Source organism: Denticeps clupeoides, chromosome 9 (genome assembly GCF_900700375.1).
Source record: "Denticeps clupeoides chromosome 9, fDenClu1.1, whole genome shotgun sequence".
NCBI lineage: Eukaryota > Metazoa > Chordata > Actinopteri > Clupeiformes > Denticipitidae > Denticeps > Denticeps clupeoides.
The window spans coordinates 18,137,105-18,198,052 of record NC_041715.1 but is presented as its reverse complement, the minus strand read 5'-3'; the positions used below and the strand labels follow the sequence as shown (position 1 = coordinate 18,198,052).

General features: G+C 43.9%; 3 protein-coding genes and 1 long non-coding RNA gene across 5 annotated transcripts; 1 reads left to right on the top strand and 3 right to left on the bottom strand.

Moving 5' to 3' along the window:
* Positions 1-11,492: 11,492 nt before the first annotated feature.
* Positions 11,493-13,387, bottom strand: vgll3 (vestigial-like family member 3). The gene is made up of 4 exons (XM_028990786.1): positions 13,023-13,387; positions 12,517-12,802; positions 11,976-12,431; positions 11,493-11,881 (listed from the first exon to the last, which is right to left on the bottom strand). Exons 1-4 carry the CDS (start codon positions 13,170-13,172, stop codon positions 11,847-11,849), a joined length of 927 nt encoding a protein of 308 aa, XP_028846619.1. The 5' UTR covers positions 13,173-13,387; the 3' UTR covers positions 11,493-11,846.
* Positions 13,388-19,353: 5,966 nt separating this feature from the next.
* On the bottom strand, positions 19,354-21,673 carry LOC114796551 (uncharacterized). The gene is made up of 3 exons (XR_003750744.1): positions 21,546-21,673; positions 20,301-20,576; positions 19,354-19,880 (listed from the first exon to the last, which is right to left on the bottom strand). It is a non-coding gene; the product is annotated as an uncharacterized LOC114796551 (long non-coding RNA).
* On the top strand, positions 20,424-30,080 carry chmp2ba (charged multivesicular body protein 2Ba). The gene is made up of 6 exons (XM_028990793.1): positions 20,424-20,601; positions 22,892-22,983; positions 26,406-26,600; positions 27,833-27,935; positions 28,430-28,536; positions 28,893-30,080. Exons 1-6 carry the CDS (start codon positions 20,568-20,570, stop codon positions 29,004-29,006), a joined length of 645 nt encoding a protein of 214 aa, XP_028846626.1. The 5' UTR covers positions 20,424-20,567; the 3' UTR covers positions 29,007-30,080.
* A 1,586-nt stretch (positions 30,081-31,666) lies between these two features.
* On the bottom strand, positions 31,667-39,458 carry pou1f1 (POU class 1 homeobox 1). 2 transcript variants are annotated; one of them, XM_028990788.1, is made up of 6 exons: positions 39,310-39,458; positions 35,366-35,430; positions 32,698-32,943; positions 32,381-32,545; positions 31,957-32,017; positions 31,667-31,880 (listed from the first exon to the last, which is right to left on the bottom strand). In XM_028990788.1, exons 1-6 carry the CDS (start codon positions 39,456-39,458, stop codon positions 31,673-31,675), a joined length of 894 nt encoding a protein of 297 aa, XP_028846621.1. In that variant the 3' UTR covers positions 31,667-31,672. The 2 variants fall into 2 exon arrangements, with proteins under 2 accessions (XP_028846621.1, XP_028846620.1); XM_028990787.1 differs by having other exon boundaries at positions 35,366-35,515; positions 39,317-39,458.
* Positions 39,459-60,948: the final 21,490 nt, after the last annotated feature.

The window sequence follows — 60,948 nt, the reverse complement described above, 5'->3', positions numbered from 1 at the left end:
TCACTGCCGTACCCACTTTCTATCACCTTCGAAAGAGGCTATTTCAGCTTGTGTACTGAGTCCATTAGGAAAAGACGGTGAGGAATGCAGAAAAGAAGGCTGTCTTCATGTCCATTACCTCTCCATACTCACAGGCTGTGGTAGAGTAACAAGGTCGATGAGAAATCACTGAAATCAAGCAAGAAATACTGAAACGAATGAATGAATTGATTTTAGGAGACAATCTGGAATAGTGACTGTTCAAGACACCATTCACCTGCTTCAAGGTAATATTCTATGAAGAGTTTGAGGATGGACAGGACTGAGCTCTAGCCCCAAACCTCACTCTCTACAAGGTGACACAATCACTCAGTGTCCTTCTAACATGCGTCGCTTGAGTTATTGGGCATTCAATAGGTGACATAACGCCTGGTATAAAACAGCTAAACGTTGCCTGATGATCAATTACAGATGTCTCGGAGAGGCTTCCTGCATCTTGCCGCTCTTACGCAGACCTTTCTCAGACTCGGTCTCATGTCCTAAATGATTATTCCTCCAGCTGGAATAATTGGTCCGTTCTACAGAAGTAAGTGGTACGGTGGTGGTATGTTCAGCTTCTTCCTGGTTTGTTTTAGTTTGTTCTAGTGGAATAGAGGGGGCCGGAGCCGAGAGAGACCCTACGGCCTCAGAACACAGTGATCTCATTGTGAGCCCAGCAAGTAAGCAACAGTGCTCTGGCCAGCATGATTGAAAAGCCCAACACCGCAACAGATGTAGGGAACCGCGGCACTGAGCAGGACCCCATAGTGCCCTCTGCCAAACACTAAAACCCAGAAACAGGTGGAGGGTGGCTACTAATCTTTTATTAAAGTGGAGAAGTATTCCAGCAATGTGCTGGGCCGCTCTGTTGTTCTAGCCTTTGGCTGGGTGCAGCCTGATTCCTATTACCTAAGCAGGTTGTTCACCAGACACACGCTATGTTAAAAATCCGTGAAAAGATGCCGTCCTCAAACTTGCTGTTTGGTAACGTCAAACCACGTTTAGCATTTGCTCCTATCCATTAACTAGACCACCATGTATGATGAAAACAAGTCGGCAGCAGGGTAAATGGACGCTAGCCAAGTGTCATGTATTTGCAGAACACCAACCATCAGTTGTAAATGGCACGATCTGTTCAAGTTGTGACAGGCGCAGACGAGCTCTCTGCGACATTCTTCATCAGGCTGATGGTACACTCGGGTGGTAGTAGCCTAGTGGGCAACACACTCATGAACCAGAAGACCCAGGTTCAAATCCCACTTACTACCATGGTGTCCCTGAGCAAGGGGACTGTCCCCTGTAACTACTGATTGTAAGTCGCGCTGGTTAAGGGCGTCACAGCTCAATAAATTAATAAATGTAATTAAAAACAAAACAGTTCAACTCACACAAAACCACCCAAGACATGATATATAATGGCCACATCGGCTTAACCCACCGTACCGTAATGCAGTTAGAGTGATTCCTTGCTGGGGGAATAATTTTCCTATGTTAATACCAGTGGAGATGGTTTTGGGTTTAACCTTGCCTGAATGGGGCTTGTTTCAAATTGGCTGAAATAATTTTGGTCTGGCCAGCTTTTTAAAACCAAACCATTCAAATTATTGTTCGCCAGCCCAAACAATTTTTTTTTTTACCCACAAAGCAGAATTCAAAACCGCCCAATCTGGCAACAGCGTCCTTCGTTGGATTAATATGTTGCAGCCGTTACGGTGAAGCCGTAGCCGGTTCAGCAGGCTATAGGATACTTAAGATCGGAAGTCTTCCCACACGCACCTGCTTCTGTTGCAGTCTATCCATCAGCAGGCCAAGTGTGTTTTGACATGGCGGTCGGAAAGAGAGGTGCTGGAGACAAAGCCCCTAATGAATCTCTTCCTCTCATCAAATGACCAGGGTAGCGGCGTGTTTTTAGCGAGACGAGGAAGGCGTGCTCGTGAATTCCTCGGGTGAAGCGCGGAGGATCAGACCATATCCAGACGCCCGTCTTGGCAGGGGCCAGAGAGCGAGCTCAGAAAACAGCCTGGGTTGCTGCTCTCCAGCCTCACAGAAAGAATCCCTTCTAACAATGGCTTCTCCACTTGGACAACGTATAAACACATAATTTGCCAAAAGAGACTTTGTCTTGGACCGACGTCTCTCCTGTGTCTCTTGACCCTGCCACTGAATCTAGTGACGGGATGAAGATGGATGAGAAAGTAAATAACATCCACGATGCGTAGGAGCCATTTGCCAACAATCTCGTCAACTGCTGGACAGTACACGTGCTCTCCTAACCCTAACCCTCTTAAGTAAAAGTTTGTGATCGTTCCTAGGTCTAGCAATGTATATGTTTCCCGTTTTAGGATAATTGGTAAGAGATATGGCCCAGGCCTTGCCCTGAGCTCCTGGAACAATGGCATCATTTCCAATGGCCATCAGTGAGGAAGTGGCCCCTGGGGACGGAATGAGAATGGTGTTTTCAGTGTCCCGGGGTGACTGCAGGATGCGGAGGTGGGAGTGGGTGGGGGACTTGTCTTGGCATTTCCACCCTGACACTGACACGTCCCGTCACTCTCACTTGTCAGAAGCCAGCCAAGGGTTTCCAGGACTACAGTAGCATATAGAAGGATTTTGTCCATCTGATTATTAAATGTTATTAAATAATGTAAATGCTGGCCAGAAAGCTATTTCATTTAATATGGCCAGATATGAATTAAAGCAATGCTTGTTTTACGAACCACTTTGTGAACCATGTCAACACGTTTGTTTTAGCAACTCGAATACAGTTTTACTGACATAAATTGCACCAATCCAATCCAATTGCACCAATTGCTTCCATAAATTTGCACCAATCCACATTTGGTGAAATGAGAAATATTTTCAAACTGTCAATGTTCACCAGTACCTTGAGTGCTGAGGTGACCTTCAGGGATGCAGCACAAAACACATTAGCAGACTTTCTGTGTTCAATAAAGTAAAAAGGAAGTCTGTGCATGTCCAAAGTGGGATGATTTCATCATTTTTTTGCCCAGGCTTGTAATAGGGAAAGGTTCCTGAAGAGCACCGGTGGAGCATTTATGAAACGTCCAGTGTAATTAAGTACGTTTTCCTGAGTGAAGGGCTTGAACATTTTCTAATGACGCAAAGGGTTCATGGGAACAACATTGTGTATGCGGTAATTTTGATGAGTGAAATAATGACTGGAAGGATTTAAGGGAAGAAACAGGATTTAAAATCAAATTTTAATCTAAAATTACATGCTCTTCAACCTGGTCCAGAAAAGACATATAATTAGTGTTCTAGTAAACAGATTGACCAAATTTTTTAGAAATTATGTGTATAAACTTCATCAATGACCACGAATGCCAGCTGAAACATTCTTGTTCAGCATAATAGTTTAGACCACAAAAACATCTTCATTGATGGAAGTGAACGTTTGAGTATTATTCAAACCAATAAATTATACTGCAAGTATCTGCAGTCCTTTAGAAACATTAGGTATGATGTATTGATTATACACTACTCACAATAAGTTAAAGATATTGTTATTTACATGAGTGCTTTTCCTATTTGCTGTGAATTTGAATCAAATAAGTAAAAGTTCCCTTTGATATTACAAATAATGTATGAAAAGAAACAGCATTTTTATTAGTTTAATATTTATAACCCCAAAAATTTAGACAATAACAGGGATAGCCCCAAATAACAAAAATTGACAAGGTCAGTAGCGGGTGTTTCCACCATTTGCCGCAATGACAGCTTGACAGCGACGTCTCATGCTCCTCACCAGCCTCATGATGCTGTTCTGAAGCAATGCGTTCCAGTCTTCCACAAATACTACACGCGGTTCTGCATGGTCACGTGGGGGTGGGGTACGATCCCTCAGTCTCTGCTTCAACTTGTCCCAGACCTGCTCTATGGGGTTCAGTTCGGGGGACATTGATGGCAGTACCATATGAGGCAGTCCAACTTCCTGAATTCGAACTGTGACAATTCTGCCACGTTGTTGGGGAGAATTATCATCCATGAACAGAAAGTTGGGGGTGTACTGGCGGAATTGGGGTATGATGATGGGTTCTATGATGGTAAAAAACGTGACGTGACTGAGCCATGTACAATAACCAAAGTGTAGAGCTCAACTTGCCTTCTCCAGCAGTGCTGATGCGACACTCATCAGTGAACAGGACGGTAGACCACTGCTGCATTGTCCAGGTCACATGGTATACGTTCACGATGGTGTCTTGGTGTCAGTGGAGTCACCTGCAACGATCGTCTGCCATTCAAGCCAAAGCAGTAGAGTCACCTGGCATTCCTTGTCATTGATGAAGTTTTAAACACATAATTTCTAAATAATTTGGTCCGTCTGTTTACTAGAACACTAATTATATGTCTTTTCTGGACCCCTGTGTCTGCAGGTTGAAGAGCATGTCATTTTAGAGTCAGTTGCGAATGGTTTGTCTGGAGACCCTAGTACCCTCGCATCTCGTAAACGGTCCTGCGGCTGTATGGCAGTTGCATAACAATGTCTGGGTGCATAGGTTCTTATGTTCTGGCCATCATTGCGGTCTGTCACTCGTGGGGCTCCCCTCCTGGGTCGGTCATGAACTCTGCCAGTAGTGCTGTGTCTTGATGCATGTCTGCTGATGACACTTTGAGACACACCAAGTTCACCAGCAACACCCGACTGCTTGCCACCGACCCGAAGGCGCGCCATGGTCAGGTGACACTGCTCATCCGTTAAGTGACGTTGTGTGTTCATGGCTGTTTGAATGATGAACTTGTAATGACTTACAGACAATACCAGCTTTTTATACCCACAGAATGTTGAAATTGATGCCACAGTGAGAAAGGTTGTCTCTTGGTATTGTCCGCAATATATGGCACACCTGGGCAAAGTGAGACCATTACATGGAAAACACAAAATGAGGTGTGTCTATCACCACAATACAATTGCCTCCCTATCCCAAAAATGTCTGAACTGAAATATATGACATATAAGTCCCTCACAATATCCCTAAATTATTGTGAGTAGTGTATATTTATACATTTTATAAAGCAGAATTAGTTATGGTTTAAGTTGTATTGAACTTGAACTACATTTTAAAAATATGTTTAAAAAACTCATTGAATCACCATACTGCATTAACAAACCCCCCCCCCCTTCACACTTCATCTCTACAGATTTGTGTTATCAACTGGTGTAACATCTAAAGGTATGCTTATTACAAGACCAAAGGACAAATGTGCTATGACAGTGACAGTGACTAAGATGGCCTCTTGTCTCCATGTAGGCATTTTTCATCAACCTTGCAATTCGATCAGAATATTTAACAATTCTGCCTGTTTTTAGAAAAGAAAAGACTTTGCAAATCTCCCCCAGGGACAATCACAGTTACAGTTCCTCTTATACAATTACCTTGCTCTCCGCTATCTAGCAAAAATTTGAGAATGTGCACAATGCAGACGGTTGAAGGGCAGAAAATGTCGACACATCACAAATATTGCAAAGCAGGAAGATAAAGGCAGATATCGGAGGCATACCGCACAGGGAAATATTTCCACAGATATTTCCATCATAAGCAACATAAACGTCTCGCAGCACTGTTTTCATAATCAAATGCTGCCCTTACAGCCCATATTAAGCTCCACTACGGCTGACTGTGCTACGATAAATATTTGATAGCACCATTAGGGCTTTATTGCATTTGGAGGTCTGTCCACGAGAGGTAGTCACGCTGTGGGTGGGCCGTCCTCAGCAGGTGAAGTGGGACTTGTTTAAGGGATATTCTTACTACAGATAATAAACACTCATCAGTGTTGACTTAAGTCTGTGCTTTAAGACCATGTTCTGCTTTGATTTGCGGCCCCGACAGCCGAGTTTCGCGAAGACCACAGTCTTAAGAGCTAATTTTGGGGGTAGCAGGACAAACATGCAGTTCGGCTGATGCGTGCCAAGGTGCAGTGGACAGCAATGGATTTAGTGTCTTGTCCTCTTTATTTTATTAACGCATTTATGCTGGTAGTGAGATAAGGTCAGTACACCATCCACAGATTTAAGTGGGATCATATGCTAGGCGGTTATTATATAAATACCGCCGGGTAATAAAGAGGAACGCAAGAAGAATTATGACTAAGCTTATGCAGCCGACTATTTAATTAATCTATTATTGATCCAATATTCATTAATAATGCAATGTTATTACATATTTCAAATGTCTTTAATGGGACAAAAAAAGGGGCAAATGTGATTTGACATGGCTGGAAGACAAGACACACTGTGACTATTTGACTGTCGTTTGTTCTGCTCTGCCTGCATTCATTTGGCCCCAGAGGGAGCCACCAAGAAAACCGCCAATCAGAGGGCAATGTGTGCTGTAATAAAAGCATCATGCCCCATTTAACTCAACTTACACCGGCATTGACATGTGCTGGCTGAAGAACATGGACCCTGCCACACCAACAAGCTGCATTTTTATCTCCAGCAGGTTGCATGAGGAACGATTCTTGCAGACTGAACGGGAAATTGGCACGTAGATGAGACGCACCAGAATCGGCTGGGACGAAGCGAGCTTTATGACTGCCATGTGCTCCCATGCCTCCCAGGGAAAAATCAAGTCCAAATGAGGGTAATGAAATAGGGATCACTGTATTTACACAGTTTCACATTTGGACAGCTGGCACCGTGTTGATGATTGTTAGGCTAATCATCTGCTCAATTACGCTGGAATGTGCTGGGGGGGGGGGGGGGGGGGGGGGGGTTCAATGCCCTGACATGCTATCAGGGCATGAATGTCCAGCCCTACCAGAGTCTCAGTGGTGTGAGGTCTTCGACTCTGGACTTTGAAGTTGTAATCCAAATGTATCCATTATGTTGCTTGTCAGTTTCAATGGAATGTTCAGAGACAAGGAATGATGGCTGAATACTCAACACATTGCCATAAACGTATTCAGAATTCTGTTGCAGTATGTGTGTGTGTGTGTGTGTGTGTGTGTGTGTGTGTGTGTGTGTGTGTGTGAGTGTGTGTGTGTATATATATATGTATATTTAGAATACACATACAAAACTGATTTTTTTAAATATCTGTGTTGAACGTCTTTCAATAACTTTTTGGATGTCAAAAAAGTTATTATTCATATTATTCATTGTTATTATTCATGTCCATATTAGTTGAGCATTAGTTGAAGGATAGCAAATTATAAAAGTAAAAGTATTCTAAATACTGACTTGAAAATTGTAACTTAATACAGATTCTTCAATTTTGTCTTTGAAAACACCTACTATGTATTCGTTCGTCTGAATATGTCTTATGATGGGAGAGTAAGCAAAGATGCAGACCTTGGTTTCTTTCTCATCTCTCTAAGGTCACCCATAATGAATATAAGGTATTTATTCTTCTGTTAAATACAAAAATAAGAAGCATTTTTGACTCCCACGTTCCTAACGCTTGTTTTTGTTCACGTGCCCGGACAGGTTCACGCAGTGATGAAAGACTGTTGAACAGAAACACGTCTTGCGTCTATCCTGTAAATCCTGCTAGTTTACCCAGATTTACTTGCTGGCTTGAGAAAGCCCTACACACTGTATATTTATCAAAGGGATTGCAAAATCTGTCTAATTGCAACAGCGCGGCTGAGCTTTTTGGCCTGTTGTGGTCTTTGTTTGAAGTGTGACATTAGGCATGGTTGCAGTGAAAGGTTTGCATTTGGCTCGGTGGCATGTCATGTTCTGCTCTGTTTATGAGAATTAATTGCAAAAGCAAAGGCAATGCAGTTTGTGTTTAACAGTTCTGAACATTTTCTGGCAACTGCGCTCATGTCTGCGTAAGACAGTATCGGGCGGATGACCTTGGCCGAGAACGGTGGTAAGGAGAGTGAAAAAAACCCAAGGCATGAGTTCTCTTTCTTTAGGATGATATTTGAAACCTTTAGTATTATGTTGTCTCCAATCTGACTCTTACTTACTTTTGAGCATGAATTTAGTTTTTTTTTTTTTATGTTAATAACTACGGTTATTAGTCACTGTTGTAAATGTAGAGAAGAGCCAGTAAAGTAAAGTAATTGTCACATGTGATACAGAGCAGCACAGTACACGGTGCACGCAGTGAAATTTGTCCTCTGCATTTAACCCATCACCCTGAGTGAGCAGTGGGCAGCCATGACAGGCACCCAGGGAGCAGTGTGTGGGGACGGTGCTTTACTCACTGGCACCTCAGTGGCACCTTGGCGAATCGGGATTCGAACCGGCAACCTTCTGATTGCGGGGGCCGCTTCCTTAACCGCCAGGCCACCACTGCCACATGGTCAGATGTGACTGGTTTATGCCACTCATGAAAACTTATTGGACTCATATTCAAATATGACATACCCTATCACTCTATATTGTACCAAATAAAATAATTACAACGAAAATGTAGTATGAAGAAGTGCCGTAGGTCTTAAATTGTCACGCTATGAGTGTGTCTGAACTCGGGGTCCTTTGAATTCCCTGGATCCTCTACCCCCAGTGTTGGGAGGATTGGAAGTGTAATTCCAAGTTTAAAATGTAAAATGGCTGTCAATTGCTGTATATGTGACTAATTACATTCGATTACTTTTGTGAACAAATATTCTTAGCTATTAAACATTGTGATATGTTGTAACCTGTCAGCGTTTACCTTACAGCAGTACTAAACATTGAATATTGCTTTCAAACTCACAAATGAACAGAATTCAATTTAATAAAGATAATATAATAACAGACACCACAAGATCAGACGTCAGGCCTCATTTTTACTGTAAAACCGTTTTAAAGCACTGTTGAATCAAATATTAACAAGCATTAAAACAACGTGTGGACCTTTATGGTTGCTCGGGGTTCCTCCACCCTTCTCAACTCCGTCCGAGTAAACCAGCACCCGTTCACTGTCAAAACACACCGGGCAGGTCTGTAGCATCTGTACTTTTCTCCAGCAGACTACCTTCAGTGCGGTGTTGCGGTAAGATCATACGATTAAATGAAATCACCACAATCAACTTATAATCACTGCTTCAATCAACCTCTCCTTCATCTTGGCTTCAGTGCTGCTTCAGTGATTTGTTTCTATTGGTTGCACGACATTGCATCACAGGTCAAAGTTCATCCAATTTTTTTCTCTTTGACTGTGGTCTGCACAGGAGTTCTATATATGAATAATTTTATATTTAGGAGTAGTGTGTTTCATAATTTTTCTGACCTTTCTTTACTTTTTACTTTAACCCTTTAGAGATGTATACAATGCATGGACAGTCCAGCTCCAGCATCCAGGGTCAGCTAACAACGTCCTCTTCACAGGGATTTTTAAGTTCTGATTGGCTGAAACAAAAATCACTCCCATAATTCCCACTGCACCACTGTTATTAAACATATTGATTTTGTATGAATCATATACAAGTCTTTGTTTACAATACTAAGATGTGATCCAAATTGTTGTTTTCCTGCTATAGCTGTAATGAATTTCAATTACAAGTTTTGGTCCTTAAATTATGCCTCATTATTTCCTGACACTGCATATCCCATGAGGGTCTTTTTTTAGCAATGTGCAGAGGGGCCAGCCTTCTGTATTCTTTTACCTTCACATGACAATTCCTCTATTTTGGCTGCTGTACCTTTACCAGCTCTCAGCATGTTCTGGAAATCAGTACAGTGTGAAAAGTTCCTGTTCGGAAAGTGCCTGCGGTGTGTCCACGGGGAAACCGCAGGAGCTCCGGGGAAATTTGCATATAAGTGCATTATATGCTAACGAAGAGGTTACAAGTTTGATTCCGGTGCTGAAGGCAGCAGCTTCGCGTTTCCGGTGGGTGGCTCTCCTGAGGGAGGGGCCTGAGCCTGGGGTGACGGCCTGGAGGAGGATGGAGGCTCTTGTCCCCAGCAGCCTCCCGTGTGCTGGGTGCTGCTGAGACAGCACGGCCAACAGACAGAAGGAACAGCATCGTCCTCTCTCGACTAGCCACACGTCTTACTCTCAAGTGTCTCTGTAGTTTTAAATGTTAAAAATAATGTTTCAATGAAACATTTACCGAAAAAGCTTATTGCACGTGATAAGCGACTGTCATTCATTTTTTTGAATGGGGTACTTTACGCATTTGTGGACATCACCACCTCTGATCTGCAACATTTATCATGGAACCCGCTTTTTACCCAAAGCTACATAGGATTCATGGTGAATGTGGGGCAGTGGTGGCCTAGCGGGTAAGGAAACTGACTCGTGATCGGATTGTTGCCGGTTCAAATCCTGATCCGCCAAGGCAAAACTGAGGTGCCACTGAGCAAAGTACCGTCCCCACACACTGTCGTGGCTTTTGACTTCCGAGATGACCTTAATCTCAATCAGTCTTCCTCCAGTCTTGACATCACGACGAGCTATTTTTGATGCTGTCGTAAGGATCTTAGTCTCGGCTCATGCAAATATACAGCCAGTAGCCACACGGTGCACACAGTGAAATGTGTCCTCTGCTTTTAACCATCACGCCTGGTGAGCAGTGGGCACTCATGACAGGCGCCCGGAGAGCAGCGTGTGGGGACGGTGCTTTGCTCAGTGGCACCTTGGCGGATTGGGATTCGAACCTTCTGATTACGGGGCCGCTTCCTTAACCGCTAGGCCCCCACTGACCCCCTTGAACTGAGAACTCTATCATCTGACTTGGATCCATGAAATGTGTAAACGTGCGTGCGTTTTTTAATAATGGCACCGCATCGCTGGAATCCAGGCCAGGTAGCTGCACCCTTGCACTGTGACTGGAGGCTTCCAGCTTCAGGAAATGTCTTTTCTGACGTGACGCGCATGACGATGACATGACCGCCTAAACAAGAACCACGGAGCAGTAAGGCAGGGCGCGTTCTGTTGGTTCTGCTACTCGTTGCCCTTGAATCCCGAGGCTGGCCGGCGCATGAAATCCCGAGGGCAGCCGCAGGAATGCGGAACGGCGCGGCCCTGCCACCTGCTCCCGGACCTCTGTCCGCTCCTGCAGCTGTCTGTTATGGCTGCGGATAATGCGCCTCTCGCCATCGAGAGGAAAAGTGCAGCTTCACCTTCCCAAATATCATTCGATTTCGCAGCCCGGAGCACGTAGCCACATATTTCGGATTCTTCGGTGCGGAGCGCGTTTCAGTAGTCATTCGTCTTACGGACAAACCTCCGCATTCCTCTGGTTTATAGCAGAGCGCACTAGGACGTGCCGGGGGTTAATATACGTGTCGTCTGTTCATCTGTTCGGGGTTAACTTCCTGCGCCGACAGGAAACGTGGCCGGAAGGGCACGCGTCCTTTTCTTAATTATGGCGCGATAGGAAAGAAAGTGAGCAGAACAACACCGAAATAAACACGTTTGCCAATAAAACTCAGCAGTTTATTTTTCAAATGGCACAAAAAAAAGCTTTTTTTAAAAAAAAATCACAGATCACATCAAAGGGACTATAAAACTAGATATATTAGAGAAATAGGCATTTTTATTTACACACACCATTGAACCATAAAAAAAAAAAAAGAAGAAAATCCCGAAATCCCTACAAACCTAGAAGCCTTTTTGGAGCAGTAAGAAAAGATGGTTCTTTCAACAGAACCAGCGGTCACTTCATCGGCCCATTAAAGAACACCAAGCGGTACATGCTGTCCATCTGTAGGAAGAGGTGTACCTCTCAGGGTGCACTCTGGGTAAGTGGCATCCTTCGCGCGTGGTTTTTGGTCCGGGAGCGTTATCCCCGGACGCCAGCTTCTCTCCCGGAGCTGTTATCCCTCGCGGGCCGAATGGGAGGTCGAGGGGGTCGTCCATCTTGAACCAGTTCCCGGGGGGGGAATGTTTTTTTTTTTTTCCAGGAACAGATCCCGGAGTAGCTTAGAACCAGACGGCGGCTTTGGTTTTATCTTGGTCTGCGGACAGGAGAAACAACGTTTTATAGAAACCCCCCGAATAACCGCACAGGGAGGTGGCGGCTCCTGCGTTGCTCTGTCCCGCCCCGCTCACCTGTGTCAAAAACGTCCACGGACCCATGGAAGGAAGCCTGCCAGCTGGACGCGGCCGCGCCGCCGGGCTCCAGCTCCATCTTGGCCATGTCGGCGTGAGCCGTGGGGCTGCAGGCGGGCCGCGCGCCCGGCAGCAGCAGCGGGCTGAAGCGGGGGTCCAGGGCCGGTCCGTGGTGCAGCATGTGGTGGTGCGGGTGGGCGTGGCGCGAGTGCACGTGGGGGTACACCCCGTGCACGTGCGGGTAGCCGCCGCTGCCCTGAGGGCCCAGGCCGTAGTGCCACGAGTCGGACAGGCCGGACTCGGGGAGGCCGTGGCTGCTCCAGAGGCCAGTTGTGTCAGCCGGGTGGAATGCTGCGCCCGCGGGGAAGTCCGGGTGGATGGAGGACAGGCAGGAGCTGGCCTGAGGTGGGTAGCCGGTGTTCCACAGGGAGGGTGGACCTTCTAGAGAACCCCCATCTGTAGCAAAAAAAGCAGGGTGATGTTGAAACCGCTTTTGCAACGTGTAAAATGTGGAGCTGGGATCACTCTGGCACCAACTCACCTTTCCACGGCCTGGCGGGCTTCGTCTCCCCGGTGAAAGCACTGGGCTGACTGAGCGCCCTGGAGAAGTGCTCGTCCACCACGTCCCCGATGCTCCCCTGGAAGTAGGTGAAAAGGACACACCGGGAGCTGATGTACTCGGCCTCGGCGGGCTGCGCCTCCCTCCCCCGCGACGCCGCCCCCTCTCCCGCCTCCTCCGCGCTCTCTGGCACGGGGCTGCGTCGCTGGGGCGGCTTCCCCTGGGGGTGCGCGGGGTCCTGCATTTTACCGTAGGCGCCGAGCTTCTTCTGCGGACAGAGACGGGGCATCTGGTCAGAAAAGCATCCTATCAGTTGCTCCAACATTAAATGATGAACGAATTTGGCACGCATGACCTTATGCGGTATGGCATAAGGTCATGCGTGCCAAATTCATTCATCAATGTCAAATCAATAATCAAAGTCCTTATATATGTATATAACATCATATTAACTCTTATTGCACGAAGTTGAGGACGTCAATGCTGACCTGCTGCTGCTGCTGATGATGATGGTGGTGGTGATGATGATGGTGGTAGTACGCTGCTTTGTACGCTGCTGCCGCCGCCGCCGCTGACGTCGCCGGCAGGTAGCGATGAGCTCCATAACTCTGGTGATACATAACATCCAGGCAACTCATGGCAAGGACCTGGCGATCTCACGAGACGAGCCGAGATGGACGTGGTGCCCGACGCGCGCCTCAGGAGCGGATCAGCCCCTGCGCCATCCCGCCCGCTATATAAACCGGCGGCCGGAGAAAGCCATGGCGGGCATATGAAAAGGCGCGATTAGCATGAAAATAAACTCGCCGCCATCAGAGACCCACCGCCTGCAGGACAGACGTCAAAATAATAAAAAAAAAGGGCGTCAAGCTGCACAACACCCAAAAAGTTCCCGACGCGCCGCTGATTGGTTGGAAGTTTGAGAATGCGCCTCGCTGATTGGTTCACACACGCCCACTGGCGCGGACTGGACTGACAGGTTCTGGTGAAATGAAATGCGTGTTGCCAGGTTCGGCTGATCGCAACCAAGGGCCAGGAGACGGAAGCGATACGGCTGCGATGAGTAAATTACTGTAATTGAAATGTAATTGATACAACAAAGCGGGGACCAAACTCAACAGTCACTGTCAAACATCCCACGTCACAGTATATTCGAAAGACTTCAGTGTGTTAGATATTAACAAATGAACTGATTTTTTTTTTGGAAGAAGCAGTCAGGAGGTTTTTATTACGCCTCAAACTACACAAACAGAAATTACATGAATGGAAGCATATATTTTGAGGGGTTCTAGATATTAACATTTCAAATGTTGTTTCCTAAACTGACTTTCTTTTCAACCAACCGAGACTTTTCTTTTGTAATCTGGCAACACCGGCTCTGTTGGGCCCATTTAAACAGACGCTGCTTCATTTAACTGGGGTGGGGGGTTCCATTTATTCTGGACTTCATTCAGTTGTTTCATAACTCATCATGATTCAAATTCAAAACAACCAGGGTACTCAAAACTCACAAATGTACCAATTAAGAGCTTAGTTAATAAAGCCATTGGTCATAAAATGTCACATTGAGTCATGATAACCAGATTTCTGGTTTGTTGTACTGGTTCTAATTTTTTAACTTTCTAAAATGAATGATAACCCTTCATTAAGCATTCTCTCCTTTTTTAAAGTGTAGTGCATCGAAAAGGCATTTTTTTGCATGCATTTGACATTATGGAAATCAATGCTTCACAACTTCAGGGTCTCAGAAACAACACATTCTTCTTTAAGCCCCTCCACCTGCAACCCTTCTTTTTCTGTAGCCTGAAGGAGCCACTGAGGGTTTCTTTGAGGTATTTGCTGCCACCTACTGTTGACATCAATCAGATCAAAGGATGAGTCCTTGTAAAAGTGCAAGTGTCATGATTGTTCAAATGTCACCAATGGTCCTTTCATTGAGAATCTACAGTTATTGCACTGGGTTCTAAGTGACTGCTGTTAATATAATTCAGATTTTATTTGTGCAAATTTAATTTGTCAGCTTTCATTTGTTCATTATGAATGAATTGATTTAATTTATTGAGAAAACAGCATGCTGCGGCACACTTCAAATTCTCAGACAGGTTGTTGAGTGTAAGTATTTACCGACCTGTAGGCATGCATAATGTGTTTTTATGGACTGGGAGACTGAGCAGTGGATGAATCATAGCAGTAATAATAATTAATGGTAATAACAGTGAAGCAAAATAATAACAGTGCGACCGAAGCAGGCCCAACATCAGTAGGCAGCAATAAAAAAACAAATTATATCATCCATTATTATGAATTCCCTCATATTAAAATAGGCTAGCGTGTATATAAGAAGATGCTTTTATGATTGTCAATGAAATGCTAGTGTTACTTGTACAATTTTCATAAATTTGTGATGCCTACTGGCCTACTTAGAGAACAGTTTTCTACGCTACTCACAGTTTTGACATGTCTGATCTGAGAACTGTGCGGAAGAGACAATAGAGCTGATTTGTATTATTAATTTTCTCCTACCCAACCCTTTACTTGCTCAACATCAGCCCTGGTTTGGAGGGGACGTGGATCTCCATGACTGTCTTTGGTGACAGTGGCCCCTACAGAGTTCCTACTACATAAATCATTTTATAGATTTTTCGGCATGATATAGATTTCTTACACAGGATTGGAACTTTCTGTAGGATTAGGGGAGTGCATGTTCAAGAAGAATATGTTCACCCAGCAAAAGATGGTAATGTGAGATCGAGACCAATGGAAGAAAATAGTCTAGATTGATTAATCATGTCTTCTATTACAAAGAATCCTCAATTTGCAGCATTTACAGCTTGGTAGACTCTTGTTAAGACCATTTTAAATATCAGTAAAGCTGATCAAGCATTCCATTGGAAGTCGACTAATAATTGCAATTGATAAAGTTCCTTTCTGCATTTATGCAGACATTCTATTTATTAACAGCCATTTTACAACATTAATAATGTCTAGACAGGATTTTTGATGTTGTTAATGTTGTTTTAATAAAAAAAAAAAGATATTTCTGAATTTGGAACATATCTTGCTGTAGGGCAAGTCAAATGAAAATGTCTGGGGAAAAGTTTTGCGAACGTCTGGAACTTCTTCATGCACAACAAAGTCGATTTCTTAGATTAAGGGGTGTTTTTATGCCGAAACTGGCAGCTCAAAGTGCTACAGCCGGATCAGAGGGCCTTAAAGCGGATGCGGCCCAAAGACTCCGTGATCCGTCCGCGGACGCAGGCTGCGATCGACACCAAGCCTTCTAATGAAACAGGCGATTATTCAGACTTCCTGTTTCAAAACTGGTGCCTGCAATTGGAAAAAGACGGTGAAGGACTCTGAAGTCTTGCCCCACTGGCACACATACGTCAAACTTTAGCATTTTTTTTTTGCATTGGGGAACAAAAAGGCTTAGATGAGAGAACAGTAACGGTAGATACGCTTTTCACATTGCCCCCCACCCCCATTCCCCTTTCATGAAAGCAAAGAGCAAAGCATTTTGCTTCTTATCTTCTACCACGTCTTGGGATAATTATTTTAACCGGTATTTCCTCCAATAAAATACATCAATATAAGCGTATATAACATTCGGAAATGAATGTAGTTATAGAGATGAAACAAAATATATGCAAGACGGTAAGATACCGCCATGACGTGACCATTTTAAACCAGCACCCTTAAACAGCGTTCGTTTTTTTCCGAATCCGGCACGCACCTGGCTAATTTGGCTAATGGGTTTCTAATTGTTGCCTTACGTGTTTTTTTAACACGATCAGCAGTGCCATCACACGTGGAAGTGCAATCCCTCCTGCGCGTAGGCAGGTGTACGAGCTCCTCGCGGGCGACCGCGCCCTCGCCTCGCAGTAGCCGAATCGCGCCGCCATTAAGTGGCAGCCATTAGGGCCTAATCCTGCATGGCAGGGCCGGCGCTCTCCCGCTAATCCACCTGCCGCGGCCTGGAACCGTCACGGACGAGACAGCTTGATGTATTACACCGGGACAGTGGCGTGATATCGGGGGAGGCCTTCGCAGAGAGGAAATTGCAGATTCGCGAAAGATTCTGATTCCAGCGCCAGTGGCATTAACCCTCAATTAAATACTAATTAGAGCTTCGGTGATACTGATTTCTTTAAGATAATAAAGCTTAATACCATTCTATCATTTGTGATGTTCTACTGACAATGTGTTTATGTACCATGCAAATCATGCATGTTTTAACAGCATCAAGTTTCACTAATATATTTTGACATTTATAACTGACCAGAAAACATTGTATATAGTTTATGTCAGAAAATTTCATGAACCATTACTACACAACATACATGCTGAAGCCAAATGTTGTTTAAAATGTTGACTCTGAAATATGTATTTACAACATAAAGAAACATGTAGAATATCCCAAAGGCTGCAAACATGTGGTCTCCATGTGGACTGACTGCGGGTGTCCGTGGAGCCGTCCTGCTTTGCAGCGTCTCCTGCTTCTCTCCCAGATGTCGTGTGAACGTTCAGGCCCGAGGACGCCTCTCAAACCCCCAGAGACCTGGACGTGGAGAAGGGATCGCTAAACTGTTTACTCTCGCTCAGTGGCCCACAGGGGGAAAACAAACCCCATCTGCAGTGTTTGCAAAATCACGTCCCACAAAATCACTTCAGGCATTCTTAATAACGGCCGGCAGACATTAGCTGAGTGTGATGTCTGGGAGAGACGACGTCGGGGATAATCGTTTCATGTTGTAATAAAGTTATAAAAATGCTCTGGAATACCATGCAGGCCTAATCAAGCATTATACCTACCGGTCGTAGAGTGTGATGAGCACCCATCCTCCTGCATATAAAACCCACACATTGTCTGGTGAGCCCTGGGCTTAATTGGTTTTCATGGTTGCATTACGCATACATGGTCCCATATCAGAAAACAAAAAAACACACAATTTCCTGACTCGATTTGAAACCCAGTTTCCATGGCGAATTGCAGACGTATTCCACAATATTTAATAGACCCCTCGCTAAGTGTATCGTCTCATATAAAGGTCGAGTTCAATCATTGTCTTAATTGCTCCCACTGTTTATAAGATGCTTTGTGAGATGGCGAGTACCATCGCCTGAATTTTAAGCGGAGAAGCTTTAATTGCATGTGGACCCATGAAACGAAGCTCTCCATGACTTGGTGGGAGACCCGTGATTCAGGTTCAGACCGAATCTACTCATGTTAATTGGTCATTTTAATGAACCCACTGCATTATCTACGTCATCTCTGGATGACTGTTCGTTTGGAGCTTGTGAAGGATAGATAATTAGATGCCACTTCTAAAAAAAAGAAATTATCATTCTGCAAATTGGATTATGAGACAGAAAGAGCAGAAATGATGTCTATCGCCAATTAACAAAACGACAGAAATGCAAACAGATGTGGTTGGAGACACATCTGCAAAAAAAGAAAACTCAGCTGGAATTAAAAAAGAAATAAGACGCTAATGGAGAATTCTTTATTGTGCGTAACACTTTATTCTCGATTATATTAATATGCATGACTGGAATTTTATCTCTGTAGAAAGTCTGTATTGTTTCCCGCATGGAGAGCAATGTCATTATCAGATACAACTCTTACCTTCACAAATGTCATTCCACTAAATTTTTTTTTTTTTAAGGATATTTCTTGAACAGGAAGAATAAAGTTTTTGTTGAGATGAATTAGCTACTTTGCAAGCCGTGGCTAGATAGCAGCGGAGATCTGAGCTGCTTTTTCTGCTGCGCTTGCAGCCAAAGTAATTAAAAATTGAGGCAAGGCTGTATATTTGCCTCGCGCAGCCTACAGTCCGGTTGTGTCGAGGAGACAAAAGCAGCGTACAGGAGTCTGTGTGGGTCTCTCCCGGCGTCCCAAACTGAAGGACTCGTCCTCCTTCTGACTTTCTCCCTTTAATGACTCCAATTCCCCATGCAAATGGTCCTCGTTTGCCACACTTGAGTAATACCGGCTCCTGCTTAACCCCGAGGCTGTGGTTGCCTTACCTGGCCATCAACAGGGAGATGCTACTCATTACCTGTATCACCAGTGGGAAAGAAAGAACCGGTGGATACCATGCTGTCGAGCATTTCGGAGATCTTTATTTCCTCTGGAATCAGTGTTGAAAAAAAAAAATCTGATTGATTGTGCCGTCTTCACTGAGCTGTTGCGCAAGGTTGCCGGGCTGATGCCAGACACTCAACAGGGGCGATAATCTCTCATTACCCACAGGGTCCCCTGATACCCCGGTGCTGGGTGGAAGGGGATCCCTCCAGAGCCGTATTCCTCCCAGGGAGAGATGGAGCGGAGCTGCTCGCGTGGAACCCATTCATCACCGCCAAGATGTGTCCCCTAAACCAGAGTGATGTGCCCCTGATTCCTCTGTCCCCGTTCGCATGGAGCCATAACTCTGCCTTGTTACCCGACAGTGTCCCAGCATTACACGTCCTGCGAGTATTGCAGCATAATAAACCAGATTTGCCGACAACTTACAAGTGGGATTGGGTTTTTGTTGTTTCTCCTGATCATTATTATTGATAGATATGACATATGAGTTTGAAAAGGCAGGATATTCTTCATTATTGCAAGGTAAGCAACTGAGGTGAGCGACACATGAATACTACCTGAGCAATACAATGCTCTACAAAAAATACTACCTGTGATGAAAATGGAGTGCTCACTATAAAGATTAGCATGCAATGTACAATATACAAGACCCCCCCCCCCCCCCCCCCCCCCCCCCCCCCCATTTAAAAACATTTCATAGAAGTGATTCTACTTGCACCAACACAGAAATCTAATTTCACAGTTGAAACATCTTGAACCGCCTGTCTGGCTGCAGAGTTGGCTCTTTAATATTAAATGTCTGCTTGCTCCAGGCACTAAGGCAAACAGAGAAAAGGAGATAAATGAGAAAAAGAAAAAGGCGGCGCCACTGTGGGATTTTACATCTGTGCTGAATAGATTTGTTTCAGATGAGATGTAGATTTTAATATACTTTGAAGACGCAGCCCATTGCATGTAGTCTAACGGTTTTGCCTCATTATTGTGCCGTAAAAAGTGGCCGGTGTGCTTGGGGCGAGATTTATCACCGGTGGGGTTATTATCATTATTAGAACATTTAGTGCTGGTCCCCGTTGCACGACTTGCTGATTACATGAAAACATCTCCCTAATAACCTTAACAAGAAAAATGCCCCAGGACACCCACTGTCCTCCTTAGAGAGGGGTAACAGAGTGCTGTGGGTGACACATCTTCAACCCTCCCAAAGTCACCCTGGCCGGCTCCTGTTCGTGTTCAGTTTCAGCATCATTTCCCGCTAGTGCTATAGGCAAAAGAAAAGGAGTGAAAAGAATTTCACTGACAATGGGATGCGGTGCCAGGATGCTCTGATACAGAAAAAATTTTTTTTTAACAAGGTTCACAAAGAACAAAAAACTTAAATAGTTTCTTTAAATACAGTATGGACTTTTGTAGCATTACATCTGTGTCTCTAGTTTTTGTTGTACATGTGATGGTGGAGAAGAAATTCTCGTTATTTTACAAAATAGCACTTTATTCCTCAGTCATACATTCACTTGCATTCAGTCAATTTTACTATACAGTCAAATAAGTTACTAATCATTCATCCATTCACAATGAAATTCAATTTTATTAAAAGACACGTAGAAGACATATAAAAGGAAATAGAACAGTCCTTTCTTAAAAAAAAAAAAGACCTCCATGCATCGTTCTTCTGACTTACCACATTTATCTGTACAGATCCATGCAGAAATGGAATGAATGGGTGTGGGCGTCTCTGTTTCAGGATGTTCGCTGCGCCCCCTGCAGGACGGCGGCTGAGCGGCAGCCTGGCCATGACGTCACGAATGAAAATGACTCAGCGCTGTCATGTGCGGCGGAAAGTCAGTCGAGCTTCTGCTGGAAAAGCCGGAATCCGCCGTGTGTAAACGCACACACACTCAGCGCCAATTAGGAGCGTTTTATTCGCCATTTCCCCCGCACTTTAACCATGGCGTCCCTGTTTAAGAAGAAAACAGTTGACGGTAAGTTAATAACTTTCTGTTTTTATACTTTTTTTTTTACTCCGAACCCATTAAAAGTTTGTAGGTGCTGAACCGGCGAGCCTGTTCTACTTGTTCTCCATCGTTAACTTAACCTGTATAAGTTTGTATAACGATAAAGTTTAGTTGTATCACATCGAGAAAAACAATGTATCGACGAATACGGCAGAGAATTTAGCCGCTTATATTTTAAATGTTGTTTTCGCGCCCTGTCGGTCATGCCCCCAGCCTCTCTCTCTTTCTCTCTGTCAATCTCTCTCTCTCTCTCTCTCTCTCTCTCTCTCTCTCTCTCTATCTATCTATCTATCTATCTCTGTCTGTTTCTCTCTCTGTCTGTCTGTCTGTCTGTCTGTCTGTTTCTCTCTCTGTCTGTGTCTGTCTGTCTGTCTGTCTGTTTCTCTCTCTGTCTGTGTCTGTCTGTCTCTCTGTGTCTGTGTCTCTTTCTATCTGTCTGTCTGTTTCTCTCTCTCTCTGTCTGTCTGTCTGTCTGTCTCTCTGTGTCTGTGTCTCTCTTTCTATCTGTCTGTCTGTCTCTCTGTGTCTGTCTCTGTCTGTCTGTTTCTCTCCCTCTCCCTCCCTCTCTCTCGACCCCATGACCTGTCGCCAGTGCTTTTCAGTTTACCAGATTGATGTTTGTTTTGTCAAAATAAAAAAAATCATATTTGTTAACAAAATATATACATTTCTATTTTTACTGATGAAATGAGATTCACCGCACCATATAATACCTACAGGAATGTAATGTAACCTGGGAATGCACACATACACATGCCTGGGTTCGCATAACCATATATTTCATTTTATACTGTAATAACGTATATTTTAACAAGAAAACTGTAACAAAAACATAATTTTTTTTATGTTGACCTTTTTTTGTATTACTAATTTTTATATGGTTTTAATTGAAAGGCGATAAATGTTCTCACCTGTTACTATATTGAATCCTGCGTATTTAGGACTTTTCCTGATGCTGGATGTGGATGTCTGGTGCCGGTCCGGTGCGTTTCGTTGCGCCCGCGTATCCTCTCGTTTGCGGTGTGATAACTCGTTTGGGTTTGTCGAGTTTTGTCAACACTATCCCTCCCCTCTTTAAGACGTTGTCGAAGACGTCATGCTACGTAACTAGTTTTGCTCACCAATGGACAAACCGACTTTTTGGGTGGGCGTATGAACTATGGGCTCATTCCTTCTTCACATTTTAAGGACCTTTTAAGTACATTTAATACATTTAAGGTGCAGAGTTTTTCAATTGTTTAAAAAATTTTTTCTTTTTTACTTTTTTGGCTCACTTCATTTTCTTGTCGCTACATTTACCTTTGTTCTTCTGCATATTTAAATGCATATTTAAAATTTATTTGATTCAAATAATGTTTTTATTAATTCACATTTTATTTCATAAAAGCACACAACCAGTTTATTCATTCTTTATTTATACTAATATACTAAGGTTTTGAACAAAGTTTTTTTTTTTTTAATTAAATTGCTCACTGAAGCACAGTTTTTTTTGTTTATTTTTTTATGGGGGGGGAATACACCAGTGTGCTGTATTGGTTTAGATGTCCCACTGATGCGGTGGGCCGTTATTCCTGTCCTCGGGGGTAGGGACAGGCTCAGGCTGATTGAGGTGTAGGGGACCGTGTCCGTGTTTCCAGCAGCAGTCCTGGGCTGGGCGGCTCTGCCGGAAGGGCGTGTGGAGGATCATCTGCATAGAAATGTGGTGTCGCCTCCAGACAAACCCACCCTCCTCTCGAGCAGTTCCTCCCTTCCCAATTTCATATAAACTGCTTGAGTGTGCCTCTTTGGGCAATATTCAGATTGACCATCGCCCATTTTTACCAAATGCCTAATTTCCCCTTGGAGTGGGTTTATATGGACTTCATCGCCGACTTTAAGCCAAATCATTTGTCTTTTGTCCAATTCTACAGGCTTTCTGCTGCAGGATTGGAAACATCCTTCTGTGAAATGTCCTCTTTTGTCGTCTGGGTTTTTATGGTTCATCTACAAACATAATTTATCTGTAGGAGAGGCATTGCCAAAAAGATAATCGGTACAAACGGATGCTAAAACATTGCATCTAAACTAAGTACCTAACAGTGTCATGAATATCCAAATGTGGATATTTGAGCATTTGCCCCCAGTATCTGGATAAATAAGTTGGAATTGGAGTTATGTTTCTGGGCATCACCCTGATGATGGAAATGTGAAGATGTCAGGCGTAGCATCGAGCGTGTTTTTGAGTCTCTCTTTATCTCTCTCTGTCACCCCGACACAGATATCATTAAGGAGCAGAGCAAGGAGTTGCGCGGGACGCAGCGGCAGATCACCCGCGACAGAGCTGCTCTGGAGAGACAGGAAAAGCAAATGGTAAGCGGGGAAATGGGATTTTAGGTGGTCCCCGCTCTTTCAACAAACCTACCATACCAGTGTATATGGCCTCTATGATGGCTTCAGACTTTAGATTTTGAGGTAATATGTATTTGATATAGTCTGTTAAGCAGCCATGGATATATTGCTATATTGTATTGTACTGTGTTGCTTGTGAGACACCAACGGCCGTAACCAAATTCATGGTGTGTGTGCTAATGTTCTTGGCCAATAAACACAATTCTGATTTTGATGGCTAGAGAGTTAATGAATGTATTTGATACACATGAAATACAATATTTTGAGTAAGACTTGCTCAGGTACTTTTTTTTTTTTATTATTATTGCACTTTATTGCATCAAAAATGAACCTAGGCAGCCAATTATAATTTCCATGTCTTGATATCTCCATCTCAGGAATTAGTGAGATAATTAGGCTAAAGAGGAAGGTAGACCTTAGAGGGGAATAAGTGGGAATAATGTACGCCTCATCCTCCTCCTCGCCCCTATCATGCACACTTTCTACGGGGTAACTTTACATACTATCATGCATATAATGATGTCTCCAGGGATTCTGTTCCCCCTTGATGGGCTAATTAATTTACTTTTACTCTTTGTTGTAGGCCTTTTAAATGTCCTGTTTTGCAGATGACCTACATTGAAATGTATACTGTACATACTGTAGCGATACATTTAGGCCCTTTATATCACCTTCCAAAATGGCCTGCTTTAGCAGTGTTACCAGGCTGGGCTTTGTGGCCCAGTGATCAGTGATTGCTTACCTCACAAATTCTCCCTTAAAGGTATGTGGTAATAATTAATACACCATGAAACATTGGCACAAAGTTAACTTTGGTTGTAAACAAGTCTGACAAATAATCACAATAAAATAGGCATAAAAATAAGCATGCTCTTCCCTTCTGAATGGCTTTGCCCTAATGTCTTTTTTCTGTGCCCAGTCGAATGGACAGATATATGGATAGAAATATTGATGCTTTATCGATTCCAAGAGGAAATGTAGGGGTTTTGGGTTTTCTGCTTAAACTACATTTAATGCAATTACTACGTAATCCTTACATAACCTTTACAACCCTACATAAGCCCAAAAGGCACAATAAAACCGTGATACAAGAAGTCATGAGTTTATTATGGCAAAGTATGTAGTTTGCTGAGCATTCGACAGTATTGTGTTCTGACAGTGGAACGTTGTTCCATGGCTGCTCTTTTAGACCATTTCTCACTTGTGTTCCATCTCCTGAAGTCTGGCAGCCTGTTGACAAAGCAATAAAACATCCCTAGTGTGCTGGATTCAGATTTAATCATGCTATTTATTAACCCTCCATAACACCGGAAACCAGAACCATCATCCCTGAGATTTCCTGCCATGACCGGTGACAGCCGTAGACAAAACCTGCTTTCAGCAAAACCCTCGTCTGTCATCGTTGAGCCCTGAGTGCGGAAGGTAAAGTAGGGCAGCAGTGCTAATGCAACGCTTCATGTTGCGCTTAGCAGACACCTGCCTGACGTCACCCCGCCCCCTATTCTGTCTCTGCTTACTGCCAGGGGACCGAATGTGCCCCAGATTTTATGACTGAAGAGATGCTGATGTCAAATGTAATGCCCCTGCATTATATGCCAACATTTTTTGGTAAAGATGTAGCATGACGGTAGGACAGTATTGGGCATAATAGTGTGCTAAGATTGTTGGTGGCCAGTGACCTTAGGTCACAAAACAGACTGTTTGCATTGAAAATATTAATACAAATAGTAATCAATAAAGTTAGAAATAATGATAGTTTCTTTCAAATTTTACTTGTTCCCCAATTTACAATTAGAATCCCCAATTTGCAGCAATTACTGCAAGAACTCAAACTAATTTTTGACTGAATGACACAAAAGAATGACACAAATATTGCTTTTCACCAAGATCTGTGCTTCCATTTTATGGCGATTTTCATATACAACGGAATGTTATTAAGAGTGATCAGATGAATTGCAAAGTCCCTCTTTGACTTAAAAAAAAGGCTGGAGATCATTCAATCCACTGGATGCTTTAAAAGGAGGGTGATGATTGAAATCATTGTTCTTCCTCTGTTAACCATGGTTACTTGCAAGGAAGCACGCACAGTCATCATTGTGTTGCATAAAAAGGGCTTCACAGGCAAGAATATTGCTGCTAAGATTGTACATAAATCTACCAAAAACTTCAAGGAGAGAAGTTCAAGTGTTGTGAAGAAGGCTTCGGGGTGCCCAAGAAAGACCAGCAAGCGCCAGGACCGTCTCCTTAAGATGGTTCAGCTGCAGGATCGGGGTGCCACCAGTGCAGAGCTTGCTCAGGAATGGCAGCAGGCAGGTGTGACTGCATCTGATCACACGGTGAGGCCAAGACATTTGGAAAAAGCCACTGCTCACCGAGAAAAGCATCAAGGACAGACTGATATTCTACAAAAACAGGGATTGGACTGCTGAGGACTGGGGTAAAAGTCATTTTCTCTGATTTCCTTTCCGATTGTTTGGGGCATCTGAAAAAATGGTTGTCCGGAGAAGAAAAGGTGACGCTACCACCAGTCCTGTCTCGTGCCAACCTTAAAGCATCCTGAGACCATTCATGTGTGAGGCTGCTTCTCATTCAAGGGAGTGGACTCACTCATTTTGCCTCAGAAAACAGCCATGAATAAAGAACGGTACCAAAACATCCTCTGACAGCAACTTCTCCCAACATCCAAGAACAGTTTGGTGAAGAATGATGCCTTTACCTGCATGGAGCACCGTGCCATAAGGCCAAAGTGAAAACTAAGTGGCTCGGAGAACAAGACATTTTTTGGGTCCACGGCCAGTAAACTCCCAAGAACCTAATGAAATTCAATCCTCAAGAGGCGGATGGACAAACAAAAACCCACAAATTCTGACAAAATCCAAGCATTGATTATGAAGGAATGGGTTCCATCCATTCATTTTTTTTGTGTGGAGCTTTTCCTTGTGTGGGTCAAGTGTGGGGGGTGTCAACTGTAGGGCTTGTCAAAGCCCATTGAGACATACTGTATGTGATTTTGGGCTATATAAGAAATAAATGTTTTTGTTGTTGTTATTAATAGCCATTTCCAGCTACCATATTCATTTATAATATGAACAATGTCAGGACTGGAGTTATGATTAATTTGATGTTCCTGTAATGGACAAAACAATAAAAACAGGATATTTCTAAATGACCCTAAACTTTTAAGCAGTAGTGAACTTGGAGGAAGCTAGGCAACATTAGAGAGATTGGATTTACACAAAGGCTCAACATCCAAGTGGAGGGGGGTTCATGTCTATATAATTACTGAAAAAAAATCAAGGCAGATGCTCAAGTGTGACATTTCATTTGTTTGTGTACTGCTATGAATGACATGGACGTCTCTAAAATGTGTCTCTCATTGACAGGAAATGGAAATAAAGAAAATGGCCAAGACTGGCAACAGAGAGGCCTGCAAAATCCTGGCGAAGCAGCTGGTCCAGTTGAGGAAACAAAAGAACCGCACTTATGCCGTGAGTTCAAAGGTTACGTCCATGTCCACCCAAACCAAGGTGATGAACTCCCAGATGAAGATGGCTGGAGCCATGTCCACCACAGCCAAGGTAAGGTGCTGCATAGAATTCAGTTTGTTTGTGCAGTGGAAATTTCGCCAAATTTCTGCCAACACTCAGTATTCAAAAACAAAAATTCACATGTTATCCATTACATAAAAAATGTTCCACTCATGTATAATTTTACTTTTTGTTGATCATCTATAGTATTTAATTGAGACCCTAGCTCCGTTTCTTCTCCTCTTTCCTTTGTGTAATGGGGCTGTGAAAAACAGAAAACTCAGCCCAGCAGAGAGACTTCAAAAGAATCCTTAAGCGGCTGGTAATTAGAGTGGTGTGGGGTATCTCTCCAAATGAAAACGCCTTTGTTTCAGCACATTTGGTATTCCGCTTCCCGGTGGGAGACGGGCAGCTGGGGAAAGGGCAGCGTGCATATACTGGCCTTTGTTTAACTGTTGTCCACAGCCAGGTGACCCTTGTTGCCACCTTATCTTGACCTTCATATTTAGAGTAAAAATAAAACCCCAAAACCCAATGATTTTGCTGTTCCATTTTAATTGTGTAATATTGTAAAAAAATAATCTTTAATAAGAACTGCGTCCTTAGATTAAGTTTTTGGCACTTCTCACAGAGAACTTGTGTGAGTGATTATCAGGGCGCTCTGCGCACTGCCATATTGTCAGCTGTATATTAAGTATCCCATTAAATCAGGGGCCTGAAGTCAAACTGTGGTGCTGAGAGCCAAGAGCCTCTCCATATGCTGCCCCTCCTCCTTCTCCTCATCCTCCTTCTCCTCCCAGAATGGGCTTTTTTGGTACAATATGAAAGCGCCGCTGCAAGTTCTGGTTGGTATTGTATGTATTTGTATCCACAGAGGAAGCGGAATTAATCCCTGTTTTTTCCTTTTTTGTCTGAAATTGTTCAGTGTTAAAGTAGGCCATGCCTCACATTGTCTCATGCGCCATGTGTCAGTAAACAGGAAGGAAGATGACATTAATATTTCCTCCGCCGTGTGTGGAGCTGCCCTGGGAGTTGTAGTCAGCCGCTGTTGTTGGGAGGGGATGCAGTAAATAAGAAATGGGCTTTAATGAGGCTGCCACACTGTGGGTAAATAATTCTGTGTGTTCGCTCGTGTCTCCTGTTGTCTGAATTTAATGCAGTTGTAAAAAAAGAGGCATTGTTATGTGTTGTAGTGCCTGATGTATTAATGCCACACGATTTCTTCCCCTCTCTTGTTTCACTGTTTTTTACTGGTCCATGTGTCGCTTTTCTCTTGGAAACAGACCATGCAGACAGTCAATAAGAAGATGGACACAAAGAAAACTCTGAAGACCATGCAGGACTTCCAGAAGGAGAATTTGAAGATGGGGATGACAGAGGACATGAGTACGGTCCTTCAAGTTTCTCTCACAGACTCCTTTGTCCAGTGCATACTGGGCAGTGTATGGAATTTTTACCACTTATTTGTGGTTACCATTGGACCAAATATAAGACACGTTACGTTCCTGATATGGTGTCATCTTACACCTTACATAAATTGTGTCAAATAGGACATTTTGCTTGTGTTTTAAGAAAGCTGGCCACCACCAATGTGTATTTATTTACCCATTACTTAAATTACTCTAAAGGGTGACTAAAATGTATTTAATATTTTCAAAAAGGGGGCATTAGTCTTATATATGGGGTAATTTTATATTCATGTCAATGCAGCGCTACAATTAGACAACGTTGTTATGGGTTTTCTCTTGATAGCATAAAATAAAATGTAATCAAGAGCATTCAAGAAATAATTGTAGACTGTTTGTTATTTAAAAATGTGTCTGAAATCCTTTTACTCAAGTCATTATCATCAAGCTTTTAACATTTTTTTTTTTTTTTAGTCAATGATACATTGGATGAGATCTTTGAAGAGTCTGGGGATGAGGAGGAATGCCAGGACATCGTCAACCAGGTCCTAGATGAGATCGGCATCGAGATCACAGGAAAAGTACGCTTCTCGCTCACTTCATATTCCTTCGCTCGTTTCATCCCTCCTCCCATCTGCTTCCCTGCGGCATGTCCCAGCTGGAATAATCAGGCTGAGGGAGGTGATTGGAAGCCTGTGGATGCTACCTGTCCGAATGCTGATGCATGGACTTCAAGAACCAGATCAGACAGATGCGCAGCCCTTTGGCCCTGTGCATCTCCTCCTGCTCTGTACTGCTTCAATATGCACTTACCTTAATGGAAATGAAACAGGCCCCAGTCCCAATCCTGGGCAGATTGGGAGGCTGGGAGTACTGGTGATGAGTGTTTGTGTTGTGTAAATGCAGCATAATGAACACTGCTGGTCCTCTCCTGCAGATGGTGAGAGCCCCTGCAGCCGGAAAGAGCCTCCCCAGCGGATCCAAGACCAAAGCTAGCACCATCTCGGATGAGGACATCGAGAGACAGCTGAAGGCCCTGGCAGTGGACTAACCTTCTCCACTCACTGTCCACATGGTCTTCCCAGCAGTACCGGAGAGGGTCATTATTTGAATGGGGGGGTAGCAAATTAATAAGTGGCATGAAATAAGTGTAATTATTCTCCAAAGCCCTGGCAAAAAGAAGCCTGATGGACAGTGGTGGGGAGGGTGCAGGAACTTTGGAATCCTGGAGATGTCTTGGTGGAAAGATGAACAATGTGCTCTCCCCACAAACAAGAGCGTCCTACAGACGTGCGAATGTCTCTGAGGCTTCGGCAGGAGAAGTAAAATGTTAAATACAAAGCTCTGGATGTACACTGGGTAATTCTCCAGGCATGGTACTCCACACGATGTAATGTACCCGTACAGCCTTTGATTTTCTTGAAATATTTGTAAGTTACAAATTATGGAAACCCTCAATGTTACAGGGCTGGTTCTTGAAGGTTCTAATCTGCTGGCTTGTGTATAAATTTTATAGTTAAAATGGTTCTGTTGTGTAAAGTGTGTTCATACCTGCATGGGTCTTCCATGGGATATAGGGCTATCATGTTTTTACTAATGCAACTGGGAGTTCTTATATATTCATGACTCTACCTTTGTATCTTTTTTAGGTGCGACACTGTGAATTTTGATTGTGACTTGCAATGGTGCTTCCTTTAAAACTGAAGTGAGTTTGGTGAGGGTTCTCGGGTGGGTATCATGTGTAAAGTGGAACTGGTAATTAAATGCCAAAAAAAAAAATGGATAACGAGAGCTGGTCAGCTCTGAAAAACTACTTTTTCAGTCAATGGTAACACTGAACATGATGCAGTGCTATTAAGATATTGTGCTGAATTCTTTTATAAGAGTCTGCTCAACTGGACTATTATTATAATTCATGGATTTATGTTGTAATGTAAGAAAAAGTTCAATTATTAGTTAACAGGTGCTACACCATGGTCTATGGTGGCCGTGTAGGTGATGGAGAATGTGGTATGAAGAAGATGGGTAGTGCTGAAGGATAATCCTGGGGATTTTCTGATTGCACCTCAACCGTTTGAGCTTTTAACATTTATTTTAAAGCTTCTATATTATATTGACAATAATTGCCAACAATTGTTTGTGGAAAGCAATACCGTTTTTAGTTTTTTTTTTGTTTTGCTAAACTTGATTTATGAGAAGTAATTTTATTTGATTAAGAGTTATTTACATGCCATTTTATGTGTGTTTATCAGTATGCCATTTTCTGTTTCATTGATCATCTAATGAATAAATTTCTGAGATACCATCTATTCTAATTAGCTCTGCGTTTGTAGTGCACCACATTCTCAATGAAGTCAATAACACTCATTTTCAATTAAAGCCTCCAAACTAATTAGATAAGGCGGTGCTACGTGCTCAATGGCCCTTGTGGATTTAAAGATGGTTTATGTGCATTTAAGATGTCATTAAATCTATGACGCTCGTTCTCTCAAGAGCCGTGGATCGAAACGCTCTCACTGGCTACCAGTCTACCATACCATGTTTCAATTATAGTTGGATACAAAGTGCATTATTGACGTAATTAGAGGGATCCATCCTTCACGGAAATGCAGGGGATGATTGAAACCATGTTCATTGGTAGAGTGGTAGAGTGCAATTCCCAGAATGTCTGTAATTATAGACGGCAGTCCTCAAAGATCGCAGCAAAAAATCCATCTTCAGGGAAGTCTGATTAAAAATAAATTAAGTATTTAAATGTTGCCAATAAAACTTGCCCATTCAATACAATTAAACAAGACTGTCACACTGTAAACCAGTTTATTTTACATTTTGATTGTCAGGGGATGCCATATAAATTTGCTGTTTGTTTCATTGACCATACATTCCCGGTTTCAGTGCTTGACAGATAATGCTTTTGCTGACTGGGAACATGTCACAATGCATGGTCATATAAATAAAGACCCCACTCCGGATAGCTGGTGAGGCGCCTTGCTCAGTAGATACCGCTTCAATAAACAGAACTGATGTTCACACGAAGCAGTGCATTTTCCACGAATTCTTACAAAACAATACAAAACAATCCTGTTCCCTGACCAATAGGGAACAGGTAAGGCAAACTCTTGTACCATACAGAATATTCACGGTCCAACCGTATCAAGCAAATTATGCACATTTACAAGCACCTGTACACAGCAGCTCACCCCCTACCCAGTAAAAAGCCTGAAAACACGTAGGCTTACTTCTGATCAGCAACACTTGACAGCTTATTTTCATATATTAATTTCAAAAGCATTAACTGCATATTAAATTAGAGTGAATATATATTACATTAACATTCTTATGTCCCTGTTTTATAAATAATCACAAATGGCTGCAGGCCATCAGTTAAATCATCACTCATAACAAGTAATGGTTGCAGATGGAAATTAAGAACCGTTTCACTTAAACTTTTTCACTTTTTACTCATATGACACTAATATGCATTCGATCTGGGGAGTATGGCCTATAAATATCACCATCATTTGTAATTTTACAAAAGGATTTCTTGTGATCTGGAATTAAAATGCTGAAACAAAAGGACACAATATATATAAGGTGAAATGTTTCGTGTTAAATCAGCCCAAAACGTACCATTTTAAACAATGTTGTCTCCTGAGGTTTCACCTAACCAGTCTCATACGTACTTTCCATTCGAGATCTACTGTTCCCCGAGCCCCTCTACCTACAGGCAGGAGTCTCTTTGGCCAGATAGGAGCTGTGATGGAGGCTCGTCTTGACCCGCTTCTCCCTCTGCCTGCGGTTGCAGAACCAGACGCGCACCACCTCCTTCTCCAGGTGGAGCCCCTCCGCCATGCGCACAATCTCCTGCGACGACGGCTTGCTCTTCTCCACAAAGTTCCTCTCCAGGGCCTCCTTCGCCCCTAGACTGAGGAAGACGCGAGCTATTCACGTGCCGACAGGCAGAATTGTCCTCTATAAAAAACACCCACTCCTGTGTTTACCTGATGGTCGTCCTGCGCTTACGCTTGCGTTCGTGCATGCCCATTTTCTCATTAAAGAGGGCTGCGTGGAGGTAAATGGATCATATTAACATTCATTACATTCACCCCAAGGTTGAAAAGCACTTGCTAGAAAACTGATTTCATGTTTTTCGTTTGTTTACTGCTGAAAGGAAGCCTGAACCCCTCTTCACTAAAGTGTATTTCATCACAATAAAACAACACACACTCTGTAGTTACACTGACGAAATGATGTCACTATGCCCATTACTTTATTAGAAGCATCTGACAAAGCAACAGTGGCTCTGAAATTTGAGCAGAATCAAATCTGGGCCTTAAAATATTGAACTGTGCACACACAAAGACAGACCTACTGGCTTAGTGTCTCTAATAAAGTGGCCACGGAGCGTCCGGGTTGTCAACTCACCGCCGGCCTGCTCGGCCTCCTCCAGCCACTTAGCCAGGATGGACTTGAGCTTGCAGGCGTTTTTGAAGCTGAGCTGCAGGTTCTCGAAGCGGCAGATGGTGGTCTGGCTGAACTCGGAGCCGTGGACGGCTGCCAGCGCCTCGCCCACATTGGTCTGGGTGTACCCTGTCGGCCAAAGTACCAAATATCCCGAGTCACATTCCCAAAACCCACAGACAGGGCCTAGTTAATTCACTCTGATGAATAAAATACGACAAATTTGCTCTTGTGCAAGTGGTTCATGGTTGCCTGTGCGAGTGTAAAACTGTCAAACAAACCCAATTTGATCCTCCTCAACTTGAAGTCGTTAGCGAACTTTTCCAGTTCACGGATCTGGGGCGAGTCCATGTCGGGTGGCTCCTCCGGGGGACGACTCTTCCTGCGCAGCTCCTGCTTGATGTCCCCCAGGCTGGGCTCGTCCGTCAGCAGGGCCTGGGGCAGTGGGGGGAAGCCGTGGCTCAGGGTGCAGGACCCTCCGCCCAGGCTGTGCTCAGGGAACTTGTAAAGACAGGGGGCCAGGCCACCTTGGGTGCAAACAGAGGCACGATAAGAGGCCGTGCCAAAGCGCATGGGCATCGCCCATTGATGTGGGCACCAGCGGCGCATATCTGGAGCCAAGTCCCAAATCACTGCATTATTCACAAACTGGGGGCTAAATGGGTCAGCATCTATGCCCTAAATACGCATGCGGCAGTGAAATGGGGACATGGAGGCAACATCAGACTTTGCACAGGGATTTTATCCACTAGGAACAGTTTCAGACACAAACAATGCTTCTCCCAACTGTTCTGATTGGAAACACTTCCCTCTTGTGGTTGAATTTCATTTTGCAAGCCAGCACTGATCATTGTCCTGGACACCAATGACAGTAGTCTATGATCAGGCCTACGTACTGTAATAAGGTATGTGTGTAACGTGATTAGCATAATGTCATTAATCATTTGTCCTCTTTCTTTTCTCCATTTCAGGCCCCTGCTGCCTTCGAGGGGGCATAAAATCCCCCGCTGTCGTGCTCCAGCTGAGAATCCGTACCGGCACACAAAGACTCTGTGGTCAAACCTGACGCCTGTCGTGACAATCCTGTACGCTGGACACGCGATACTGAGCAAAGCAGCCTCCTGGGAACGGCATACCCACTGCCAGACACATGCCACCCATTCATTATCCACCCTGCGACGATGGCGACCCAGATGAGTGACGCTGAGGTTATTCCCACTGCCACCACTGGGGGGCAGCAGAGCCATGACCATAGGAAGGTGTTTCAGTTGCCACCAGGTTAATATCTGTTCTCTGCATGTAAAATCATGTTGGGTAGTTCAGGTCAATCATGTTGATTTCTTATAAAATGGCAATTTATTTGTCCAGTGGATCGCAAACCAATTCAGGCAATTTCTCAGCCAGTTCTGCACAAACACTGGTGACCCAGCCACTAAGGACATTTCTTGGTGCCAGACCCAAGCCAGGGTAACTGGGGAGGCCTGCATCAGGAAACTTTTTCCAGGTCAATTTGTGCGGACAGCCAGACCGGCTGATCCACTGTGGCGGACGACGGAGGAAGAGGAAGATGCACGTAAACCAGAGTTGTCTGGCAGTGGGTATGCAGGTCTGTTTCTTTTTGACTGTCTATTTCCAGCTGGTCTGGGCAAGACCGGAGTGCTGGTGGTTCCAAATGTTCTTCAGACATGACCTGGCCCACTTTTTTCAATATTGTTCTCTTCAGGTTGCTTTGCTCTTATACTGCAGTCTTTGCGTGCCTTGTTGAAAGTTATAATCATGATCTTATAACAGAGGGGGAGGTCATCATGTGCCTGTGACTGTTGCAGTTTGCAGTATATTCTAAAAAGAACAATTCAGGCCTTGAGCTCAATTTCAATTTCAAAGAACTTTATTTGTCCCTGAGGGACAAATATTTAGAATATATATACATTTATATATATGCTTGGGACTGTTGTCACCATCATGTTAGGGAGCTAATTTCATCAAGTCCATCTCATCAAAATAAATAGGACAGAATAGCTGAAGCCCACCTGCTTGCACCGTGTTATAACACGGCCAAAAAGAAAAACATTATTCCTGGCAACATTTATGGTGCTAAGAAAGTTATAAGAAAAAAGTTTCAAGCAAATATTTCAAGAACAAAAACTTGAATGTCAGTCCTCCAAATTCGAGTCCTGATCTCGGATTTAGTAAAAATTCCTGCAAAACGTGGAAACTGCCAGTCACAAGCTTCATCACAAGCTTCATATCTACTGACTAGTACGGATTAATTACTGTCTTGTGCTTGGTGTGGACAGGATGAGACACATATGCTACACTAACAACAATCCAAAATATGACCTACATTGCTGCTTATTGACAAATATTTTTTTTATTGAATTCTGAGCAGAATATTTAATTTTTAACCTAGAAACAATATCAAATTAGAATAATGCAGTTTCCTCTCCCTGTTTATTGACTGTATGTTATATAAAGTAGAGATTTGGAAATTACCATATTTTCCTGGCCAATGCAGAGGTAGTATATTTTCTATATATTTTATTTTTTCCCTCACAGAACCTGCTTGTTGGTTCCATGTTAATTCTACTCAGTAATAATTCAGAATGAATATGAATCATTGAACAGGAAGATGCCTGGATATCTCCCCATACCGACCCTCAGCAGGGTCAGGACACACACAGATTAGAGCGCCGGGTCAGAGATGAGAGCGCCCAGGGTTCAGATGGGCTGACTATACCTTGTAATGAGTTGGCACCGTTGACCATGTTGGGGTGTGGGACGCTGCAGGTCTGCAGGATGCGGGTCTGCGATATGCTGGCCGAGAGCATCTCCTGCGCTGCATGAGGGGGACAGGGCTACAGGGTCACCATACACTCTCCACTCTACAAAGTCCTGTGTCAGGCAGGCCCGTAATGACAGATTAAGGAGACCTGCAGCACAAAAACTCACCCGCCATCATCCCGTATGTGGTCTGCTGGTTGCTATAGTGACAGGGGGCCACTGGGTAGTGCAGGCTGGCGGATGCGTTGCCCAGGGCAGAGGCGGACAGGTGCATGTGGGATCGCTTGGAGGACTGGACCAGAGACAAGCCGGAGGGCACTTCAAAGAGAGCCATGGTAGACCGGGGTAGACCAGAATGACAGCGATGACCAGAAGAACAACAGCAATGATTAATCATACAGATCATTAATCATACAGAACAGATTAGAACAGAACCCCAGTGCCACTGTCCCTGCCTTTTGAGGCAAACCGGCTTTTAATGCAGAGATGCAACAAAACTAGAAGAGCTCTGTAGGCAGCTATACAGACTTCCACATGCTAGAATCATAAATGCAACAGAACATAAACCCTGTTATACTGTTAATAATAAAAGTGAACATGTTTCAAACAATTTGCGCATGTCAGGTGACTGCTGCAGGGTCCCTATTTCAAGACCACTGGACTATTCAAGTGCTGCAGAGGGGGCACACAAACAAATTATTTTGTTTCAACAAAAATGCATTTAAAACATAAAGTATTGAAAAATTACTATTACACCTTGAAATATTCCTCAAAACTAAAGTTTGCTATAATACAGACAGAGTGCTATAATTGTGACAGAGGCAAGTGTGGGAAAGAGGCTAAGACGGGAAGTGGTTGTAGGGTGGTTGTAACCTAGTGGGTAACACACTTGCCTATGAACCAGAAGTCCCAGGTTCAAAACCCACTTACTACCATTGTGTCCCCTAGCAAGACACTTAACCCTTAGTTGCTCCAGGGGGACTGTCCCTGTAACTATCTGGATAAGAGCGTCTGATAAATGCAGTAAATGAAGTGGCTGGTCATTGTTTTAATAAATAAGAATAAAAAAATTCTACCTACAGTCTGGAACTAAAACTGAATACAAATTAATTTGGTTTTCTCTATTGTTCAATATTTCTGTACAAGGGCTGATTCAGATGATGCGGCTAAAAAAATTGTGAGCTGCGTGTCACCTGGAACTTCATGCATTTAAATATTCTCATCTAAGTCCCTCAGATTTTAGCAAAAACTCCATCACTTTCCGTCTCAACTTTATGTAGGGGCGGCCTCTGGCTCGGGTGAATTTCCATGCAAAAGGTCAAAGGCCACACAGGAAATAAACAAATTGATTGAATATATTTTTTCAGCCCAGTTTGCAGTACAACAAATCTGAGCTGAATGTAAAATAAGAGGAAAAGCCAAGAAAAATGGTCCCTACTGAGGCCGCAGTGCTCTCTGGTTTTTTTTTAAAAGCCTTTCAGTCAAGTGGGGGAATAGAAGTGATGTGTGCATGCAGACCTCACAGCGCAAGACACCTTGATTTCGGTGAAGCTTTATAAAAGACGTTTGCCTGCCACCTGAGTTCTCGCAGATAAAATCTATTCCTCTTAGCTCTGAGATGAAAAGTTGCCGCTGCGGGACGTTTCGGAGTCAAAACACGGAGTGCTGAACATCTTCCCTGCTCTTACCTGGGCTGGGATCTTATTGTAAAACGGCACAGTACTTAGTGACGGGATTAAATGACACTTGGTATCTCGAACCTTCAAATTTCTACTGTCTAATTCAGGTAAGAGGAAATTATTTTAATCACCACGTCTCCACGTTTTTCTCAAGCTCTTATAGAAAAAAGACGAGAGAAAATACAATCACAAAGAGGGAAAAAATGCAAATTAACCATCAACATGTCAAACTAATTACACGACCACTCCTGTAATTATCACTGTGAAAGTAATAGCTGTGCAGAATGAGTTTATCAGATACATTTACATAATTCTGTATAGATTACGGTTTGTCATTTGAATTCGTTGCTTGCTGCGTGAGGAGCATTACCTGGCATCATTTCATCTAAATGCCGCTCACTGATGTTAAGTTAACCTTCTGTTTATAGTGTTAATGACCATAACACATATATTTAAAGGTGCCGCACAGTGCTAAAAACAAGACTAGAGAAAACAAAAATTGAAATTCACACTTAATATCGGAAAGTATTTTTTTATCAATGGATATAAAAAATGAACTCACCCTGTCACACCCAATCAGACAAAATGATGACACTGTTGTCATCAAATTACAAATCCCATCCCATCTTCAATAAATCAGGTAAATACAGAGTTGCCCGTTTTCAGGCATCTGTATCATGATGCTCTCTAAGGCTCGTGGAGAAAAAACTTACACTAGGGTGGTAGTAGCCTAGTGGGTAACACAGAAGGCTACTACCAGAAGACCCAGAAGACCCAGGTTCAAATCCCACTTACTACCATTGTGTCCCTGAGCAAGACACTGAACCCTGAGTGTCTCCAAGGGGGGACTGTCCCTGTAACTACTGATTGTAATGTAAATGTTACACCAGCCTTTTCCATATCAAATTCATAATCTGTTAATTCACATATGTTGCTGATCACTGGACCAGACAAGAGAACATTATTTATAAAGGGCAGGAAACAGTGCCAGGGTTTTCAGCGCAGTTTTCTCTGATTGTTGATTTGCTGAAAACCTTTGTTAGAAGTTTAGTGTTTGGATGGGGGAACCAAAATCAGCCTGGCGTTTTGTACTTGTATTTCTGTGATCAAATACACCTAAATCATTTCGGTAAATCATTTTCGGTGAATGAGTAAGCATTTTCAAAATGAAAAAAAAATGTGAATGAAGTGCACAATATGGTAAGAAAAGTAAGTGTGCTCGCACGTGACACTAACAAAAGTTGGCAACCCTGCTATTTCTGTTGCGGCAGCATTGCTGTGTGACACAGTGTGACATATTTCCCTCGAACTTTCTCAAATATGATCCTGTCGGTCAGGCAGAGGAGGAGAGGAGCTGCTGAGAGCTGTCTGAGTAGTATAACAGGGTGACTAAAGGGCCGAGTTTTTGAGCTGATTAAACATTTCAACAAGTCATGGACGTCCTGTTCATGAAAGTAAGTGGGATTTGAACCTGGGTCTTCTGGTTCATAGGCGAGTGTGTTACCCACCCACCCACCCACCCACGCTCGTGGATCGACGACTCCGCCAGTGGAAAAATGGCATTAGCCAGCAGCAGCAGTTGTGCCTAGTCTCACGGCTACTGTAAAATCTTTGTAAAATCCACGTTCACATTGCATGGTTTGCAAAGCATGCTGGCCAGTCAGCGAATAGGGTGGTGAATACACTTGTACGGTTTGAACAGGTAGCTGGTTTTATCTAGTTTAAGATGGTTTAGTTGGTATGATTAGCATGACCAGCAAAAAAAGAAACAGCTTCATCCATCTTTACTACAGAGTTGGGCAGGTGGATGCTCTGAACACTGTATGTACAGCGTTGGCCATCTCGGCTCCGATAAATTGCAGCCTCCGAGCACAGGGGTGACACGTGTCTGAGTAAACACGGAACCGCGCTGAAGGTCAGATCGGACCCGTGGTTGAGCGGGACAGCAGTGGCGATAATGGTGGCAGAAGAGAACCCTGGCGTGGGTGCCGAGAGTTAATGCCGAACGCTCTAGGGACCGCAGGTCGCCCTGGCAGGGTCAGTGATGGAAACCCAGAAAAAAGGCCAATCGCACCAATCTCGCTCTCGCACTCGTCTGACACCCTCACACATCCGGCCCGCTTCCCCTGCCCTCCTCGCCGCACGTATGCTTTCTTTGCCTCAATTCCAGCTGTCAGAAGCCCTCGGGGTGAAGTCACACTACAGCTATCGGACAGTCTTTCTAGCTCCCAAAAAACACCACTATGTATATATATTATATATTATAATTTCCTCCTCGTTAGACTTTCACACGAACATGGCGAGGAGCATTATGTATTCATATGTCAACTTTTCAACGGGAAGAAGCTGCAAGGGTAAAAACCAAGAGCGTTCTCGACGGCAGAAGGCTGCGCCGTAGGCAGTGGGCAGCTGGGCAACTGCGTCTTAAGCGACGTCTTACCTGTGGACACTATGTTGGTGCCGTGGCTGGTGACCGGCAGGCAGTCGGCGGTGCCGGCGTGGTGCATGAGCAACGGGAGGGCCGGGGAGTCTCCGGCCAGCGCGCCGAAGGAGTCCGCGGCGCCAAAGGGCTGGCACGTCATTCTGGACACCTGTGTGAGACGCACGCCGTCCTGGCGGGGACACCTGTGTGAGACGCACGCCGCTGGTGTGCAGGTATTTATACAACGCCTCCCTCGGGCCCTTCTCATCCATGTTAAAGCCCCCTTTTCCTTGGGCCGTCACCGCCCCGGAGCTGGCCTGGCGTAATTAGGGCAGAGAAAGGAAACCTGACACTCCTGTCTGAGTGTGTGTGTGTGTGTGTGTTTGTGTGTCTTTCACCAAAAAAACTGTGTAATCCGCTGTGATTGTTTGCAGCCTGAGGTTATTACTAATGCAAAACTTGTTGCCTGGTGTGAAGCAAGCGGCTCCGCGGGCCCGGTATGCGCCGTTATGAGAATAATAACTCCATTAACGCCGGCGTGCACCCTCAACACTGTTTACTTGTGTCAGGTGACCTCTCGATTTAATTTACGGCGTACCAGGAATGATACTGGCGGGGAACAAAGGCATCAATATTTATGATGGTTTTGCCATCGTGTTAGAAAGGCAGCGTCATTTTCCCCCTTTTACTTCACTTTCCACCTGCAGATGCTGCCGCGGGAGGCTTTATCTGGCTGTTTTGTCCAACCCAAACCATCTGGACAGGAAGGATTACGCGGTGTATGGCCCGGGCCGCGATGGGGACATTTGTGCAACAGTTAAGAACGCAGGACTTTATCCACCCTGATTAGCGCTAATCTGTGCTAATTGTTCTACAATCGATAGCCTGCAGAATACGAATGTGGGTGGCGAGCAGGAAACCCTCCGCAACTCGCGGCCAAGAGGTAGAGCCTTCTGGTATCATGATCCATGTCCTGTTCACTAAAGGCTCCTTCATCAAGATCAACAAATCAAGTCGATCCAAGCTCGACTATTTGCCGTGCCTTTAGGACAACTAACGGGATTTAAAGCAGGCCCGATAACTGAAGGGCACAGCCCGACAACAGTTAGGGACCATAGAGCATGTAAATTAGAGCAAAACCACAAGACAGTATGTTTGGTGGTTGGAGCCTCACATACAATTCATGAGCTCAGCATAGTCATAGCGCGAATCATTCAGTCAAATGCGAGGTGCATTAATGTCATGGTTTGACATTATTTGTTTGATAGATTTTGAGAGTGAAAGTGAAGTGATTGTCATTGTTAAACACTGCAGCACAGCACAAACACAAACCTGCCAATTACGACCCATTTCCTTACCTGCTAGGTCACCACTGCCCCATTGTCAAACATTCCTCAAACATTTACATTTACAGCATTTATCAGACGCCCTTATCCAGAGCGACTTACAATCAGTAGTTACAGGGACAGTCACTCTGGAGCAATTTAGGGTTAAGTGTCTTGCTCAGGGACACAATGGTAGTAAGTGGGATTTGAACCTGGGTCTTCTGGTTCATAGGCGAGTGTGTTACCCACTAGGCTACTACCACCCTCTACATGAAGCAAACATGAAGCAGAACGATTGGTTCTAACCTGCTATTTTGATTGGCTGAGGGAACTTCTGGGATTAATCCACCTTGTGACATTGTACAATACAATACAATTCCAATACACAATAAAAAATAATAAAAGGCCAAACTGTATACACGCAAGGTGGTGGATGATGCAAATTTGACTTCCACAAATGCCAATGACTTATTTAGGTTACTTCAAAAGAATCAGAAAACTCCTGCAAAACAATTAAATAAAACCTAATACAAGAATTATCTGAAACACAACATTTGAATAAAACCAGTGCATGTTGCACATCTGTTTTCTAGCGAACTAAATTCTGTGAGCATCACCCATTGCGGTCATTGAAAGCCCTTCTAAAGAGTCTTTTCCCCACCCAATTCAAGAACTCATTTTGTGCATTCACCCTCCTAAGCAGCTAGCTGTGACATCGTCCGTAAAGTGGCCGTCGCAGCCAGGGCAGCCGTGCCTCAGGCTGGGTGTTTAGCTCCCCTTAATCCTCACCGCTCCTGGAAGATGTCGGACGCGGAGACGCAAATACTTTAAGTCTCCCGGTGGATAAGCCGTATCCCCCCAAATTGCCCCCTTTTTTTTCCTGCAGGTTTCGCCACCACGATGGAAACGGCTCTCCTCGCGGCACACACACATAAACACACAGCGCGCAAATGACGGGGACTGGAAAAGACAAAGGACGCGCAAGCGCGCCGGATTAAGGGGGCAGTAAAGAGGACAAAAGGAGGACTGATTTGGGAAAGTAAGGGGACGATGTTTATTACGTCTCGCCGGCAAATCCCCCGGCTTCGGGCCTCCGTAGCCGACCAGTGTAACCAGGCACGGCCGAGCAAAGCCCCTGAACTTAATTAGCGCGCCGGGCATGAGCTGAGACGGAGCCCCGGCGCCTGCACCTGCCCTGCCGCGGCCCCGGCTCGGCCCGGGGGCCTTTATCCCTTCTCACAGGTATCACGTCCAGCTCGCAGCAGGCCGCGCCGCATGTGTGCGGCTGTGAAACAAAGACGGAACGCTGCGAATGACGCGCCGGCAGAGTTCCCATGATGCCAGAGCGAATGAGGAGTCTGCGTTTGATGTGCGCCACCAGTGAGCCATCAGGCACTGGATGAACGAGATCAAATTAGTTTTCACTGCAAAGCTCGGCTGAAAGCGGCCAAAAATCTTTAAACTGTCGTCTGTAAGTACATTAAATTAGCGCCTGTGATAAATGTCAGTCGCTCGAGAAAAGGCAAATGGCATATCCAGATTTAATTTCTTAATTCATTATGCAAACGTGAACTATTGCCGAGCTCAGTGTACTGATGAATATCAAGCATATGAACTATTGCCGAGCTCAGTGTACTGATGAATATCAAGAGCACCTACCTAAAACATCTGCCTGGAGGGATGGGGGATTCGGATTTCACTGCATAAACAGGGCAAACAGTGGCAATGAAGGTAATTTCATCAGCATATTCAGCGCCCCCCCCGCACGACGAAAGGTTAGGTGGGATATGGACCGAAAGCAGTGCCACTCCGGTGCAGTTTTATCACTCTTCACAGGCAAATATTACCAAAATATTTGTTTCCATTTGTCTAGATGGAACTCTTCAAAAGTCCTTTGCTTTTCAAAAATGCATAATGCAATATTTATTGTGGTTGTCAATCTCAATTTTAATATCTGAGAACATTTTAATGAGGAAAGAAATTGCCTTAGTCAGTGTAAAATTGTACACCATTTTATACATTCTGCTAAATTCAGTATGAAAATATCATTAACGTTCATATAATTGGACCAAGGATGGACAGAGCTGCATTTTTCAGCACACCACATCATTTCACTCAGCAGATCCATTTATTTAACCAAAACCTGAATGTTTAAAAAGGTCTGTTTGAATAGAATCATTTTGACTCACTTTACTCTTCCAGTATTAATTATGCGATGATGACGGTTCAAAATGGCTGCTTATGCAAACAGCAAAAAGACGCATTTCATTCCCCACCAATTTTCCTCATAAAATAAGCATTCACACTTCATGGTGATTCATGCCGATGTTGACTTTGCAGCCGCTGCTGACTGTGCACTTGTGTTTCTGATTCCATTAATGCAGTGGTGACACTTCCTTTGAATAGCTCCCATTTTCACTCGAGAGTCACTAAATCATCTTTAAACAACGCTATGTCATGAATCGGCCAATGAGACATCCATAAGGTGGCCTAGCAGGAACCCCAATTCTTTTTCGAACCTTAGTACTCTCTTGTCAACATAATTTGAGAGCAGTAAAAAGTAAAGGGGACCTGTCCACATGAAATTTTCCCTTTCACTAGAAAAAAAAAAACAGAAATGTTTGAAACCACTCTTAATCAAGTAGTTGGTTAATGGCCCCCTTGGTGTCACACACCACACATTTACAGAATTTACATTTACAGAATTGACATCAGACAGTAAGAGGTTAAACACGTGTACAAAAGATGAAGGGATGCAAGGGACAGAGGGAAAAAACTACATTTAAACTATATAGAGAAAGACGCTGGTGGCCACCAAAAGTAATACAGGGGAACAAACAAAAACACAATAAAAACGAAAGGAAAAAAGTAATCTAAGAGTAAACAGGAACTTTATTACTTTTCGTGAGTAACGTGCCCAATACGTAGAACAACTGGCTTGCAAGAGTAATAAGGGCAATATAGACATGCTTAGTGCTGTAAGTGATACTCTGCATGTATCATTATTGCACAGAACCTCTCACATGCAGTCAGTGGATCTCGTCAGCATAATAATGCTCTTGACATACGGAGAACAGGCAATAATTATTTTTAATTTTACCAGTGTGGGGAAGACATTTGTTAATCCAAGGCTCCATCCAAGTGGGATTTCAGACATATGGACGTTGCTGGTAGCTAAGCAACAGGCTCAGAACAGAGCATAGTTACAGCTGTGACCGCTGGCAGTGCCGACTTCTCTGGCGCCTCTAATGTGTTTTAAGTGACAACAATCAGAATTGTAGCTTCTCTCCATTTTTTTGATGGAAAAGAGAATGTCTACAAAAGAATGTGTGTATATTACTAACATATAACTCTTTTACACTACACTGTGGAAGTCAAGGTTTCGCCTGAACCTGAACCAGCATTGTTGTTGTTCCGTGATGATGGTGATATCATATCCCGGCACAATTCCATATAAAAAAAAAAAGGGTCAGTGGCTACGCTCATTTGAAGAGCTCTGCTAATGAGGATATGTGCCTACTTCAGTAGACAAACCTGTGAAAATAGATTGTAGTAGCCTAGTGGGTAAGACACTCGCCTATTTACTACCCCACTTAATACCATTGTGTCCCTGAGCAAGACAGTTAACCCTGTCTCCAGGGGGACTGTCCCTGTCACTACTGTAAGTCGCTCTGGACAAGGTGCCTGATAAATGCTGTAAATCTAAATGTAAATGTGAAAAACATTTCTATCACTTGAAAAGCCAAACTGGATTTTCAAAGTTGTGAAGACTTAACAGTTTTCATTGTCAAATAAGGAAGCACCACTAGATGGAGCTGCAAGGCTTAATTTATTTTCAATGTGACACTGACCATAAGGCCACCTCAACTAATATGAAAGTGCACATATGGCAATATTAAGGTCAATAGATGCCAATATTTTATGACAGACATAACAGTGTGTGTCTGTCTGACAAACATAATATGTAATTTAATTACACATTATTACAGAACAGTGCACATTTTGCCTCATCAACCCACTAACAGGGCCACAGACTCTTCATAGGGGGTTTAGTGCTTCCATGTACAGCTTTAGTCAAGTAACTAGTTCCTCCTGGTACAGTTACCACATTTTTCCTTCTACTTTTCTTCTCATTTTACAGTTTAATGACTTGAAATCTTAATTGATTTCAAACCAAATTCACCAAGGACCCACTTCAATCTGCCAGCACGAGCTGTGTTTTTCCAGTGATTCTGCCCACACTTGACACAGGAATTACAACCCAAAAATGGTCATGGGCCTTTAAGACCATGCTGAACTCCAGCATTCTGTCAAGGACAAACATTCAAACAAAAGACAGCACGATACCCAAATCTACAGTACGTCCTTTACCACAGGTATTGAATTATGAAACTATTCTAATCGCAGACTTGTCATTTCGTTTCCTGCTTTGACGTCACTTTGCATTTGCCTAAATGTTCGATTTGTTTTGACAGCACTAAACAGGCTAATTATACGGATAAGTATCCTCACCACTAAACAACTATTTCCTATTATTAGCGTTCAGTTCAGCACTGATGATTTGCAGAATGATTCTGACAGCTCAGTTGGCTTTCCTTTTCAAATACACCCCCCCCCCCTCTCCAGTTACAAACACACTCGCTCATTGACTTGTTATTCTGACAGCAACAAACAGTGCGAGCTGCCAGGAACGCGGCTGTCTGTCTGGGCACGAATGGTAAGACAACACACGGGCGTACAGTGCATCTGGAAACTCAGAATTCTACACACAACATCCCAGAATGACAATGTGAAAAATGTTTGCTTGAGATTTTGGTAAATGTATTAAAAAAAAAACAAAAAAAAAAACATAAGTATTCACAACCTTTGCCATGAAGCTGAAAACTGAGCTCAGGTGCGTCCTGTTTCTCCTGCTCATCCTTGAGACGTTTCCGCAGATTGATTGGAGTCCATCTGTAGAGAAAACAGTTGATTGGACCTGATTTGGAAAGGCACACACCAGTCTATATAAGGTGCCACAGTTGACAGTTCATGTCAAAGCACAAAGGAATTGTCTTCAGAGACATGATTGTCTCGAGGCACAAATTCGGGGAAGGGAATTTTCTGCTACATCATCCGTAAGTGGAAGAAGTTCAAAACCACCGGGGGTCTGGATTATAACCGTTGCGTACACACAAAACGGGACCCAAAAGCTCACCTCTTCCTGTGGATACTATAGAAAAATAGACAAAATGTGGCAATATTTATGCGACTGCTGGTGAAGAGGGTGAGCAAAAACATGAAATGCATTAGTACATATATAATAATTCTTTGTGCTCGTGAATAATTTTATTGCACAATTTATAATAGTGAATATATAGTAAGTGAAGTAAAACATAATTTGAATTCACTCTGAATTTTTAAATAAACTGAATGTATTCACATAATAGAAAACGGGCATCATTTTAGTCAGGCAGGGGTGTGGTCGCACAGGCCGCAGCATGTGAGAAAACACCTCCACCACAATGATCCTCAACACTGGCACGCCGCAGGGAAGTGTTCTGAGCCCAATGCTGTACTCCCTCTTCACACACGACTGTGTGTCCAGACACAGCTCCAACACCATCATCAAGGTTGCTGATGATACCACCGTTGTAGGCCTGATCAGCAACAACGATGAGACGGCCTACAGAGAGGAGGTGAGACTCTTGGCAGAGTGGTGTCAGGAGAACAACCTCTCTCTCAACGTCAGCAAAACCAAGGAGATGGTTTTGGATTTTAGAAGGCAGGATGCAGATCATCCCCCTATCTACATCGGAGGAGGTGCTGTGGAGAGGGTCAGCAGCTTCAGGCTCCTTGGGGTCACCCTCAGTGCCGACCTCAAGTTCTCAGAACACACAGCAGCAGTCACCAAAAAAGCCCACCAATGACTCCACTTCCTCAGACGCCTAAAGAAGACTGGGGTATCCACCTCTGTCCTCATCCTCACGGGCAGTATTGCGTCCTGGTACGGCGGTTGTATTGCTCAGGACAAGAAAGCTCTGCAGAGGGTGGTGAAAACAGAACAGAGGACCACAGGCACACAACTCCCAGCAATGACGGACATTTACACCACACACTGTCTCAGGAAAACAAAGAGCATCCTGAAGGACCCCAGCCACCCTGCACTGTCACTTTTTACTTTCCTGCCATCAGGCAAGAGACTCAGGACAATTCAGACACGCACATCACGATTCAGAAACAGTTTCTACCCCAGCGCCAGCAGGCTATTCAACACACAGTAACTGTGGTTCTCTCTCTATGAGCAATAAATTGATTTACGCTTTACAATATGTATCTTACTTAACATTATGCACTGACACTTTAAATTACACACATTCACTTTATGCAACTTAGCCTTCTGTGACTTATTTATTGCTGCTGCACCACTTTGTTTTCTATGTCTTCTGTGTATCACAACTTATGTTCTGTCTGCGTGGGAGGGGTTTTCAAGTAAGAATTGAATTGTGCTCTGGACGCTGTAATTTGTACATATGACAATAAACTTCAACCTTCAACCTTCAGTCACCTAGTAGAAGTGACCAAGAACTGATGGTCCCTCTGTCAGAGCTCCAGAGGTCCTCTGTGGACAGAAGAGCCTTCTAAAAGGATAACCATGCAGCAATCGCTAATCAGGCCTGTATGGTAGTGTGCCCAGACGAAAGCCACTCCTTAGTAAAAGGCACAGGGTACCTTGGAGTTTGCCAAAAGGCACATGAAGGACTCTAAGGCCATGAGAAACAAAATTCTCTGGTCTGATGAGACAAAGATTGAACTCTTTGGTGTGAATGCCAGGAGTCACATTTGGAGGAAACCAGGCACCACTCATCACCAGGCCAATACCATCCCTACAGTGAAGCATGGTGGTGGCAACATCATGCTGTGGGGATGTTTTTCAGCTGCAGGAATGGGGAGACTAGTCAGGAGAGAGGAAAAGATGAGTGCAGCAATGTACAGAGACATCTTGAATGAAAACCTGCCCCAGAGAGATCCTGAACTCAGACTGGGGCAGCGGTTCATCTTTCAGCAAATGATGACAATGACCCTAAGGACACAACCAGGATATCAAAGGCTTGGCTTCAGGACAACTCTGTTAATTTCCTTGAGTAGCCCAGCCAGAGCCCAGACTTGAATCTGATTGAACATCTCTGGTGAGATCTTAAAATGGCTGAGAACCGACACTTTTTCAACCTGATGAAGCTTGAGAGGTGCTGCAAAGAGAAATGAGCCAAACTGGCCAAGGATAACTGTGCCAAGCTTGTGGCAACATATTCAAAAAGACTTGAGGCACTAATTCCTGCCAAAGGTGCATCGACAAAGTATTGAGCAAAGGCTCAAAAAAAGACAAAAAATGAATTTAATCCATTTAGGCTGTAGCATAAAAAAATGAAAAAAGTGATGCATTGTGAATACTTTCCAGATGCCCTGTAACTGATCCTCCTGGAAACTTCCAGACTCCCAGCCTGATAGTAGTGAACAGGACGGCAGGTACAAACGATGACCCCCGAAACTTTCCAGGACTGGAGACGTGCCTTTGTGAACGCTCTCCTTGCCTGGCATTTTAAGCACCATTTGTGAATGGCAGCCTGTGTCCAGCGCCTTTGATGGAGCTCCTGCAGATAAAAGTCCAAGGCCTGATGACAGGCCTGTTGCTTGTCTTTCATAACAGCCGTGTGTGGCGCACATCAAACAGCGTCCTGCATGTGCCACTGATGAAAGAAGGCAGTCTCTGTGTTACTGGACTCTGGGCAAAGGCGATTAAATAGGGGGAATTAGGATAATTAATTATAATCACCCAGGTGCCGTGCTAATTAAGCTGAGTGCCGCTGAGCAGAAGGATATCAAAGTTGAGCCAATGTCCTTTTTCCCCCTGGGCAAAGTTTATGGTCTCCCTAAAACAGCTTTCAAAGAATACATCATGGCAAGGGCAGTCTGTGAAAAAAAAAATTTTTTCTTCTGTAATAGATGTATGTGTGGGCAGACGATCTTAAAAAAAATCTTTTTTTTTTCTTTAAGGCGTCAAGATGACGTGTGACCCACCGATGCCCATCTAGTTTTTGATAAAGCATCTCTCCAAGAACCTGAGTGATGGATGCTGGAATCCGCATTGTAGCTTTCATTTCCATTTCAATATACGTCAGGCATTTTGTGAAGTGTCGTCTCAGTGGTTCAAGCACTTCTGCCTTTCTGTTTTTATCCTGCTGTGCTCAGTTTGACCTTCAAAGGAAATGTTTTCATTCATCGCCTGTAGTATCGGGTCACAGCCAATTGGATTTTTTTTTGAGAGCAGAAACTATGGATAACAAAACGTACATTTTGAATATACTGGCCTGGCATAAAAACTCAACAAAATTGTACATTCTTTAGATTTCTTTTCTTCTGCGGCACCCATGATGTGGGGTGGCGAGATTCAGAAGGTCTTTCCTGCCAACCGCTGTCAGGCTCTACAACAGCTGACCACACAAACACACACACATCCATTTTCATGTGCAATATGGGTATATAAATGTCCACTCTGTACATACACTACTCACAACAAGTTAGGGATATTGTGAGAGATTTCAGACATTTTTGTGCATCAATGTGGCATCAATTTCAACATTCTGTGGGTATAAAAAGCTGATATTATCAGTAAGTCATTCCAAGTTCATCATTCAAACAGCCATGAACACACAACGTCACTTAACAGACAAGCCGTGTCACCTGGCCATGGCGTGCCTTCCGGTCGTCGGCAGGCAGTCAGCTGTTGCTTGTGAATTGGTGTGTCTCAAAGTGTCATTGGCAGACTTGCATCAAGACACAGAACTACTAGCAGAGTTCATGACCGACCCAGGAGTAAAACCACTGGAGGAGGTACAACCGTCTGGACAGGCATCACCATAGAACCCATCATCATCACCCAATTCCGCCAGCACACCCCCAACTTTCTGTAATTGATAATAATGCTCCACCACATCGTGGCAGAATTGTCACAGCTAGACTTCAGGAACTTGGAGTGCCTCAAATGGTATGGCCATCAATGTCCCCTGACCTGAACCGCAGGCTGACCTGGCTGAACTGCGTGTAGCACTTCTGGAAAAGTGGATTCAGAAGAGAACAACACCATGAGGCTAGTGAGGAGCTTTAGACATCGCAGTCGAGCTGTCATTGCGGTAAATGGTGGAAACACCCACTAAACATCCTTATAACCAGGCTCCAGCCATGTCCCAAATTACTCACACCTGTTCCAAGGCTGGAGCCCTGATGTCAATCAGTTTGGCGCCATGTGTTTCCCAGCCGCACCCATTTGTGACAGTGCCCCCCCTCCACGGGCTACATCCTCGGAGCTCAAGCAGCACCATCAGTAGAGGAGGTGGTGTGGACGGCAGCAACCACAAGGCTCCTGCCCTGCTGTGTCCTCCCACTGGAGGGCCTGGACCCTCTGGCTGGCTCCCAGACATTGTCCTGAATGGTGGCCTCGGTCCCTCCAACCTGCACACAAAAGTAAGGGCGAACGTTCCGGGTATGTGCGGTCCCTGTCTCCGCATGTCCCCTCTGACGCTTCTTGTGTCCTTCCCTGCCCCACGCAGGGAGGCAGTCCCGGACCCTCTAGTGACCACTTACTGCACCCCTGCTTGGTGCCTTCTGTGTGACGTGCAGCCACTGCATGTCCCTGCTGACGCTTCCTGCGTTGCTCCCTGCCCCGTGAATGGAGGCGGTCCTGGACTTTCTGGCCATCGCTTATTGCACCACAACATGGTGCCTTCTGGGCATGTGCTGCCCCTCTCGCTGCACGTCCCTGCTGGCAGTGTGACCATCTCCCCTCCTTGCACTGCGTAGGCCCTCTTCCTGCCTTTGCCAGCTGGATCCTCATGCCATCCAGAGGACTCTGTGACAAATGCATGGTCCACCCTGCTTACCAGCTCCCGGAGGGCCCAGCACCATCACTTCCCCAGCCACCCTTCCCTCAGGAGGACCCCCAACCTGTAGTACCGCAACCCCCCCCCCCAAAAAAGAACTTTGGGGGAGCACCCACCCTGGCTGGACAAAGGGGTATTTCTGGGCTCGTCCACCTCACCTGGACTGGCACAGGGTCAGGAACTTCCTCCCTGGGGTTCTGCTCCGCTGCTTGGTCTCCATCAGGTGGACAAAAAGAGGGATAGTGGGGTCAACATAGACAATAAACACACACACACACACACACACACACACACACATAGGGACAGACAAAAGAGAGGGTCTTCTGGCTCCCTCTCTGGGCTCTCTGGGACCTCTTCAGGAGGGAGACGTGACCCTCTCGCCACCCGGAGCGCTGCGTCCCACACTGTGGGGTCTTCCTGCACTGGATCCTGGCTGAATTTTGGTGTGGTTGTGGGGCAGGGTTCGAACCATGGCTCGGGTTGTGGCTGATCAAACGCTGCCCTCAGTATCTCCAGGAAGTCCCAGTGACCCATTCTGTCTGTCTATCCTTGTTGCCACAAGGCTGCGCCCCAGCCCCACGCTTACCCAGTCAGACGCGAGACTATGGTGTTGATTTTGTCCGCGTCTGAGCAGCAAAGTAGGTCCCCTGTGGGTCCCCACAGACCCCTCGCGACGATCGCGAACGGGCACGATGGGCGGAGCCATCCCGGCACCAACTGCCCACCAACTTGCATCGCTGTCGCACTCATCGTCGTCCGTGTCATCCCACTGGAAGTCACGTGGGTCATCCACCCTGCTGATACCCAGGGAGCGTGGGCTGTTCCGGCCAGAGCCGACTCATATCCCCACTGGAGGAACGCTTCCTTGTTGAGGTTCTCCTCTTGTGATGCTGCTTACGGGTTTCACTGATCACCCAGGGGTCGACGTCATACCACGGCGCTCTCCGCCACGGCCTGACCCCCGTATCACCAGGAAGAAACCGCTCAACCACTTGGGAGTTGTATCCCAGTCCTGGTGGGACATACTGGGAATGGGATTTTATTAATAATAACACAAACAGGTTCGAGGGCCAGAAACAGGGGAATCAAAAAGGGAGAACAGAAACGAACCCGCAGGCGTGTGCCGACTGCCAAAAACTATAAAACAACTATACAGCTAAGTTGCAGGGTCCACAGAAAAATGCCGCAGCCCTGACCGGCTGCTCCGAAGTTCCTTATAACCTGGCTCCAGCCATGTCTCTAATTACTCACACTTATTCAGTGGCTGGAGCCCTGATGTCAGTCAGATTGGCGCCATGTGCGTCCCCAGCCGCACCCAATCGTGAAAATTAGTAATATCAAAGGGAAATTGTACTTATTTCATTAAAATTCAGGACAAATAGGAAAAGCACTAATGTAAATAACAACTTACCTTAACTTGTATATGTACACTTTCACAAATATATACTGATATATTTTTATTTTTACAACTCACATCCACTGTTTTTTTCTAGGGCTATTTATTTGTATATTGAACTATACAGTCAGCATATTGTCTATGCTATTGTTGACTATTAAAGGATCATCTTATCTTATTTTATATTTTAAATTCCTACCAGTACACACCACCATACCACCACCATGTCAATATTACAATTGTGATGAAAAATATGAAAAAAAGGGCAGAGTGGTTCACTGGCACAATGTCTGTAGCATCATATAGGCTATAGCAAGCAAATTTAGGTACAGGGTGGATATTTCTAGCAAAATGTTAGATGAGAGGATTAATTGTCAACATAAAAGAATAACTTATCAGACTGGAAACCGGTGGAACTTAAGTAAATCCACTCTGACTTCACATGTAAGAAGAACCAGACCAGGCCCTTGGACAAATGTGGATTTTTTCGTGGTTCTAATTGCAGAAGAGGCCGACAGGAATTGAAATAAGACTTGATGGCTGTAAAGGCCCAGCAGCTGAAAAAAACTCGCCCAGAGCTTGCTGGGTAGCCCCGCCTCTCCATCTGCTCATTATCTGCATGTTTAGAGACCTGATGGAGAGCTGCTAACCGCTCTGTTTAATTGACTGTTTTCTAGAATGTCCTTTGTTTGCGGTGAGAGGCTTCGTATCTCCACCAGTCGTGTAATTTTTTCCCCCAGACATTTCGTACTATGTTCAATCTAGATTTTATTGTTTGATCTCTGTTGCATCTTTGACCTAAATCAAAGAACACATTAAACACGCTTCTAAAAAAGCACAAATCTTAATTGCTGATAGATTTCTGCAATTTAAATTCATCCAGCATCACCATTAAGTGCATCTTAGGCCACAGTTTCTTTAATGGAGGTCCTTAGAAACACATTTCTCACTATTTGTCATTAAATTGTCCTTCCGTAGCAATAATGAATTGCCTTAAGGTGCACGACATTGTTAGCACCAAACAGCCTGGCATTTTTCACTGAAAAATGCGATGTGCATTTTGCCAATTAGTAAGGCTCTCCGTTGGCGGGTGTGGCCCTGAGCTTTAGCGCCGCTAATCAGGCCCTTTAGAAGGGTTTATGCCGACACATAGGCGAGCTTTTTTTAAATGAGCAAATTAAACACTTCCTGCAATCAATATCCTGTGATCTCCACAGGGGCCGAGAAAGAGATGCCAAGGCCAGGGGAACATACAGAGATGGGCTTTGAAAAGTCCTTTGTTGAAAACATGTAATCAGAGTACAGCATGTCCATGGTTGCCCAGAACCACGCTTGTCCCCACTACTGTTTATGAAATTATTAAACTGCTCAGCTTTGTTCTTCTTTTGTGCTTCTTCTCATGTGTTCTGTGTTAGCAGGATTAGCAAGTCCCTCGTCTCTCAGGCTTCCCTGTCTTGTCTTGTCCTCAGGAATGATTACAGTTGCATTTTTTACAACTGTATTTTTGTCCTTTTGGAAAGTGAAGTGGAAGTGAAATGGTTCTCATTGTGAAACGCTGCAGCACAGCACACAGTGACACAATGAAACGTGTCGTCTGCTTTTAATCCTGCATCACCCTTAGTAGTGGAGTAGTGGGCAGCCATGACAGACACAGTGTGTGGTCAGAGCAGTGTGTGGGGACGGTATCTTGATCAAGGGGACCTCAATGGCACCTTTGTGGTTTGGTGGCCGCTTCCTGACCGACTAGCCACCACTGCCGTGTGTCCTGCAGGCACGCAGGTAGTCTTGCATTGTTGCATGGTGCATGCAGTCGTCCTGCAAGAGTGTAGTCCACTCTTTTAATAAATGATTCATCTGTAAGACTGCACCATTCTCTTGCCTCATGCAATTGGTCACAAATATGCGAACGGACTGTGATTGGAAAATCAGCGGAAATGTGAAATGGGGAATTTTAATAATCCGTCTGACCCTGCTGGATGGTCTGCCAATTTTACTTTGAGACAATTCATGGGACAAGAGGAGCCTTGATTGCCTGCCATTTATAGTCGGAGATCCAGGATTGAGCCTGAAATGAAATGGTGGGGGTGATTTAAAATTTATTTTAATTATGCAGATTTTATTCAAAGACATTGTATTTTGGAAGCAGTGTTTTGTGAGTCTTGATAATATTTTGTTTATACTGATAATATTTTGTCTATACTAAAAAGAGGTCCTGTCACTAATTAAAAAAAGGAGGCAAATTGATTTCATCTTTTTTTGTTTAGAACCCCCTGTAGTTGTGAGGGGTCACCCCCACTAAATGAAGAAATATTCATGCAGCGTTTGGTGATAAAGCCTGCACAGATGTTTATTTCTGCCCGCCCTCCACCCAGTTTTCTGGGAATATGGGCTTTGTGTAGCAAATGCCAGAGCAGCTGCTGCATGTCTTGAGAGGCTAGTGACAACCGGCAGCTCCTTCACGTCCCACGGACCCCAGCCCCACAGCTGATTAGAAATTCGGATGATAATGCCGTGCATTAAGAGATGCGTCTGAGGGAATCACTAACAAATTGCTATTTTGATTTGATGAGAAATCACAGCGAAATGCACCACCTAATGCACCACCGGAAATGCCTCAGTTGCCGTTAACTTAGCTGGTGTAAATGGACGGCCCATTCATAGTGTTCAAGAAAAGAATAAAAAGTGAATAAATGAAGTGCAGATTCTCTAGTAGTATAATTATTGCATCTATAAAGTTTTTTAAATTGCATGCATGTTCTGTTGGAGCATCGCTTAAATGGGTTTTTGGTGAAAAATGCAGTCACGTGGCCTTTTTTTTCAACAGGTGAAAATTGTTCAATTTGAACTGTGTGCATCTGAGAACATACTGACCATTCCAGGTGCAGTTTCTGGTTCTGCTAATCAATAGCACTTCCTATCACTGCAGCCAAACAGGCTTACCTACCACTTTCGTGGCTCCTCATTTTCTCCTAGCCAATTCGCAATTAACCCCTCAGCAGTTTGTCACTTTGTTTAAACCCTGAAGTGATTCATCTGTAAATCCTTGACCTGCATGTCACTTGTGATTAACCAGACTTCTTTCTCGTCCCTGACAGATGCATTATTGCCAAATCACCATGGCCCGTAAATGTTTCGCAAATGGCAACTGGGACCTCTGTGACCGTGAGTTATTCTTGCCCACACTCCAGTTTTCAAATTTTCTCCTGCTGCGGACTTTACTCTGCACTTCCTTGGAATTGAATTCTCAGGATCAGAATCTGGATTCTCTGCACATCCTGTACATTCACACGGTTGGCAGAATGTAATTGTGTATTATCTGATATTGTCTTTGTGTGTGCATGAATTGTTATAATGCTTTTAATGAACCTCTATCAAGCCTCTTTGTGTGCAAGTTTCATTGTAATGTAAAAAAATGACTTATTTTAATTTGTTTCTCACATAAGATTATTCTGTTCAGTCATTAATTTAGGATGTGCATACAAGGGGTGATAAATGTGATAAATGGTGGCATGGTGGTTAATGATGTGTCCTCACACTTCCTCGGTTGTCAGTTCAAATCATGGTTTGGACCTTGTGTGTGTGGAGTTCGCATGCACTCCCCGTGGTGGTGCGAGTTTGCTCTGGGTTCTCCAGTTTTGAAAGTGAAATTAAAGTGATTGTGAAAAGCAGCAAAGCACACAGTGACACCTCTGCTTTTTACCGTCACCCTTGGTGAGCAGTGGGCAGCCATGACAGGCGCCCGGGGAGCAGTGTGTGGGGACGATGCTTTGCTCAGTGGCACCCAGTTGGCATCTTGGCAGTTCGGGATTCGAACCGGCAACATTCTGGTTATGGAGCGCTTCCTTAACCGCTAGGCCATTACTGCCCCCTTTTGGCCTTCTGTCCAAAGACATGAATACTCTGTGATTTGGCACTTCGGAATTGTCTGTAGGTATGAGTGTGTGAATGAATGGTGTTTGTTCATCTTAATATGATTAATTAAAGATGTGGATCTGATGTAATTTTTGTTTTTTTATCGTTCTTAATGAGGATTAATTGTGATTGAGTGGTTATGGTAGGTAAGCAACAGATGTTTACGTTACATTAGTATTAGCAGATGGGTTTATTAGCATCTAATAACATGCTAATACCTTAATACCACAAAACATGTTAATCCTGGAAAGCATTAGGAGCTTTGGACATTTGATTTCTTTCTTCTTTAACCAAATCAATTTAGTAGAAACAATATTGTCGGTTCTCCTTGGAGTGCGTCCTTAAGGAAGATCATATTGGAATTATCTCCCCCTACAAAAAAAACATTGTATTGACCACCTCAAACCATCACAGAGCAGATTTTTGTGTTTAGCGTTAAATCCTAATGTGCGTCTAGTAAAGCAAGACAGCATGTTTCTTGGTCTACAAACGGCCACTAGCCAACAATCAAAGCCGTCGATTACCTCAGCTAGTGCTCGGGAATTAATTAATGATCCATCCTCACTAGCCTCAGGGTGGCTTTTTTCAAGCAGATGTTTTCCCATTATCGGCACTTCCTTCACCTCTGAAAACACCCATGGAATGTCTATTTTGTTCAGGCGATGTCTTGGAATGCAATCATAGAAGCATATATAGTTCATAGTTCATTCACTTACACACTCACATCCACAGCATGCCTTCGGGCGGCGGGAGGAAGCACGACATTTAAATTGGCGCTAATTTGATTGCAGGAGTGGGCATGCGCCGGAGCGTTCTAGCGAAAGCACTTTCCTTTTTTTCCTCGAGTTATGGAAATGATTTGGCTGAGGGCAAAGTTGTGGCAAACCCTGAGGGCACCGCACTGGTACTGTGTCCCGCGGCGACGAGCTAGCGTGAACACACCCCGTGGGCATTCTTCTGTGCACTTTCACTCATGCTGCATCTAAGAGGCTTCATTTCAAGTCGAATTTTATCACAGTGCCTTCGTCTGAAAATGAACAGGCAAGCAATTTCCCACCAGACGAGATACAAGCTCCTCTTTAGCTGGTAAAAAAGGAGAATGAGAATGTGCTCCCGTGCAGGATTTAAGGTAGATAAGGACGTATTTTGTATGTATACTACCAGTCAAAAGTTTGGATGCACCTACTCCATTTGAATCCTTTTTTTCAGAGCTGCCTCTTTTTACCTTTATAACGGCTTTGTTCACTATTATTATCATCAAAAGTCCCTTCATGAAACACTCATTAACATGAGTGAATGATAAGAAGTCTTCAGCATAAGCAAACGGTAAACTTTTACATAACTTCATCCAGCATCACCATTAAGTGCATCTTAGGCCACAGTTTCTTTAATGGAGGTCCTTAGAAACACATTTCTCACTATTTGTCATTAAATTGTCCTTCTGTATCAATAATGAGTTGCCTTAAGGTGCACGACATTGTTAGCACCAAACGTTTTTGCTTATTTTACATAACCTAACATGTTATTTCATAGTCTGGTGTCTTCAGTTTTCTTTAATATTGTTAAAAATGAAAGAACCATGAATGGTGTGTCAAGTTCACGGCAAACTTTATAATGTTGGGATACCAGCAGTATGTTCCAGAACTTTCTATTCGTTCCAGCTGTTGCCATGGATTTCAGTTTTGCTGTGTGATAATCTCATTCTCAACAGTGGAGTAGTGCTACTCCTGTAGAAACAATGCAATCTGCATCAATACTGGTACCAAATGTAAAACACGGGTAGCTGGCAATAGGTTCGATGGATGCAAAGTCAGTAAATCATTCTGATTTTCCCCATAATGTGAACAGTCAAGCAGTGAAACAGTCAGTCTTTGCCCTGATTTTTGAGGAAAATTCCGTAGGTCACAGGGTTGCAGCCTCCTAACCAGACAGCATTTGTAGACTGATTTTAAATGAGCAAAACCATGTTGATTATTTGCGTATTCTTACCCTGCAACTCTAAATTAAGATACTGGATATTGGAAAGTGCAGCCAGCCATTGCTGGAGCACCATCAGTTGTGATGGAGATTATTTTACAGGGGGACAACTGGCTTTTAGTAACAAATTCCAACAAAGTGTGGAAAATATCTTCCTGTCTGGTGTGTTCTTTTAATTGTAAAATGGTCAGGAGCTCTTCTTATCTCCTCTCATGTCCAAAACCTCCAAAAAACATTCTGTGCAATTTTCATCAGATCAGTCAGCTCCTTCTTTAGTAAAGCCTCGCATTGCATGTAAGACATACAGACTTTCAATTTGATAAAACGAAAAAAATGCACACTGAACAACAGCCACAAGTACACTTGTGACGCACTTTACTCCGACGAAAATTACTCCATGATAGTTTGGGCACCGCTGCTTAAGCCTTAGGGAGCTTCTTCCTGCAGGCTATGCGAGCTCTCAGCCACAACAACACTACATAGGACAGAACTCTAAGACACTCCAGCACTTTCAATCAATTCTCCCCAGAATTTTGCACAAATCTTCTTTTCACTTTACTTTCACTTTACTTTACACATTTGCACACCTTTACCCTACCTGTTACCCATATTTTATATTTAAAAACATAAAAATGTAATATTTGGTTATGTTTGCAATATTTGCATATTGGTTCCACTTGAATGCTTGCAATATTTGCAATACTGTGGTCCATAGCAGTCGCAAAAGCATTTCACTGCATATCATATCGTGTAAGACTGTGTACGTGACAAATAAAATTTGAATTTGAAAATTTGAATTTAGTGGTTGCTTTCGAAGGCAGACAGTCCGGGCTCCAGTCGGCAAGGTTTATTAAAATGTAACTAAAATTGTAATCATGAATATGTCAATAAGTAACTGTAATTTAATTCTCCTATAGTAACGTAACAAAAAGACATTTTATTTGTAATTAAATAACTTAACGCTGTTACATGGAACTTGTTACTCCCCAACCCTCTGCCCTATCTACCAGACCATGAATATATTTGCGCTAATATGGTAAGCATGGGGCATCATGGTAAGCAAGAGGCTTATTTAAAAAATATTCTAGGGCTGCACAATTTGGGTAAAAATCATATTGCGACTGCTGAAATAAAAGCCACCTGCTTTTACTGCTTTTAACCCTTGGTGAGCAGTAAGCAGCTCTGAAAGGCGCCCGGGGAGCAGCGTGTGAGGACGGAACCTTGCTCAGTGGCACCTTAGACCTGCTAGGCCTCCACTGTCCCGTTCTTTGCATTGAACAAAGAGGGAGCAGAGGGCAGCCATGACAGGCACCCGGGCAGCAGTGTGTTGGGACGGTACTTTGCTCAGTGGCATCCTCTGATCACGGGTCCGCTTCCTTACCCGCTAGGCCACCACTGCCACACAATCATAACCCAAAGTTACATTTATGCTAGAGAATAACCTCCCACAGACCAGATTTAGTTCAAGAAGTGCTCCCATTTGTGGAATGGAGCTTGGAATCTCAAAGCCTGTGTATGTTCCATGATGTGAATATGGAAGGGCTCACAGTGTGAAATAAGGAAGGCCAATCGTGTGAATGTGCACCTTTTCAACTGTGATGAGCTTAACGGTCAGTTGGCTAAAGTGCGAGTCTGGTGATGCTGTAATGTCAGTGTTCCTTTGAAAAAGCCAAAGCAACTGTTAAAGCCGAATTCTTACTTTTCAGCAGAAGAGAGTGCTTTCGTTGCTCTGTTACTATAGGACCAAAAAGAAATGAAAGAAGATGAATCTTTTGAGCATGGCCTGTTCAAGCACGGGGTCCTAGAAGGCCTGCGTTTTAACAGGTTAAAAATATACCTCCAGTGCACAAAATGCTAGTATATCAGATCACAGCACCTGCCTCCCCCGGCTAGCGGCCATCAGCTTTGTCTTGAGGTCAATTCCCGGACTGAGTTACTGCTCCGCTCTTGCTCTTTGCTTTTCTTTATTGTTGTCACCTAGGGTCAGTAATCATGTCCGTGTCAATCACGTTTTTTTTTTTTTTTTTGGATTTCCTCCTGTTCTGTGATCCCATCATCCTGCAGGCTTTTTGTTTTTGGTCGTCCAGCAGCAACTAATCTGATCTGCTGATGAAGCAAAGATCAGTAATGACGTATTCCTAGATAAGGAACTGAGGTTAAATATGGTGACGGCTGATTTAAGAGAACATGAATGCAGCTTGATTCCTGTTGTCTGTTATGCTTTAAGCCACATTAATACCTGCATTCGCCTCTGGTTACCAACATCTTTAGGTGTGTTAATTTGTTAAGAATCTGTGCAAAAGTGTAAAAAGTGAAGTTTGGCAAGATGTCAGAGTGTCTGTGTCAGCCTGCTCATAGGAAGGCATAAGAGCCAGTGGTGTTGAGTTAACCTTCCCGTTATGCTCTTTTTTGCCTCTTTAACCAGCTTTTATTCTTATAATCTTATTGAATTGTGAGTATAAACTTATTCAGGTACAAGTGGCCAATATGAGTTGATGACATTTAAACAAATTGATTCAAATGTGATTCTGTAGTTTGTTGAACTTTTTAATGTCATTCAAATAATTTTTCAAAATGTACATGGACAAATTTACATGGACTTAATTGAGCAACAAGAAGGTTTTGCTTTATTTTTCCATGAACATGGCAGAAAGTAAAAGCCATAAGGAGGTCTATGTTCCATTCTCCAATGTTGCATGGTGACCAAATGATAATTAAGCTCTTGCTAAATGAAAGAATGGCCTTGATTAGAAGGCCAATGCACGTCAGCGTGAAAGCGGTCATTTCAGGGCAAGTCGTTTCGCTGAAATGATGCTCAAGTGAAAACACACGTGCCGATGAAGAGTGACAGGCCGTGTGATTGCGGGAATGATTGCATTTGGTAGTTGGATTCTCGTTATTTTTTTTTATCATTATTAATTTCTTGACCCGTAAAGGTCATATGGAAAGAAGATGAACATTTGCCACTGAAATTGCCATTTTTTCAAAATATGTCTTTCCCATCTTGTTATAAATTTCAACACCGCCAACAAACAGATCAGGATTTAATGGTTGGCCTTGCATGTCTAATTAAATGGCTCGTAATTAGCCTTCACAACTCCTCATTAGCAAACAGATTGAAAC

Coding starts and splice junctions, on each gene's coding strand:
- pou1f1 (XM_028990787.1), bottom strand. CDS start 39,458: ATGACGTGCCAGCCCTTTGGCGCCGCGGACTCCTTCGGCGCGCTGGCC. Junction 35,516..39,316: donor CACCAACATAGTGTCCACAG/GTAAGACGTCGC, acceptor CTCTCTTTGAAG/TGCCCTCCGGCTTGTCTCTG. Junction 32,018..32,380: donor GGAGGCCGAGCAGGCCGGCG/GTGAGTTGACAA, acceptor ACCTCCACGCAG/CCCTCTTTAATGAGAAAATG.
- chmp2ba (XM_028990793.1), top strand. CDS start 20,568: ATGGCGTCCCTGTTTAAGAAGAAAACAGTTGACG. Junction 27,936..28,429: donor GGGGATGACAGAGGACATGA/GTACGGTCCTTC, acceptor TTTTTTTTTTAG/TCAATGATACATTGGATGAG. Junction 28,537..28,892: donor GCATCGAGATCACAGGAAAA/GTACGCTTCTCG, acceptor CCTCTCCTGCAG/ATGGTGAGAGCCCCTGCAGC.
- vgll3 (XM_028990786.1), bottom strand. CDS start 13,172: ATGAGTTGCCTGGATGTTATGTATCACCAGAGTTATGGAGCTCATCGC. Junction 12,803..13,022: donor ATCATCAGCAGCAGCAGCAG/GTCAGCATTGAC, acceptor CTCTGTCCGCAG/AAGAAGCTCGGCGCCTACGG. Junction 11,882..11,975: donor CGTGGACGTTTTTGACACAG/GTGAGCGGGGCG, acceptor TCCTGTCCGCAG/ACCAAGATAAAACCAAAGCC.